Here is a 71,227-nt window from a genome sequence, read left to right on the forward strand (position 1 = left end):
CTCTGGGAACCTCCAGGCACTGGGGACTGAGAACTGGGGAGGAGTCACAAGTGTCCAGGGCCCAGCACAGGTGGTGGAGACAGAAGGGAGGCTAAGGGGGCAGTGGGGTATCCCCAACAGTAACCTTCCTGCCCTAGACACAACCCTGGGGCCTGGAACTATGAGAACCAGACTGGGGCCCTGGGGCTTTGCTCTGGCCCCTCCTCTCCTCACCCAAAGCTTCCTCACCCTGTCTCCATGACCCAAGCACTGGGTCTGTGATTCTCAGTATTTTCCTTCCGGATCCGTGTCCAGTCTGACAAATTAGGGAGGACGCCAAGCATAATCTTGTTTAGGAGGTATCGCTCCCCATACTTACCACACTGGGAATAAAGCGAGTTTGATCATGTAGTTGTTTCATTTAGAATAATAATAATAATCCAATGCCTGTTAATAGATAATCAATAACCAATGCCTGTTAAATAACTTCCTTTAATCAGGGCAATGGGAAGAGTGGATCTTTCACGTGTTTTATGTTTGCAGTTGTCTTTCTTGTCTGTCTCATTGTTTTTTCTTGTCTGTCTCATTAGAAGACAGTAGGATTTTCAAGTTTCCTTCTGCATTTAGCTGTGGTTCTGGTTGAAGTCTATGAAAAAATGTCTACAGCCTCACACAAATATGTTGGAGTAGTGTTTTCACATTATTGTGAATATTTCACTTTGATACTAAATTAAATCTATACAGCTGGTATTTTCTCCCAGGTTATTTGCAAAGTGAAACCTGAAACAATATCATTGAATATTTCTTATTCTGTTACATTTCCTTAGTTCTCTCTTGCATAAAACTAACTGCAGTTAGTTTTAATGTGTGATTTTTTTAAAGTAATATATTGTTCCACAAATTATAAAGCTCTTCAATGTTCATTACACTGGAATCAAATTATTTTAAAAAATTCATTTTATTTTTCACCACAAATCCAAAAAGTAAAAGTAGTACTGGAAGTTGTCAAGTTAGTGATAGGACACAATTTTCCATGATTCTGGTTTTTTCTGAGCACTTATATTTGGTCAAGGAGAAGTTACTCTCAGTTATCAATTGTCAGTTGATTTTCTTAAAGGAGCACACACTCATTTTCAGGACAATGTCTGTCTAATTAACCAAATCAAATAGCCACAGATTTTGTCATTCATTCCTTCATGTGCAGATGGAATTACCTACAAAAAAAGAAAAACTGTCTAATTCATCTCATGCAAATATTTTCCTTGGCACATGGTAGTTGGGGACGCAACAGGAGTGTTGTGTGTGCACTTGCGTGTCCTCGCATCAGGTGCTGTAAAATGTGGATTTGAGGATGACAGAATAATGAAGATAATTTTTAATGCTTCAACCAAGACACTTTGAAATGACACTGCCTTTGAGTTGTGTTTCTGAGGTAAGTAGTTGTGAAGAATAACTGCAGTTAGTAATTTAAGCTCCATTTTTAGTAAGTTTTACCTCAGCAGATGGCAAAATAGTGAAAAAGCCAATGGTGTCTAAGTGATGTTTAGAAAATAGTTTTGACCTCGTGGCTCCTGTGACAGGCTCTGGGTGACTTCAAGGATTCCACAACCACAGTGAACCAGGGAGCATCTCCCTAGTATTCTCTGCCTTTGTCTCCTCTTCACTTGCCAGCATCCCTCTCCCTGGCTGGCTCCTGCCTCCCCAAGCTGCCTCCCCTGCAGACACAATGGCAGCAGAGAGAGGACCCTGGAGACATGGAGCTTGCACTGTCATGAGAGATGGACACTGAGCAAAGGTGACAAAGACACGTGTAAACCTGACCTGAGCCAAGGGCTGGAGCGTGTTTATTATGAAAGTACAGCAGTAGGAGTGCTTCTATTATTTTAAATAATATCAAAAGATGTAAAGGGCATAAGGTTTAAGTCTGAGTGCTATCACTTCTTAGACCTGAGTTTGATTCCTGGCCAGGGGGCAACCCACAGGGGGCAGCAGACCTCTCCTGTCTCACCCACCACTCCCCTCAGCAGTGGATTTCAGTGGATTGGCCTATTCTACTCCCTACTCTGTGTCTGGTGAATCCTCTCACCCTCTGCACCTCTGGCCTGTACCCCAGTTCTCGTATGCATAAATAAATTAAAAATGAATCTAAAAACAAAGAAATAAAAAATTACATGCAGCATCAAGTACAAGATCCATCTCAGACCCAGTAAACAGCAGAGGCTGGGGACCCAGTGGTGGTGTAGGTGAAACAAGACAATGGGGCACTCAGTCAGCAGGAGTCAGGCTTTGTCGTCAAATCAGTTTGATGTCAAACTAGAGAGGGTCAGTCCACCATCCAGTGCTGCCAGGCCAAGAAGTCTAGGCTGGTCTACAGCCCCAGCCAGTAGTCAGGCACCACCTGGGAGACTCAAGGGATAGTTTAATCTAGCCCTTTGTTTAATTTCTCTATATCCATATCTAAGTGACGTTTTTGTCTTTCTCCTTTGGGCTTATTTCCATTAGCTCCGTCCATGTTGCCCCAGATGGCATGAGTTTATATTTCTTGATGAGTCGTATTCTATTATCTATGTACAACCCCTTCCACAGCTCGGCTACTGTAAATTGTGCTGCAGTGATCAGGGGGTGCCAGTTTCCTTTGAAGTAGTGTAAGGTCCTCTGCTGGTGTGCTGGCGCCTGCCACCCTAAAGGGAGCTGGAGTCTCTGAGAGCACCTGCTTACTCTGCACAGGGGATTCCAGGAGGTTAGAAGTTCTGCAAATAGAACTTTTTTCTTTTATTTATTTATATAAGCACTGGGTAAAGTCAGAAGGGCGGGAGGGTGAGAGAATTCACCAGAGCCAGAGCAGGAAGCAGAACAGGCAGAAGGACCCAAGTACATTGCTGAGGGGAGCAGCGGGTGGCAGAAGAGGTCTGTCCCGCCATGTGGGACCCTCACCGGAGGGATTGAGCCGGCGAACCGGCACTGCAGAGGCTGCGGGCAGCAGAGGCAGCAGCTTCACAGCCCAGCATTCAACCGCTGCACCACCAGGGGAGGCCCCCAAGGTGGTTGTTTCCAGACTGAAATCTCTTGCAATTGTGCACATGGTTGAGAACCACAGTGATGAGTCCCCTACTGGGCACTATCCTTCCATCGGCTCCAGCCTGTAGGCCCGTATCGTATGGGTACTGTAATGCTCCAGCCCTTGGTTTTGGCTTTGGGGCTTTTTGGCGGCTCTCTTGTCTTAGAGCCCGGGCAGGTGGATGCCACTGCGGCCTATCCTGGCATCCCATCCTCATGCCCTTTGACTACCCTTTTCAGTTGGGATCCCAGCCTGTGTCAGAGACACCAAGTATTAAAAGCTCTTTATGAGTTGCTGGACAACACCAACAACAAACAGCTCTTTCAGACATGAGGCCCGGAGCCTTTGCTCCTTTCCGGTGATGTCAGACTGAGGACTGGAGGCCCAGTCTCTGACAGAGGTCTTCATCCTCTCTTCCTCCCACAGAGGTTGGCTACTGGATGCTGCTTGTCTTCTTTCAGCTTCTGGTTCTCCTTTCTTCAGAGGCCAGGAACAGAGTCTTCCCCTTCTTTCTTTAGAGGTTGGAACAGAGCCCCTCAGCTCCCTCTAACCCTGGCTTATATCACTCTTCAGAGTGTCCCAACATCAAGTCTGGTTGGACTATTTTTCCTTTTTTGTGCAGAAGAACTGAGGTATTGGCCAAAGATGTAGAGTGAGCAGAACAGGCAGACTGACTGAAACACACTGCTGAGGGGAGCAGCTGGCAAGGCAGGAGAGGTCTGCTGTGCCTTGTTGGTCAGCTCCTGACCAGGGATCAAACTGAGGCAGTAGTGGTGATGATGCCGAGACTTAACATCTAGGCCACCAGGGAGGCATTGGACCATCTTCATCCTTGGCTGACTGGACCACTTAGCACCAATCAGCTCAAAACTTGCACCTCATTGGTCCTGCCCATAACCCAGGAAGCATGCAGAAAAGGGCAGTTCTGAGGAGCAACTGCTACAACAGACTTGTGGTGGAGCAGCAGAGTGGAGACCACCGCTGCTGCTGGCTCCTGCTGCCAAGTCATCTCACAGATCTGCGCCCATAGATCCCCAGCAGAGCTACGGAGAGGCCGCACTCAGACCCAGGGTTCTTACCCACTTCTTTCATGCTCTTCACCTCTCACTCAGCTGCCCCTGGAGCAGCCCTCTCCCAAGAAGCCTGGCTGAGCAAGACTTACATCTTCAGATGACTTACAACCACTGGAAGTGGTTGTCTCTGGCCTACTGCCATGTTTCTTCTTTTTTTCCTTAACTCCTGCAGGAGACCCCAAGGTGTTTTTCCTTTGGCAGTCTCTCAACTGCGGAGAGGAAAAAGAGAGTTGAGGCTCACGAGAACTGCAAGCCCCTGTACTCACACCCCACTTTACAAGTTAGATTTGCCATCTGACTTCATGCCACCAACATCTCCACCAGGTGCTGTGAGTAGTCCCCCCATCCCATCCTCCCAATGACAGAAGAAATGGACTGATAACTTGGTTTAAAGAAAAAATGTTTAGGAATTTTCACTCAGTCTTCAGACTCGAACTTCCGGGATGCCATGACTCAGTAGCTGCCAGCAGGCAGCGCTGCTCAAGCTCCTGCACCAGTGGATGCTGATGGCAGGAGGCAGTGAGGGGACAGCCAGGGGCACAGCCAGGCACATTTCAGAGCAATCTGTTACAATCTCACAGATGTCTGCATATGTACATTAACACAGAAGGCTTTTTTTTTCTCAGGAGACTCAAGCAGAATTGATGCTTCAGTCGCCTGTTTATCCTGTGGCGAGCAGAGCAACCCATGTTGAGACGACTGGGGGATGATTCCCAACTGGGAAGGTCAGTTTGCTGGGATCTGATCCACAGAGGGTAAACAGATCACTCCAAAGAGCACTGATTGGGGGGCACTCTGGCCCCAGGGTCATAAGGAATTAGAATGTGAGATGGAGAAGCCGGACAAAAATTGGAAAGTCTCCGTGGAGAAGTAGAAACCCCGCAGAAAACGAAACTAAACAATTCTTCCCAGTGTCTCCCAGAGCAGTTGCCAGCGTTTCAAGATTACTAGGGAAGCGTAGGCTTTGTAGGCACTCAGTGTTTAAAGGTGGGGTACAGTACAGAGCAAGCGAGCCTGAACCCTCTCCCAGTGGTCTCGAGTCCCCTTCAAGTTGGTAATCTGAGGCCACAAGGGAAACCTAAAAGGGAGTTAGTCCTGGGGGGCTGGGGCAACAAATCAAGCACCCAGCTCTTGATGTGACATAAGGATGGTTCCCAGGGATTGTGAGGGAACTACATTCCACCCCTTGCCCCTCCACGCACATTCGCCGCTCCTCTTTGTCCTGGGCCAGCCCGTTTATGCGAACCCCTTCTCTAGGTGCTGCTCCCTCATTACTGCTCTCTGGTCTGGCAGAGAGCCAAGGGGGTGGCTCAGGCCTGGTAATGAGGGTCTTCTGCAGGGATGCGAGAATGTGGGTGGAGAAGGAGTTGGTTAAAGGTGGTAGGAGACATTTCCTGAATGTGAGCCTGTGTGAATTTCAGGAGGCAAGGAGTGAAAAGAAAAAAAAAAGTTATCATTAGTATTGGCCCCAAGAGTGGGAGGAGCCATGAGACTATAGGATTTTGAAACCTTGTCAGCGGGTTTTGGAGCCCCCACTTTCCCTTTCCATGTCTTTGCATAGTTTCATGAAGGCTTCCACATTTTGTTCTACAATCTCTGATTCATTGATACAATAACAACATTCTTCCCTGAGGAACAGCAGGTGCCCCCCTTGTTAGCCGTTCACAGGTCCAGAGCCCGCCGGTTTTGGAGCATGGCCTGTGCCAGGGAGGGGAGCTGTCTTTGTGATGATGCTAAAGACACAGAGGTTTTTTCTAAGGAGGTGTCTATCCTTTAACCGAAATGTTAGAAGTGCAGGAATGAAAGCCGACAAGGGCATCAGTTGGATAGCAGGGGTAGCTGTGATTGGAGTCCCATAGGGGGACTGAGAGTTGGGGAGTCTGGCAAGCAGCATCTGTTATCTTGGTCGTAGTGGTAGTGAGATGAATTGGAGCTGCCGCCAGTAGAGGCCTCTGAAGGGAAGCACAGAGGAAACAAGAGGAGGTATTAGTCCCAAAAGAGTCAGTCAGGAAGGGTAGAGTGTTTTGGATTATATGCACCCAGGTTGAGGGTGTCTCTGTCTTTTCTGATGATGTTAGCTGATTTTGTAGGACTTGCTCTGAATGGAGGATGCCCCGGGAGACTTGGACTGTGGCATTTTGTGTCGGGACATAGTCCCTTGAGATGGACAATGTTGCCACTGGGTAGAAATGCCAGCCAGTGTACCCTGTGGCTTGGACTCCCTGTACCCAGCGTAGGTCCCAAGGATCTGAAAAAGACAGTTAACTTGATTCGTATTGAAACTCGAATTATGACAGATGGAGAGAACATTCGGCCTTTGTCTGGAAGGTGCACTGTACATGACGGGCAAGGGCACCCCCCATATTCTTTGTAGGTATTCTTGCAATGATCTAAGGTTTGATGGTAAAAGAAAGAAAACATGGTGTTCATAGTGTTGTTAATCGATGAAAGAGTTAGGGTGAGAGTGATGGGTGCTGTGCATCCGGCCTGTGGGCATCCGCAGTACCCACCAAGTGGGTAGTCTCCGTGGATCCTGAGACAAAGGTTTCCCTAACTTTGAATTTCCGCACATAGGACACTGAGCTAGGGGAGATTTTGACAAGAAATATGCATCCTAGTAGGACCCAGGTTACAACATACATACTGCTTGTCTTCGGGCGCACGTTTGACCCGAGAGAGATGGTGCCAGGAGGGGTGTCCCAGAAGTGTTACTGCTGTAGGCGTGGTGAGAATGACTGTGTGCGGACCAGTCCATGGAGGCTGCAGTGGCTTTGGCTGAAGCGATTTGAGCAGAACTTGGTCTCCTGGATGCAGCGGTGGGGAAGGTCAGTTGAGGAGGTCAAGATTCGGGCAGGACGGGGTAAGTACTGGTCTGCGTGTTCCCGGAGCAGTTGCAGAGCTCTCAGGAGAGTTTAGTCAGGTGACCCTTGGCATGCTCCACCTCCCCTGAGGATTGCCGGTGGTGGGGAATGTGAAGCTTCCAGGTGATACCCAGAGCCGCTGAGACCTGCTGAGTAATCTTTGAGATAAAAGCTGGACCATTGTCAGATAGGACAGATGTGGGGAGGCCAAAGTGTGGGATAATGTGGTTAAGAAGGGCCTCGGTTACCACCTGAGCCGTTTCTCTAGCTGCAGGGAAGGGCTTGACCCAACCTGTTATTGTATCAACCGTTGTGAGCAGATATTTAACTTTTCTGTGAGTAGGGAGGTGAGTAAAATCAACCTGCCAATCCTGTCCGGGTAAGTGTCCATGCAGCTGGTGAGCTGCAGAAGAAGGAGGTTGGTGAATTCCCCCTTGAGGTGATCCACGAGCACAGGTTTGACGATGGGAACACAGCTGCCAGACTTTTGCATTCAAGGAGGGGTGGAAGAGCAGACTCAGGATTTGGCGTTCATTAGGCTCCTAAGTCGGAGTGATGGAGGGGACAGATAGAGAGAGAATAGGACCAGGATCTGCAGCAGAGTGAGTTGTGGGAGCCCTTGGTGCTGCATCAGCCTTGTTATTCCCTGTGGTCACATAAGAACTGTCCGTGTGGTGTCCTTCACAGTGGATCATGGCGACTTCAGCTGGAAGCTGCAAGGCCTCTAGAAGCTTAAGGATAAGTTTAGCGTTCATGATGGGGGACCCCTTGGTGGAAAGGAACCCCCTTTCCTGCCAAATCGCAGCAGGACTGTGAGCCATAAGGAAGGCATATGTTGAATCCGTATAGATGGTGACTTTCTTATGGTGGCTGAGGGTCACGGCCCCGGTAAGTGCTCTGAGTTCTGCCTTTCGGGAGGTGGTTCCCCGGGCAGCTTTCCTGCCTCGATGACCTGATCGAGGGTAACCATGGCCTAGGCAGCCCTCCGCTGACCTCGCGCACCTTCGCAAGAGCTGCCGTCTACAGACAGAGTCCAGTAGGCATCTGACCAAGGGGAGTCGGCCAAACCCAGTCTGGAGGTTTGCATTTCACCCAGGATTTCAGGGCACGAATGAGCGCCAGAAGGGGGGCCAGAGACAGAAGAGGGGCTGGGTTGAAAGAATTTGACTGAGTGAGACTCGCCAGAGGGTTTGTGATAAAGAGCACGTGGAAGTCCTGTGAGCGGGCAGGAGTGAGAGTGGAGAGCGGGCGGGGAGACAGGAGGGCCTGAAGGCTGTGCGAGGAATGTGCTTGGACAGGTCTTCCCAGAGTAAGTTTGAGGGGTTCCCGGGTGAGTAGAGCTGCCGCCACCAGGGCTCTAAGGCAAGGTTGCCAGCCCCTGACGGTGGGATCCATCTGCTTGGAGAGAGAAGCGACAGGACGCAGGGCTGGGCCCAGAGGCCGGGAAAGGCCGCCTGCTGCAATGCCCCGACGTTCGTCTGTGCACAGGAGGAAAGGCTTTTCTGGATGAGGAAGGCCAAGGGCAGGTGCCCCAAGGACGATATGTGTGAGTAAAAGGAAGGCCCTGCAGACCTCCCCGGGAGATTGGAGAAGTCCTTCAGGGGAGGCTTTCGCTGTGCTGTACAGTGGCTTGGCTAGGAAAGCAAAATTAGGGATCCAGTGACGGAAGAATCCGACCAAACCTAGGAAGGAAAAGGATTTGTTCTACTGATTCAGGGGAGGGAAGGTCCCGGATGGCCTGTTTGTGGTCCACTGTCAGCTGTTTGGAGGAAGGAGTTAGTGGAAGACCCAGATAGACGGCTGTGGGAACTGAAAGTTGGGCTTTGTACGGGGAGACACGGTATCCTTTTGAGCCCAGGAAGGTGAGGAGTTGTGCAGTGTGTTGCTGAGATTGTGGCAGAGAAGGTCTGCAGAGGAGGAGGCCAGCAACATATTAAAGGAGAGTCCAGAAATGAGTTGGACTTACCTGCTACTTTGACTGTTACCCTGGGCTCCTTGAAGTTTATCGGGGTTGATGAGTCCGGGCCTCTTGAGTCCTCAGCTGCCAAACCGAAGACCGCCGTTGGCAAGAGTTGCATGAGGCTAGAAGGACTGGACCACCACAGCCAGGCATGGAGGGACAGTCACTTTTCCAGTGACCCTGGACTTTGCAGATGGGGCACGGTCCTGGCAGGTGTTGGGGCATTGTCTGGACCAGTGGCCTTCTCGACCACATTTGAAGCAGGCTCCCAGCGGTGGTCGGCTGGGGGCCATGGGGCCCGTTGTCGTCCTCTGTCGGGCGGCAGGCACTGCGGTGGTTGGAGGAGCAGGGCCTGGCGGTCTCAAGGCCCTACCAGGGCCTGAGCTTGAAGCCCAGCCTTCTGAAGACTACGGAGTTCCCTCTCTGCCCTGTCCTGTTCCTTCTGGTTTTTAAAAACTGTCAAGGCCATATTCAGCAGATCCTGGATAGGGGTTTGAGGACAGTCCTCAGCCTTCTTTAAAAAAAAAAAAAAAGATTTATTTATTCATTTACACTAGAACCGGGGTCCAGGCCAGATATGTGGGAGGGTGAGAGGATTCACTAGAGACAGAGTGGGGAACAGAACAGGCAGACTGACGAAATACACTGCTGAAGGGAGTAGTGGGTGAGGCAGGAGAGGTCTGCTGTGCCATGTGGGACCCTCGCTGGCCGGCCGGCATGGAACCGGCACTGCAGAGGCCTCGGAGAGACTCACAGCGCGGTGCTTTGCCATCTGCGCCATCAGGGGAGTCCTCTCAAACTTCTTAAGCTTCTATTAATGTCAGGAGCTGACTGAGATATAAAATGGGTAGCCAGAACTGTTGAGCCTCCATTTGAGTCAGGGTCAAGCCTGGTATGGCGCTGGAACGCCTCGGTCAGGCGACTAAGGAAGGCAGCAGGGTTTTCTGAGGCAGACTGGGTGATCTCCCTGAGCTTAGCAAAATTTACACTTTTGTGCACAGCCGCTTGGAGACCAGCTAGGAGACAGGTAATAAAATGGTCTTGGTGAGTCCTGCCCGGGGGCCCTGCCTGTGTCAGTCTGGTAGCCCCACCCCAGCTCTGGGCTGGGAACTGCTGCAGAGCCTGGGGCCATGGTTGTGTCATTCACAGGGACCTGATCTGCTTGGTCTTGGGCCGACCTAAAAACCTGCTCCCTTTTGTCAGAGGTCAGGGTGGAAGAGAGGATCACATGTAGTCATGACAAGTAAGGTCACAGGCTTGGGTAAGATAAGGAAACTCTTTGGTGTAGGTGGTGGGATTGTTAGTGAAAGAGCCAAGAAGCTTTTCAGTCTGGGAGAGACCAGACGGAGAGGAAGGATCATGGACCCTAATTCCTCCTTCAGTCCCCGCCACTTCCCTGAGGGGACCCAGAAGAGGACCACCCAGAGCGGGTGTTGCGGCTAGGAGGTGAAAAAAAGAGGGGAGGCCGGATTGGGGAGCTGGAGGAGGTGAAGACTGAGAATCTAGAGGATCAGAAAACGTTGAAGAGGGTCCAGAGAGGGGAGAGTGAGAGGAGTCTCAAGACTTGGAGAGTGTGGCAGGTTTTCAGGAGGGAGGGGCTGGAGGGGGGGACGGGAGCACAAGAGAAGCCAGCCTGGCCCGAAGGGATCTCTGACCATTTTCCATTGCGGTGACAGAACTCTTTAGGTCTGTAAGGACGAGAAGTCAAAAGGGCCATGCTCGGCCCGTGGGAGCCATTGTCCAATTGGTACTGAGGCCACGCAGCGCTGCAGTAAAAGATGAGACGCTTAGGGCACATATCTGGCCTAAGCTCCAAGGGACCGAGGTTTGAGAGAAGGCATCTGCCGCGAGGGTGATAGATAAGCTTCAGTCAGAAGTTGGCTCTCAGAGAGAATTTGATTCCTATCTTGGTCACACACACACTTAAGTTCATACAGGCAAGCCAACCCCAGGTTCCCAAAGTACCTCCGACTGAAGACAGCCACTGAGACTTGTCTTACCCGGGCCTTCCACCTAGGTGGATGTTCTCTGGCTGTGGAAGTCTCTAGGCTCGAGGACCTGCAGTGCAGATGGTCACGCAGGGTGTTGAGCTGATAGGCCGCTTGTGCCGCTGTCATGGAGCAGGCCTTCAGGGAGCCTTCGAAATTCATGCTGGGGGTGCAGCCCCCATCCCCCTATGTGAGTGTGCTGCTGGGGCAGGGCAGCCACCTTGGGAGCTTTGGAACCGGATCCACCACAGGGCAGAGGAGGTCTGACCCCTCCTCCTTATGGTGGCAACTGAGTCGCCTTCAGGAAGGCTCAGGTTGTCTGATGGCTTTGGAAAGCCTGAGGGTCCAAGCCACACCCTCGGCCCAGAGCCACCTTGCAACCAGGCAGGCCACAGAGCACCTTGCCCTCCGTGCCTGCTGTTGCTGTTCCCGCCAGCACAGGGCCACGGCAGTCCCTGTGCCCCAGGTGAAGCACCAAAGCCCGCCTGCAGGCCCGTGGACCTGGGCCTGTTGTTCCATAGTGTCACCTCTCCTTTTTCAGCCAGGGGACCTCAGCGTCGGCTGACCTAGGCAAGTCGGCTTCTCTGAGTTCTACCCAAGCTGGTCAGTAAAACTTGCCCCACAGACCTGCCTGCCCCCGCACCCCTACACTGATGCTTGCTCTTCTGCTTTTCCACACCAGGAAGGGCCCAGCCTCACCTACACGACCTGTGGTCCCCCAGCCTGCTGAGGCTCCCCTCTTAGACTTATAAGCCTGTGGCCACTAGCATCTGGCCTCCTGCCCTCCCTGCCTCCCCAGGGTCCATATGGGGAACTACTGTGCTTTCTGCCCACCCCAGGGAGCCCCCTGTGCTCCCTCCAGCCATCCTCTCAGCTCTGCCCTCCCGGGGCAAACAGTGGTATTCCCCTGTCTTTCTCCATCAGAAATGGTGGAGTCACGTGGGGCCCGAGGCCGCCTACTCCTGACACTAAGGGTGACCCTGGGCTGGTGGGTTGAAAGACAGGGGAGCAGAGAGGAGGGAGCCGGAGGGGGCCGATCACATGTCTGGCCCACGGGTGCACTGTCTCGTGTGTGTGAGAGGCCGGCGAGTGAGCAGGGAGAGGCTCCTGCTCCTGCATCCCCCTTCCCTGTCCCCCCTCTCCTCTCATCCAGAACCCCTGCCCACACCCTCCCCTGCTTCATCTTCCCTCCCCACCTCCCCCCCAGCTCTGCAGCCCAGGCTGCACCTGCCTTCCCAGCTCTCCCCCTTCTCTGCCCTCCCCCGATTTCTCTCTGCTTCTCTCCAGCTGCCAGCTGGTCTGGTCAGGCAAGTCCATCCAACCTGAGAGCCCCAGGGCCCCCTTCGGCCTCTAACCAGACCTCTCCTCTTCCTGGGACACCTCTCTTCCCAGGCCTGCCTGGGTGGCTGTTCTGTGACTTGGCCCCTGGCCCCCAAGCCTCCCCCTTCATCTGTGACTTTAGTCTGTTGTGGTGGTGAGCTGACACCCCAGGCGTGACCTCGGTGACTCTTGTGCCCCCTCGGTGGTATTGCTCCTGCCCTGCTCTATACATGTCTATAAATACACGGGCACACACACACGTGCACACACGCATCCCTGGTGCTGGGAACCGCCGGCTGTGCTGTCCTTCTGAGTCTTGTGGCCCAACTACAAGCAAACACTGTCACCCCAGCTGCCTCCACCAACACGTGCCACCTCCGACGAGCCTCCCTGCCATTCCCGGCCTGTGCACATTCAGCCCCCCAGCCACCTTCCTGCCCCTTCCCCGAGCATGGGGGTGCTGTCCCAGCAGCTTTGTGCTTCTGGCCACGACCAGTCCTGCTGTCTCTTGGCTGAGATTGAAACCCATTTCTGAACAATGGGGAGCAACGTGTTGTGTGCTGGCTGTGTTCTGTGGCGTTCAGGGGGAAGGGAAGGTTTAAGCATGGGGGCGCAGGGGTGCCTGGGAGGCCCCAGTTTTTTCCAGGCTGCTCGGGAAAGCACCTGGACTTAGCTGGTCTTCATCTGAACCATGCTGTGGCCCCCAGGGGTAGAGTGGCAGCCTGGAGGACTCATGGGGCCTGGGTGGGAGCCCCAGAAGAACAGGGTGAGAGGAGAAATGCCTAGGCTGGAAGCCAGTACTCTGGCCCTCCCGGGGCGGCACGCAGCCCACAGGCCTGACAGGTCAGAGAGCTGAGGGGGATTGGATGCCCTGACAGGCAGCACCAATGCGCACCTTGCACCCCGAAGCCTGCCCTCTGCTGGCAGGACCCACACCCAGCGCAGCGCCTGAGCCCAGATCCCAGGGCCCGACCACGTGGTGAGTTCGGTTTATTCAGAAACAAAAGTGAAACACCAGGAACCACTCCCTGGCCTTGCCTCCTTCCTCTGTCCTGGGCGATCTATAAATAAGTTTCCTCGATGTCAACTGATTCATAGAAACCTCCTCTCCCAGGGGCCACCGCAGCCTCCTCTGTGATACAGGGGCCATCTCAGCCCCATGTACACATGTCCCAGCACAGTATGTACACCGCGGGGTGCCCGCGCGCCTTCCGCCTGGCCTCCACCAGCCACCCCGGCCCGGCTTCTGGCCAGGCCCAGTTTTCCACAGGGTTGGGGGAGTGTGTACCCCCAAATTGCCTCAGTAAGCCATGCATCCCCTCTATGGGGACTTTCTGTAAAAGAAGCAGTGAAGGCCACCTCTCTGCAAATCCGGGGTGGCCCCAAGATAATCAGGCACAGAGGCCCACGGGACTTTTGCAAAGACAGCAAGTGGAGGCCACCCCCTTGTGGACTGCGGTGGCCTCATACCTGTGGGACATTCGAGAGGAGCGATGGGGGAGGCCACCCCTTTGCGGATTGGGGTGGCCTCATGCCTGCAGGACTTTTGTGAGGAGGGGGATGGGGGAGTTCTCCCCTTTGTGGATTGGGGTGGCCTCATACTTTTGTGAGGGGGCAAGGGGGAGACCACCCCTTTGTGCACTGGGGTGGCTTCATGCCTGTGGATCTTTTGTGAGGGGCGGGACGGGAGAGGCCACTCCTCTGCAAATTGGGTGGCCTCATGCCCATGGGCCTTTTGTGAGGGGTGGAAGGAGGAGGCCACCCCTTTGCACATTGGGGTGGCCTCATGCCCGTGGGACTTTTGTGAGGACAGCATAAGCCACCCCTTTGTGGATTGGGGTAGCCTCATGCCCACAGGACTTGAGGGGTGATGGGGGAGGCCACCCCTTTGCAGATTGGGGTGGCCTCATGCCCGCAGACCTTTTGTGAGTGGGACAGGGTAACCTCAAGCTGCAAGACATGTGTAGTGAGCAGAGCCCCCCCTTAACAGATGGGTTCCCACAAAATAATCAGGCACACATGCCCATGGGGACTTTTGCTAGGTAGTAGGAGAGGCCTCCCCTTTGCAGATAGGGATCACCTCCAGAATAATTGGGTGCAACAAAAAGTAAAAATAAAAAAAAATAAAGAAAAATCAAAACAATTATTGGGTCCAACAAAAAATTAAAAACAAAACAAAACAAAAAACAAAAACAAAATTGGGTGCAAAGGCCCATAGGGAAATTTCAAAAGGGAGCAGGGGAGGTCACCCCTTTGTGGATCTGGGTGGTCTCAAACCACTGCTATCTCTGTGGCTACACTCTAGACAGGTGTTGGTGCCCACCTGCCCCAGCTGGTATCTCTGTCTGGACTTAGCCCCCGTGCTGGGCTTTCAAAATGCTGTCCCGCTCGACATGGTTGGGGTGAGGTGGGGGGCACGTGGCCCAAAATTGCCTAATATAACCTAGGCCCTCTGCAAGAAGGCCTGGTAAGGATTCAATTGGTCATTCAAGGAGCCCCTATATTGTAGAACGGAGCCCCCTAAATAACTAGCTGGATAATTCTAGTTCCTTGCCTCTGGAAGTATGATTAGTCCAGAGTTAAATGAAGACACAGCCCTAACCTCAGAGGCCAGGGTCTGCACCTATTTCACCCTATTAGATAGGGGAGTTGTTGGGCCCCTTTTTTAAGCCGAGGGATGAAAGGACGACTGGGAAGGAGAGCCAAAGGATGGGGGGGAAAGCCTGGGGAACAGGGATGGGTTGGTGAGGGCCAGGTGGGGGCAGAGCCTCCGGCCCCATGCCGGTGGCCTAGACCACCATTATCTTCACCTCCTTGTCCTCAGCCTGGTAGAAGAAGGGAAGGCATGGGCTGTTTCCAATGGTGACGCCTTCCTGGGGGTTCTGCATTTCTTGAAGCAGCTGAACGACCTGCTGCGCAGAGGCGTTCTCGAGGGGAGTCAGGCCCAGCTGCGCCTCGCCCTGGGTCGGCTGCACATCGTGGACAAGGCTCACCTTACTTGGTTCTTCAGAGAGAGTAAGGGCAGGAGCAGGGCACAGCGCAGGTTTTCTGATCCCATGCAGACTGGGTAAAGGAGGAGTCAGAGTCCTCAGTGGATTTGCAGGTTTTTTATTGGGGTTCACCAGGCATATGGCAGGCAGGGGTGCTGGCTGGGGGGCTGGGAGGCTGGCAGGCCTCCCAGCCCCCAGCAAATCTTCACTTTATCTGGGCTCTCTGGTGATCTCGGCTTCTCTTCCGGCTTCAGCTTCGGCTTCTACTGCTGCTGCTGGCGTCCCCGTGACACCGCCCTTAAAAGCACAGTCTTAGCTCAGCTGAATCCCATCTACCTATGCCCACACCCTACTCCAGGTGCCCGCCATCAGGCATGCATTCAGGACAAGGATCCATCATCTATCCTGATGGCGGAAGGGCAGAAAAGCCTGATATTTTCTTTACCCTACAGTCCACCCCCTCAGGGTTTTCTGCCATACAGTCTATACATATATATACAATTTTCTAAGCAAACAAACAATGCAGCCATGGCCCACAAAAGCAAATACATCGAATATAACAAAGTACAATATAACAAAATACAACAGAACACAAATAAGTCCAGGCAGGGCACCAACCTAGTGCAAAAGACAATTATTGGTACCAGCAGATGAGCCACCAAATCTGCTGCCGAAGGCACTGCTCACACGAGGGAGGGGAACACTCAGGCATCTACTATTGCAACACGCCAAGAGCCGTCAGGCTTCCTGGCCTTCCCTGGCTGTAGTCTCGGCTACAAGCCACACACCGCATCCACCCCCAGGATGCACTAGCTCTGGGATTGGCAATTTTATTCTCTTGGGGGTAATCGCCAACCCTCAAGGTTTCTGTCTGCAGTCACTCCAACACTTGGCCTTCATAGCCACCCATGCGACTCGCAGACACCTGCACTCAAGCCAACCCACGGCACAAGCACATGGGTCGGGGATCCAAACGGTACATTTGACTTGGGCTCCACCCCAAGCCACGTTCCCCACCCGTCCCCCAAGGACAGGTTCCTCAGCTTCTCACCCTCACTCAAGAATGAGCAGGGCATCACCCACAGGTGATTTTACGAGACTCACAGGGCTTCAGCATACCCAGGCTGCTTAACAGCCACTCAGGGCTTCTCAACTTAGCATCAGTACGAGCTTTTGCCTTCTCAGTTGGCTTTTCTCCTCTGCCTGGCTGCTGGGCATACACAGGCTGCTTTTGGCCATCAAGGCCCACTGACACCCCCAGATTATCAAAAAAAAAAACCATAACCTGCCAAGGTCCTCCACCTTCTGGCGGGATTGTCAGTCCAAGTTTTTCAGTCCATGTCCATCAGTTGAAGTCCATTGGCCTCTCCCTGCATCAGCACCGGTGAGTGCTGAATCGTGGTCCTCTCCTCCCCAAACGATTCTGCTGCCTCAGGGGTCATTGGCTGGTCCTTTCGGGTGTCGTTGGCTGGTTCTCTCGGGCGTTTCCTTCACGACAGGTGTCATCCTGTAGCTCGTGGACATTTTCCACCTTCTGTGCCAGCATGGCGCCTCCAGCGTTGTCACAGGCAATCTGTTCTCCTTAGTCCCTCCAGGTCTTCGGAGGGCTCCATACACCAGTCTGCATGGATCATCCTGCCGACTAACGCCAATTGTAAGGGCAGGAACTGGCCACAGTGCAGGTTTTCTGATCCCATGCAGACCGGGTAAAGGAGGAGTCAGAGTCCTCAGTGGTTTTGCAGGTTTTTTATTGGGGTTCACCAGGCATATGGCAGGCAGGGGTGCTGGCTGGGGGTTAGGAGGCTGGCAGGCCTCCTAGCCCCAAGCAAGTCTTCACTCTATTTGGGCTCTCTGGTGATTTCGGCTTCTCTTCCGGCTTCAGCTTCGGCTTCTACTGCTGCTGCTGGCGTCCCCGTGACGCCGCCCTTAAAAGCACAGTCTTAGCTCAGCTGAATCCCATCTACCTATGCCCACACCCTACTCCAGGTGCCCGCCATCAGGCATGCATTCAGGACAAGGATCCATCATCTATCCTGATGGCGGAAGGGCAGAAAAGCCTGATATTTTCTTTACCCTACAGAGAGACAGAGACAGGATGCTGTGTGCCTGGCGGAGTGTGCTCTTCCTGACCAGCCGCCCGTTAGGGGCTTTCCTCACCTTGGACGTTGGCGGTGCCAAGCTTCTTGGGGACTAGGCATGCGCTAGTGGGCTCAGCAGCAGGGTTCTGGGCAGGTGCTCAGGGCTTCGCCCGCCATTCGTTGTGCACCTCCACCAGCCACAAAACCAACTCTTGCAGCTCTAACAGCTTCACCTGGAAGCAGAGATGCTCAGAAGCCCGCCCTGCCCCAGCCGCACCACCATGGAGCCAGAGCTCTGACTACCTTCATCTCCTCTTTGTCCTGGGCCAGCTGGCTTATGGACTCCTCCTTCTCTCGGTGCTCCTCCCTCATCACTGCTCTCTGGTTCTGGTAGAGAGCGATGTATTCTCCTAGGGGGAGGGCGCGCAGACAGCTCAGCTGCTGGGGTCTCCCCAGCCTCTGCATAGCACCCCAGCTGCAGGGCACAAGCCTCCCCGCTCACCAGTGGTGTCAGTCTCTCCAGACATCTGGATACATCGATGCTCCAGCTCCTCCATCCAGTCCTGTAAGCCCATTTTCTCCTGCATGAGCTCGGTAAAGCGGCCCTCGGCCAGACAGCGGGCTCAGGGGCTCAGCAGTGCTGGCCTGCCCAGCACCCAGCCCGCCCAGCCCTCCGGACAACCACACTGTAGGGTAAGATAAAACTATCAGGCTTTTCTGCCCTCCCGCCTTTAGGATAGATGAGGGAACCCTGTGGTCTGAATGCAAGCCTGATGCAGGCACCTGGAGTAGGGTGTGGGCATATGTAGATGGGATTCACCTGGGCTAAGATGGGCTTTTAAGGGTGGCATTCACAGCAAAAGCAGAGAAACGTAAGCAGAACCGAGAGAGCAGAGCAGCAGAGACCACCAGAGAACGCCAGAGAGCCCAGAAAGAGTGAAGACTTGCTGGGGGCTGGGAGGCCTGTCAGCCTCCTGACCCCCTAGCACCCCTACCTGCCATGTATCCAGTAAATCCCAATAAAAGCCTACAAAAGCCACTGAGGCTTCCAGGACTCTCTTCTCCTGGACCCAGTCTGCTGGATCAGAAAACCTGCCCCGTGTCCATTCCTTCCTCTCTTACAATTGGTGTAAGTCAGCAAGATGATCCATGTAGACCGGTATGGAGCCCTCCGAAGACCGGGAGGGACTGAGGAGCAGCAGACAGTGTTTGCCTGTGACAGCGCTGGACGTGTCATGGCGGGACAGGGGAAGGGCAAAGTCCGGGAGCTGCGGGATGAGACCTCGCCTGGAGGAGGAGATGCCCGAGAGGACCAGCCAACAATCCCCGCCTAGGCAGCAAGAATCGTCGGGGGAGAAAGGACCACGACTCAGAGCTCCCCAGTGTGGACAAAGGGAAAAGCCGATGAACTTGGACTAATGGACTAACAATCCCGCCAGAAGGGGGAGGACCTTGGCAAGTTTGATATGTTTTGGGGACCCTGAGGAAGGATGGGATTGTACACCCCCAGAGATGGGAGTCTGGGGGTGTCAGTGGGCCTTGGTGGCCAAAGGCAGCCGGTGTACTGCCCAGCAGCTAAGCAGAGGAGAAAAGCCAACTGAGAAGGCAAAAGCTGGTGCTAAGTTCAGGAAGCCCTGAGCGGCTATTACGCACTACGTAAGCTAAAGGCCAGTGAGTCTTTTAAAATCACCTGTGGGTGATGCCCTGCTCATAGTTGAGTGAGGGGGAGGAGCTGAGGAGCCCATCTTCGGGGGATGGGTAGGGAACGTGGCTTGTGGTGGAGCCCACAGCCAAAGAGGGGACCCAAGAGAGGCTGCATGTGGACTTGCATCCACGGATCCCCGACCCATGTGCTTGTGCAGTGGGTTGGCCTGAGTGCAGGGGCCTGCATGTTGGAGCGTTGGAGCGACCACAGATAGAAAACCCTGAGGGATGGGCGATTACCCCCAAAGAGTACAGAATCGCCAACCCAAGAGTGAGTGCATCCTGGGGGTGGATGCGGTGTGTGGCTTGTGGCCGAGACCATAGCCGGAGGCGGCCAGGAGGCCTGATGGCTCCTGGCGTGTGACAGCTGATGCCTGAGTGGTTCCCTCCCTCGCATGAGCAGTGCCTTCGGCAGCGGAAGTGGTGGATCATCTACTGGTGCCAATAATTGTCTTTTGCCACTATGTTGATGCCCTGCCTGTACTTATTTGTGTTCTGTTATATTTCATTGTGATATATTTCATTTGCTTTTGTGGGCCATGGCTGCAGTGTTCATATTCGTCAAGAGAAACTGTAGTCTCTGCCTTTCCTATATTGTTTCCTAATTGTATTGAAGTTCCTTCCCAGTAAAATCTCATATGTTTGTGGTGATGCGGTGGACTGCAGAACCCATTTAGAGCAGGTAGGTTTGTGGTGTCTGGGCTACCCCTCTCCTTGCCCTGTAACAAAATCATATGGTGCTTTTATTATCCCTCTGACTTATTTTAGATAGCAAAATATAGATACTCTAGGTCAGTCCATGTTGTTGCAAACAGCAGGATTTCATCTTCTTTATAGCTGAGTAGTCTCCCACTGTATATATATATGATATATATATCATATATATCACTTTTTTTTATTTTATCATCTATCAGTGGGCTCTGAGTTTGTTTCTCTGTCTTGAGTGTTGTGAATAATGTTATGATGAACATGGTGTTCCATATATCTCTTTGAATTTAAGTTTGTATATTTTTGTGGTAAAGCTTGACAACTAAAGAGAAGTCAGCTAGCTGGGTCATGTGATATTTCTTTTCTTAATTTTGTTGAGGGATTGCCACACTATTTCCATGATTAGAACAGTTTAAATTTGTAACAACATCTACAAAGAATTTTTTCTCTCCACAACTTTACCATCACTTGTTTCTTGTCTATTTTGATAATAACCCTCTTAACAGATAGGAGATGATCGCTCATTTTGCTTCTGATTTGCTTTCTGAATAGGAGAGGAAGAACACACGTTCATGGGCCTGCTGCCATCTCTGTCTCCTGTGGACAAGGCGCTCTTCAACATCTCTGTCCACTTTTCAATGGGGACATTTGTTCTTTTGGTGATGAGTTTAATGAGTTCTTTATAAAATTTCTATATTAAGCCCTTGTCTGACATATATAAGTATTTTCTCCAAATCATTCGCTTTTTTAATGGTGGTTTCTTTCACTCTATAGAAACCTTTTAGTTTAATATTGTCCCATTTGTTTATATTTGCTTTTGTTTCCTTTGCCAATGTAATCCGATTGACAAAAGTCATCTCTAAGGCTGATTAAGGAACTGTGTCATTTTTGTTTTTTTGTGTATTTTGTGATTTCAGAACTTATATCCATGTCTTTACTCCACTGTTGGTGGAAATGAAGACTGTTTCCTTTCCTAGAAAAGTAGGATAGGTATTTCTGAAAATACTAAAAATAGTTCTACCTGATGATCCAGCAATCCCATTCTTAGATATCTCTCTGAAGTATACAAAACCACTAATATGAAGGGATATGTGCACTCCTATGTTCATTGTAATAGCATTTTCAATACCAAAGTGTTAGAAGCAACCTAAGGGTCCAACAATAGATGAGTTGATTACAAAAATATGGCGCACAACACACAAATACTACTCAGCTACTAAAAAAACCCCAACGGATTAAATCTTCCTCTTTGCAATAATATCGATGGTACCAGAAGAGACTATGACTCACAGAATTAGCTAGAAGAAAGATAATACCAGGGAGAGTAAATGGTTTGTCCACAGATCCAAAACTATAGCCTAACTTGAAAATAAAACAAAAATCTCTTACTTAGAGAGACCAATTTTCCATCAACTACTTAAAAATTTATGGGCACAGAATGAACTACATCTATTTCAAACATAATGTTTTTTTATTAGACTGTTATTTCATTGCAATCTGGTTCAGTATGCAAACTTGTAACATAAAAAGGTAATGAAGGGCTATTTATTAAAAGAGATGGATAAAAGGGATCTGAAAAGCATTATCCTTCAGGGCTACCATGTGAAACCCTGTCATTTGTTATTTTCCATTTTGTTATAATAAGAATGAAAGGTTAAATATTTTCATATTAGTTTTTACTTTGACATTTACCAAAAAGAGTCTTTTCAATTTCAGAAAAAACTATTCATAGTAACCATGTAGTATATAGTCCTTACACATGCATACCAATTAATTTAAATCTAAAACTTGCCTGTGACATTTTTCATTGATCAGTAAAGACACATTCATTTTATATTAAATTCTATATGGCCAATGGTGCAGTGAGAAATTATTGGGAAAGGGGCCACGCTGTTGGCTTTGAGAGTAAGTCTCAGCTCTATCACTGCTGTGGCCTGAGTTCAATTCCCCACGAGGGAGCTAAGCCACATAGGGTACAGCAGCCTTCTCCTGTCATGCCTGCTGCTCCCTGGAGCAGTGTATTTCAGTACATCTGCCTGTTCTGCTCCCCACTCTCTCTGGTGAATCCTTTCAACCACTGCACCTCTGGTCTACACCCCAGTTCTGTGATGCTTGAAAAACATACATTGGAAAAAGGTGGCAGTCTTTGTTTGGAAAGTCTGCAAAGCAGATCAAGGAGAAAAGACTTTAATGAGAAACTATTTGAGAATAGTACAGAGCAATATGATGAAGGGATTAACATGGTAATTCCAACTAAAGCATAAACTAACTGAAGTATAAACATTTTGAGAATAAAGCAGTCAGCTAATTCTGTTACATTACATTCATTTATCAACTCTTAATCAACTTGCTTCAGTGTACTTCTGCTACATTGTCTGGTCCACAAATCACTATACAACAGAATACAGCTTAAATACATGAAGGGAAACTCCATTATGGAAGTTTGTAGATGGCTCACAGCTATTCCATGCAAACACAGTTCGGGGAACCTCCCCTCAGGAAACCACAGGAAACAAAGTCTCTACAAGGGTGTTGCCACAATATGCCCCCCGTGGGGCAGAGGAGTGTGCACACATGAGCCACAAATTCATGGTCCTCCTTGGAACCCGGGTCCAGGTTAGTTATTTAGGCTTATGAAACAGGACTTGGGCACTATTCCAAAATGTGCTATGGATCAAACCATGGCAATACAACCCTGCATTTCCATTACATTGTGAGTGCTCCTGCATCAGGAAATAATCTCCTCTTTTCACCACCATAGAGAACACTTGATTTTCCTAGGGCTACAAGAATTAAGGAGTGATGTATTACTATCTCATCTATTTCTTTCTCTACCACTGTTCCCTATTGGAATGGCATTAAAATTAGCCAAATCAGACTGGAAAGGAAAGGAAAACAATGAAATAACTGCAGGGGACATAATTTGAGGAACATTTTCCAGGACATAATTTGAGGAAATTCAAGGATTTTCTATATTACTGATGCAGATGTTGGCTACATAGATCAACTGAGGAGCAAACATTTTCTTACCCATGACCTAGATGTGGTATAAATGGAATTAGAAATTTCCTCCATATCTGAGGATTGGAAAGCTGATAGTATACCAGAGACTATGATTCAACTAAGAGGCCCACTTAGTAAGACCTCCGTAATGGATCATGGCTTTTAGCAGTAATGTAAGCAAAACACCCAAAAGCAATAATTAATATATATATGCGTGTGTTACACTAGTTTATAACACTGTATAAATTTTTGGAGTACAGCTTCACACCTATTAAAATGTGTAATTCCACACCACACACACCAACAGAGTTCTAATGAGCCTCCACTAACAGGCTTCCCCAACACACCCCCCCTCCAGGATCAGGTCCTCCTGCCAATTTGTGTCTGTGCAAGCATGGACTTCTTTCTTTTCATATGTGTGCGTGTGTGTGTGTGCCCTCACCCCACTGAAAGGAGGACTCTGGTGAAGTTTTTCTTAGAGGTGACCCAAGAACCCCCATCTGTGACCCCAACACCTCTCCCAAGGAAACAAGGAAAGTCTGAGAAACTGTCATCCAGGCAAACTGGATGGGATTATTGGGCATAAAATGGACATTAGCAAAAACGAATTAAAGTATGGCGTTTAGTTATTATGTCAACATTGCTGCATTAGTGTTAAAAAAAAAAAATCTGTACTCATGTAGGATGTTAACAAAAGGGAAATGGTGTGGGATAAACAAGACGTGTACTGCCTTTGCAACTTTTCTGTAAATGGAACAGTATTCTTTAAATGTTATTTTTTAAAATACTCTCAATATTTAATAGGTTATATAAAGAAAAATTTTTTTCTTTTCCAGTTTTCCCAGGTATCACCGTCCAGGGACTGGAGAGAGGGGTTCTGGGAGAAAAGATGGAAACCTCACACACAGGGCAGGCTCCGGAGTCTCCTCTCCTCTGAGCCCTGCTGCTCTGACTCCTCACAGAGCATCTCACCCCCAGGTCGCCACCCTCCAGCATCCCCAGCTGTGCCCACCTCAGCCCCCGCCCCGTCCTGGCAGCGCCACCAAATCCGGAGCAGCGCGGCAGCGCCCCCGTGTGGCCACAGGGCTGAGCACAGGAGCCCAGAGCCGCCCTTTCTCCTGCTCAGCCAGGCCCTCCCCAGGCTCCCTGGGCCCCCAGCGGCAGGACAGGGATCTGCTCACAAGGGGGCGCCCAAGTCCAGTGTCAGGTCAGAAGTCCCCAAATTTTCTTAGTCCTGTGGACAAAGGACAAAAGCAGGTTTCCAGGTCATTACAGCTGATTCCCAGACTATGGGCTGATCCCCAAATATAGAGGTTCCTTCAGTCTCGGATGGATCCGTGGACTCCAGAGTCTCTGTACTTTGTTTCTGCTTCTGCTTCCAGGGAATTAACATTCAATTCTACCCAGGAGCCCAGGGCCTCGCCCAAGAAAAGGACAAGGTTCCAGGAAAACACCAAGACCCGGGGCCAACCACCCATCCACGTCTTGCAGCAGGGGGAGCAGGAGTGATCAGAGCCGGGGAGAGACCCGGGGAGCTGGTGGTGGTGTGTGGTGGATCCTTGGTGGAAGGGCCGCACCTAAGAGGAACAATAACTATAGAAAGATGACCCACGCTGTAAGGAAATAAATAAACAAATATACATCTTTTAAAAATTCTCCATCCCTGAATGAGGGGAGGTTGAGGAGAGCCCCCAGGGCATGACTAGGAAGACGGGGAGGCTCCTGGAAATGGAGCAGAGGATGAAAATGGGGACTAGGGGATGGGGCCCAAAAGGAGTGGTGGGGGCACCAGGAAGGGTGGGGCTAGGAAGGGGCAGCATCGGGGACACTGTGAGGGGAAGGTCTGTGTGGGAGATGCGACTCTGGCTGGGGCTGGGAGAGTCTCTGTCTCCCCTGGTGGGACTGCAGAGGGGCTGGAGCTGTAACTGACCAGGGAATCACTTAGGTTCTGGGCCTTTCCTGTCAGTGCAGGGCTGGTGTGACTCAAACACGCACACTCAGGCTGATGAAGGAGAGAGAGGAGGAGAGGACAGATGGTTTGGAGGACGCCCCCATTTCCTGAGCCTCAACATCCTCCCCAACTCCCCAATGCTGGGGTGGCAGGGAGATTCCTGCAATGAAGAGGAGGTGATTCAGGGAATCAAGAGGAGAAAGGCCTGTGCTGCCCTGGAGGGCCAGCCCCGGGGGCTGATTCTGGGGCTCCAGGGCCCCACTCCCTGCTAGCAGGTTAGAGTCAGTCCTGCTCACAGCTCCAGGCTGCTGACAGCCCCTCTGTGCCGTGACCCTGCAGACACCGCTCTGGGGATAGTATAAAGAAAACAAAAGAGTAAAACTAAATGGGAATCTGAAAACGTTAGAACTGATTTTTAAAAATCACATATTTTGAAGGACACTTCAGCGGACTTGGATTCCTTGTCTGACAGCTCATTGCAATCAGGACCTTGACCGTCACGTGAGCTACTCTGGCCTCCACTGTTTCTTGTGAGAAAACAGCCACTGATCCCTTTATCGCCTGAATATTTTACTGGTTTGTACCAAATCTCTTCCTCCTTTGCACCTAAAACAAAGATCTGGCGTCTCCACAGTCTCTGAGGGGGAGGCGGCAGGAGGGGCCTCACTCAGAGGCTCCAGCTCTGGGTCCCACGAGGCTGCGATGGGGACGAGATGTTGGCGACTCTGAATGGCCGTAATCAGCGTGGAAGGACCTGCCTCAGAGCTCCTGCATGTGGCTCCTGGAGAAAACCCTCAGGTCCTTGTCCTGTGGGCGTCCCCTTAGCTGAGGGTCCACCGTGTGCAGGGAGTCACCCCAGAGAGGGACCAGGAGGGGAGCCCGGGCGGGAAGTCTCAGCCCCTGTGAGCCTGACTCTGTGACGTGGCGCGTCCCTTCTGCTTCATTCTCCTCACGAGGAAGAGCCAGCGAGTCAGACACACTCACGGGGGGAGCTGTCTCCCCTCCTGTGTATCACAGAACTGGTGGAGAATTGAAAACCAACACAGTAGACCTTCTGGACACTCATTATTTCCATTCTGCCCACATGAAAAATAAGCTGCCTCCCACTCAAGGCCCCTAAAGTCTCTCCCATCACAGAAGCAGCGTGATGTCAGCATCTCATCGCGTGACTCAGGACCACGCAGAGGAGGCGCCTTGACAGCTTCTGTCCTGTGAAACCGTCTGTGCTCAGCTCCTCATGGGCTCAGGCAGTTCCCTGCCCCACAAGCCCTTGATGAGGACACTGTGGAGGACAGACACAGGGCAACTTGTAGACCCTATTTGTTATGTTTTTAAAGCAAATTTATTGAGATACAACTTTTAAAAAAAATATTTATTTATTTATTTATACAAGCACTGGGTACAGTGAGAAGTGCAGGAGGGTGAGAGAATTCACCAGAGCCAGATCAGGTTGCAGAACAGGCAGACTGATGAAGTACACTGCTGAGGGGAGCAGCGGGCAGCTGGAGAGGTCTGTGCGCCATGTGGGACCCTCCTCCGGTGGCTGGAGAGCAGCCAGAGATCGAACCGATGCTGCAGAGGCTGCGGGCAGCCTTGCAACCCAGCGCTCAACCGCTGCGCCACCGGGGAGGCCCTACCACACATTTCTTGCCTGGATTTGACTAAAGACAAAAGCACAGTAGAAAGTCATCATGTCATCACCCTTCATGGAAATGAATTGAACTCACCAAAGAGAAAGACAAGGAGTGACTGGTTGTACCAAAAAACAAAACCCAATTTTATGCTGTCTCCAGGAGACAGGATCAAAACAGCCCCACTGCGGGAGACAGGTATAGGCCAGGATGCTTGAGGAACTGCCCAGTGTGGACAGTTCACACCCCCACTGCTGCAGAAACCAAGACAGGATGAGGATTCTGCAGGCGTGATTGTATTTTTTTTTATAATCTTCTTTTTTTTTATTTTTAACTTCACTTTTCACTTGTTAAGACTATTTGCTTTCCCCACCCCCTCAGGTGTAGTCCCCATAGAGTTTCCTTCTCCAAGGCACCCGTGCACCATCACCTCAGTCCCCTGTGCTCCTCCCTCCCTCCCTCTGGTCCTCTGCACACTGGGGATCAGAGAGAGACTGAGACAGGGACACAGAGGAATGGGGCAGGGACAGAGAGGCCAAGAGGGACAGGGACACACACAGAGAGTGAGATGAGGACAGACCAGGAGGGGGAGAGAGAACATCAGAGGGACATACAGAAAGAGAAAGGGAGAGTCAGCCAGTGAGGACAGGGAAGGAGACAGAAGAGGCCTCGCTGGCATCAGTCACTGTTGGAGTGGACACCCCCTGCCTTGGGTGGCCTCGTCCCAGTCAGAACCCAGTCCCAAGTCAATACAACCTCCAGGCAGGTGGGCAGGTGTGTGAGCAGGTTGGGGGCCCTGAGAAATCTGTGGCTGGCACGTGTGCACTGTCTGTGGCCCTGGCACCTTGACTGGGCCCGCAAAGCCCTGTAGGGCACGGCCAGAGAGGAGCAGGGCTGACAGGTACACTGGGTGGGAGGACAGGCACCCCGGGTGGGAGATGTCTCTGCCCCCAGCAGGGCTGGCCAGGCCTGGGTGAGGCGTGTGCAGGTGCCCTTCCCCGGGTGGGACCCTCCAAGTGCTGTGAGCCTGACACCAGCCTCCCCTCCAAGGGCAGCAGAGAGGAGTGGCCCACTCCCCAGGGAGAGGCTCCACACTCTGGAGCTCCTCTGGGCCCATGGGAGACAGGAGCCTGGAGTTGCCGATGCTGCAGGGCCTGCTCCCTGGCAGGGAGGATGAGCCAGGTCAGCAGCCAGAGACCTGGGTCCCCAGGATGTCCCTGGCTGCATGGCTCCATCCAAGGTCTCTGGGAGGCTGTGCTGCTGTCAGTGTTGTGAGATGAGCCTGGTATGGAGGGCCAACAGGAAGTGGCCCAGGTAGCCATGTGGCAGGCCGGGGAGGGGGGGAGCGGGGGGGGCATCTGTCTGAGCAGGAAGTCCAGGTAAGGGGACCCAGGAAGTGACATCACCTCCACGAGATGACAGGGCACACATGACCTCGGAACCCTGGTCCCCAGGCAGTTGGTTCTGAACCAAACCTGACCCAGCTCACTTGCCTGGTGGGCCTGGACCCGGCCCCACGTTTTCTTGCTGTTTGCCCAGGTCTCCCCGCAATGGACCCAAAAAAGGTCCACGAAACTCGTGTCACACTCTGCCGAAAGGCATGAGGAGCCTGTGCGTACGCCTCGGGCCAGCACCAGCACTGCCCCTGAGGTAACTAGGGGGGCCCTGGGACAGGTCAGACAACGCCAGGGCTCTGATGCCCCCACCCCTCCCTTCCCCTGTGAGTGCGGGTGTGCGTGCGGTGAGAGTGAGTGTGTGCGTGCTCCAGGAAGGAGGGTCTGGCCCACCCAGGTGTCTGCTCATGTCTACACCAGAACCAGCCTGGCTGGTGGTGGGACCCAAACCGTCATGGCTGCTCCCTCTTGCCCCAGCTGGTTGCTACCCAGCAGGTGTGTCTGTTTACTCCCAGGAGGTCTTTTGTGTCCAGGAAGGTGAAGAGATCCAGAGAGTGCAATTCCCGGACTGTCCTCCCACAGCCCAGTGTGGGATCTGTCCCAGCACAGAGCCCAGGTTGAAGTGCACCTGCAACTTTGAGATTGGGGCACATGTCCAAAGGAACTGGCTGCAGTGCACGAAATCCCTGGAGGAGCCGTCCGAGGGTGAGTGGCCCAGGCTGGTGCATGGGCCCGGCTGGGCGGGGTAGGGTCAGGTGGACCTTGGGGAGACCACACGGGCTAGATTTGGACCACGAGCAGTCTGACCTGGCATCTGCAACTGCCTCATTTGAGGAACAGAATCCCAAGGGCCCCCTATTTTAGGGTGGTCTCTGCTCAGGGCTGTAGCATGTGGTCTGTTTGAAAAGGCAAGTGGCAATCTGGCGTGTGGCTGTTGGCCTGTCCTCTTGCATTTCTAGCCGCTTCTCAAGGAGCACAGCCGGGCTCCCCTGCAGCCCATGGGACAGGCCAGAGCCCAGCCAAGTTGCTGATTGGAGAGAAGCAGACACCGGGGTTGTCTCTGCTTGTGCTGCAGGATCCCTGCAGGGGCTGGTTCCCCAGGCAGGGCTGCTGCTGCCTTCGCACCCTCACTTGAACCTGCAGGATGTTGGCCAGAGGTGGCTTCCTCCCTCAGGTGTGGTTCGAGCTCAGGACGCTCTTGCATAGGCTGCATTCTCCTGGCCAGGGCCTGGCTGTCCCAGCAGGGGTGGAGTGAGCTCAGCACTGTCCTCATGGGGTGCAGCATCCTGGTCATTGTCTGGTTCCTCCTGCAGCACTCCTCTTATCTCAGAATCCTCAAAGAAGTCTTTGGGATCCTGCGCCAGTCTTGGCTTCCCAGAAGGGGTGGGGTGTGAACTGCCCACACTGGGCAGCTCCTGGAGCATCCTGGCCTCTACCTGTCTCCCGCGGTGGGGCTGGTGTAAACACACCACTGCCAGCATGCCCTGCTGGGGCCTGGCTAGGGCCTGGCTCCCCACAAACAGGTGGTGTGTGCTTATGCCCAGCAGATTGTCCCACAGGTTGCAGGTCCTGGCCTGGTTTCCCCAGCAGGGCTGGTATTAGCTCAGCAGCCTGGGGACATCCTGCTGGAATCTGGGGAGTTTCAGGCTGACTATTCAGGGGTTTAGTGAGCTCAGAGTGCCCAGGAACAGCTACAGTACTCTGGGCATTGTCTGTCTGACCCAGCAGGCCTGCTGGGCTCTCCTGTTGCTCTGGAACAACATATGCAGAGTGTGCTCACCTGATGCCATTCCTCCAGGGTCCCATCCCCTGACCCCTGTCCTGCCTGCCCACCTCTGGTGCTGACTAAGCACCGCTGACCCCAAACCTCTCCTCACCCACCTCTCTAGCCACATGTCCTCGTTTAACTTCTACTATCCCTCCACCCACTGACACCTGGCCCTCCTCTCGTAATTCAAAAATCTTTGTTTCCTAATTGATTTCACGTTTTTTTTCATTTTATTTCCTCCAGGGTTTCTTGTTCATTATAGAAATACTAATAAAGTTTGTTTTGTATCACCCAAATTTTTTCACTCCTTTTGCGTCCAGTTCTGTCATAGTGCTGGCCTCCTTCTTGCTATGGCCTATGCAGAAGATCTACAACTAGTGTAAACCCTTTAGCCAAACCACTCACTGCCCAGGCCCCTCAGGCCCTGATTCCTTCACATGTCTGCTGCCTCTGTTCTGAATTCTACCTGGGCGTTTTACAGAGAAGGAACCAAATAAGTGGTGACCTGGGATCTCCCAAGTACACAATAGAGGTAGTACACATGGTAGGTGTAATGCAAATTTGGTTTGTTGGGCCTCCCTGGTGTCCTAGGGGTGAAGTCTCAGCGCTGCCACCACTGAGGCCTGAATCTAGCCCAGGCCAGGGAGCTGACCCTCCTAGGGCTCAGCAGACTTCTCCTGTCTCACCAGATGCTCCCCTTAGCAGTGTATTTCAGTAAATCTACCTGTTCTGCTTCCCACTCTGTCTCTGCTGAATCCTCTTATCCCTATGCTGAAAGAAAAAAAAAATTGGGGATATTGAATTTTAGTTAAACAGTAGGGTTTTGTAAATGAGCAATATCTATCAAATCAGCCATAGTCATTACATAAGTATAATCAAGAAATCATTATTAATGTCTATATCAGTCCATGTTAGGACATCCATTTATAAGAACATATGTTTTAGGAGGAAGATATTAAGATTAGAGATGTAATGGGATATCCAGGGCTACAATTTCATTAAATAGCCTCACCCAGGAGCACCCAATGAGACAGTGAGGAGTGGCAAGAGCTGCAGGCAGTGCCCTGATGACTTAATTTGAATGGTGGCAATGTTGACCTCCCTCCGTTACGGCTATAAAATAGACTCCTGGCAGTGGTTTGTGACTTTCTGAATGATTCAGTGCTGAGAAGGAGCAAGATGAGAAGATGAACGTCAAAGGAAGTTAGGAAATGAGGCATTTTTGTCCATGGGAGTGGACACAGGGTTTAAGACCTTTGTGTCTCATGTTAGTTCTCACCTCAGAGAGCACCTACCACAGAGAATGTCCCCTTTGTGAGGATAACACTCAGCCTCTCTCGTTGGTCACCCCAGGGCTTATTCAACTGTCCCTGAATGTCATAGAAATCGAGATCAAGGGCGATTTGATCATACCTGAGTCCAGTAGCATGAGTTTCTTCTCATCATGGGTGATTCATCAGTCACTGTCACTCACGAATGCCCAGATTTCCAGTCAAAGAAATCACAGTCAAGCTCTTGCTGTGATAACATCACTTAAGTAGACCAGACAGCTACATGGTAACAGGTGGATTTCTTCACTCAGTTTACCCTGTTATGGAGAGTGATTTGTTCTCAAGAATTGATATCCATTCTGGATGTAAGATTCCCTTCCCTGACTGCCAGCATCTCCATTCAAGAGCCAACAGATTGCCTGATTCACCAGCATAGAGCCTATATAACATTGCCTCTGATAAGGGGCACGTTTTATGGTGAAATAAGTATGACATTGGCAGCATGTCTGCAGGAATCACTGATTCTACCACACAGCATGTCACTTGGAAGTTGACAGCATAATTGAAGGAGGAGAGACATTAAAAACTTTTAACATTTTATCTTGGGCAAAACACTCTGAGATGGTGGAAGGCAGCTTTCAACATGTGTTATACACATTGAAGTAAATGCCAATATATAATCTGTGTTCCAATATTGAGAAAGCATGGATCCTGCAACTAAGAGGTGAAGAAGGATCGGCCACTCTCACCATTACTCCTAATGATGCACTGGAGGAATTTATACTTCTCACCCCACACCTTCACCCTATTAGATTAGAGGCTCTCCAGGGACGTGAGGTGGGAGGTTGGGAGGCATATTTTGTACCAGCAAGGTTCTGCTAGATTTGATGTTATATCTACTGCCTAAGCATTTATATTCCTTGAGCCAGTGAACCATAATGAACTCTATTGTGATCGTTTTCAGAATAATTGACCCTGATTACTATGAGGAGCTAGGGTTGCTGCTGCACAATGGAGTAAGAAAGGAGCACGTGTAGAAACTCTGGAGAACTGGGGCTTCTGGCCAAGTAGAAATACAAACAGGCCATGCAGCAACCATGTCCTGATGGGGGTGAGGGACTCAGCCTCCCACTCTGCAGGGATGAAGAATGTAGGTATGCTCCAGGGAGAGGGGAATCTGGAATGGCTGTGTGGGAAAGAGACAAAGCACATTAATAATGGTGTTGTGACCACGTGCATCTGTGGAGGTTTGGTCCATTAACTGAGTCTTTTGTAGAGCTTGTCACTGGCCACCACATCAAAGACCCTGTGACTGACTGGACTCCACAGAGCGCGTGAAAAGATCTGAGTGGTGTAAGGAGTAGACTGTATTGGACATTTCTCAGGCCTCATGTCTTCTATCCAGTCAGTTCACCTTTTTACTGCTATCGTTTATTGTTTCATAGTAACCAGTTTCATGCAGGTATAACCTTCCACCATCTTAGTCCAGTTGCACCTTATTTGTCAGGGAGATTGAACCCCAGTTGCCCATGGCAGTACCCAGGTCAGTAAAGCTCCCTGGTATCAACTTTTTTTCCACTCCTGCTTTATGCTTCCTGTTCCCATGGTAATGAACCCAAATAAACTATTCGCATGCAAAATCTCAATTTTTTTTTTCTGGCTAAGATATGTGTGTTACTTGGGGAAAATGGAAATGGGGATAAAGCTGCTGATATGGGTGTGGAAAGGTATCCACAGGAAAATTATCATTTATGCTAAATGCTGTTTATGTAAAAACACATAGACATGTAAAGAGGTGCATGCAAAAATGTCACCAAAATATTAATGCTTATTATTATGGTAAGATGACGAGATAATTTTTATTACATTTTTATATTTTAGAAGTTTTATATTTTATAAATGGTTTGAGTTGTTCACAATGAATGTGTGATATTTACATAATATAATTAGAGAAACACAGTAAAAATGGGAGCACAAATAATGAGACAGAGGTGGTATTTCTCACTTTAGACATCTACACATAAAAATCTTTTTTCCTGAAGCCAGAAAGCAAGCCCTTCCCTATAGAAGTAAATAGAAGTTTTACCTTGTCAAAAGAAGTGTCAAGGCATGAGCAGAGCCCACTAGTTGCATAGCAAGGGCTGGACTTCAGTCTGAGCTCCACTGGAACCTCTTGCTATCCTCACACACCATCCTCCAACCTTGCTGAAATCACATAACTCCAACTCCCACTTGGAGAAAAAGAAAAAAAAATGCCCTAAACTCTCAGGCATTTGGTATTGCCACAAAATTCTCACTTATGAGAGATAACAAGAGGAATTAAATTGGCTTATTGTTCCAAAGGCTGATTTGGGCCCTGTGAGGAATGAAGCCGTTTATTCAGAATTTTCTTTCCTCCACTATCCCTCCCTCTGACCCACTGTTTCAAGTCTTTCATTTGTAATTGTCCTTAATATAGTTTGGTTCAGTTCCTAACCAGACCGTGCAGTGGGAAGGAATTGAGACAGTGTTTTTGAGAGGTGGGGAAAGTGATTGAACCCCTTTTATGAATTAGGATTTGAATTTTGGAAAATATAGGCAACTTCCTATTTCTTTTGAAAGATTTATTTATTTATATAAGAACTGGAGTATGGTCAGAGGCTTGGGAGGGTGAAAGAATTCACCAGAGACAGAGTGGGGAGCAGAACAGGCAGACAGACAGAAGACACTGCTGAGGGGAGCAGCGGGAGAGGCAGGAGAGGTCTGCCGTGCCATGTGGGTTTCTCCCTGGGAGGCCGGGAATGGAACCCACACTCCAGAGGCTGCTGACAGCTTCACAGCGCAGTGCTCTGCCCGCTGCACCACCAGGGAGGCCCGCAACTTTCTATTTCAAAGAGTCGGTTATCACAGCCCTCACAGAGGAAATCTTCAGGGTGAAGATTCTAAGTATGAAGGATTTTGAAATGTGTCCTGGAATGAAGAAGGTTGGGAAAATCAGTTCCAAAATCATCAGGTGACAGCAGCTTCAAATATTATTAAATCCTGACTTGAGAACTGAAGAAAATTTCCCACTGGGAAAAAAAAAAAAAGGAATGAAAGTTGATACCTGGCACTTGATTCTACAATCCAGAAGAAAGAAAAAGCAAACTTCCTGCAAATATCAGTTTAGGGACTGAAACACACCAGAGGCGTCGTTTTTCAACATCACGATGGATGTTTTTACCACCCAGTGGCGATTTCACAAACTTATGAACACCCTTTTAAGTTCAATATTCTTTCCTGAAAACCATAACTTATAAGTCAAACTGTCAGGTCATCCCCAAACGCCGGGTTTTCCTTAAACCTCAGGTTCTCACCATCCCCCATTCCACATGGCTCCTTAGAGGGAGCAAAGAATAAAGTTTGGCCTTACCCTAGGCCTTGGCCCTCCTTTACCTTGTCAATAAGTTGTTCTCAAGGCATGGTGCTGTTTTGAGAAGGCAGTGGGTGGGGCGTTCTGAGCTCGGGTGCCTGAATGTCTTAGGAGGCCTGTCTTTGGGATAAATGCCAGGTTTGGGATGAGCTAGCCACCCGGATGGTGGAGGCTTCGATTTTCGTAATATTTTAATGTTATTTAGATATCCAAGCACTCCAGGAAGCTTCTAGGGAGCAGGCAATGTCCTCTTGGGGAGACAATTAAGACACAGAACCTCACTCTGGATGCGGCTCCCCCTTGTGTGCACAGCCCTGTCCCTCTGGGAGCTCCAGGAGAAGCTGGGGAGACCTAATTATATTTCAAGTTCCTTCCCACAAAGGCCCTAGGAGCCCTCAGGATCAAGCACTCCCTGTGCTGGGTCCCGAGCTGTCTGCACACGTGCTGGGGGCTCACTCCCCACATGATCCCCAGGAGGGAAGACATGGCAGGGCAGGTCTCCCTCCCCCGTGACATGAGTCCTCTGCTCACTAGAGGAGGCAGCAGAGGCCCCTGAGGAGACACTCGGGGACTCTCCTTGGGCTGGGCTGTGAGGGAAGGGCCTGCATGGACACCACCACCTTTCCCTGACACTTTCCCTCCAGGGAGGAATTTTTTAAATTCGACTTATCAATAGTAGGACGGCCTGGGCTGGTAGTGAGGCAGCTGTCACTAGGATGACCCAACCTCACTCTGGATGTTTCCAGTGGATGTGACCACACTGAGTTCCCAGACTCCTCAGCTCGGAGACCCTTCCCCACTGCAGCTGCCACAGCAGGGGGGCCCTGGGCTGGTCAGAGCCCTGCATTCCCCGCTGTGTTTCCTGGGCTGGGCTGTTGAGTCTCACTCCCCACAGACATGAATTGCTCTGGGATCATGATATCTGGCAACTTCCAGGGTGTCATGGGTTAAACTGAATAATCCATGTTTGTCTTATTTTCATTTTTGGCTTTTTTTCCTTTTTTTTTTTTTTGTTTGCATCATGAAAACTCAATTCCACACTTTCTCCCTCTCCCAGGTTTTTTTTCTGATTGTGCAGCATTATTACAGCAACAACAAAAATAAAAGAGCATTTACAGTAAAAAATCTTCCTTCTAATCACTTGCGAATACAATAATAATACTTACCTTTCTGTGCTCTCCTCCAGTGTAGCCATGAATACAAGGGGATTCATCCTGAACACTATAGTGGGGAGGGAGGTGCGGGATCCAGCCTGGGTTTATCTGAGATCCTCTCCCTGCTGCACATGGAGGGGTACCTGGGGAGATGGGGGAGGCCAGAATGAGAAAGAAACCTAAGTTCACCCACCTAACGTTACACCTTCCTCCAGGAGCTGAGGGAGACCCTGCTCCATCTCTCCCTCCCTTCCTGGACTGTGGACAAAGGCTCAGCTCAGGAACTGGGGTGACCTGGGCTAATCCTGCCCCTGGGCCAGGCCAGCAGGACACACACTCCTCCTCCCCCTGTGGGGCTCCCTCCTGCTCTGGTCTAGAGAGAAAGTAGGCGCAGCCCATGGTGCTCCTTGACTCTGAGACCAGTGGGTTTTCTATGGTGACTCCAAAGGAGAAAAAAATTGGGGCTTGGGGGAGGGAGCTGTCAAGGTGAAGGTGCCACCATATTGTAGGCGGGCCTGGAGGAGGGTCCTGCCCAGCTCCTTACACCTCAAGCCAACCATGAGGTATTTCTAAACCTCCTCCTCCTCTTCAGGTCCAATGCTTTTTCAGTCCTGCTCAAAAACTGGCCACAACTTAAATAAAATTACACTCAGATTTCCACCTTCTTGATGTGTGTCTGTATGTCATTTATTCACCGAATCCCTGAACACCCTGCACAGTCTCTCAGTCCTGAGACGGCCTCATCGTTCACTGCTGTGCTGGTCCGCGGCAGTGGGGCTGAGCAGGCATGAGAAGCTAAGGAAGAGGAGGAAGACGTGGAGCAAGATGGGGAGAGGAGACTGGAGGAGGCGCATGGAGCAGAGAGACATTCCAAGAAGAAGCCACTCTCGCTCCTCAGGCTTGGACTTGTGCCAGGGAGTTGGGGACATGGAAAGAGACACGTGAAAGAGACAAAGACATGCATGAGAGACTCAAGGGGAGGCTGACAATGGCCGCTGTTATCTTGTTGTGGATTTTGACTTTGCTCTTTTCCTTCCAGACTTGCCTGGCCCCTCCTGCGCCTTTCCCATGGGTCTCTACAGTAGGTGCCTTAGCCTTGTGGCAGGCCTCCGGGCCTCAGTGGGCCTGCTTTGGGCAAGCCTGTTTGGCTGGGCCTTACCCATGGGGGGACAGGTAACTTTGGGTGCTTCACTTGGGAACTATTCTAACTATATTCTTTCTCTTCTCTTTTGCTATTGCACACTCATTGTCTATTGCACGCTAATTTGTATTCATTTTCTTTTCTAATGAAGGTGTTATGCATTAGAGTATGTTTTTTCTTTATGCAGCTGATGACACAACTCATGTCATGTGCGCAGGTTTGAGGGGCCAGGGAACCCCTCATTCTGCTGGCTAACAGGACCAGTCTCCATTCTGACCCACCATGTACCAGAGTTCCCTTTTCTCCACACCCTTCAGTGGGTCATTCTCACAAGTGTAAGGTGGTACCTGGGTAACACTGCCTTAGTCTGGCATTGAAGGTTAACACCATCAGTGATGAGTCAGGTGGACATGATGAGCACTGACGTGTTGAGTGGACAATGGCCCTGCACCCCTGGGGTCTGCTTCCCTAAACCCAGAGTCCCAATAAAAAAAAAAAAAAAACTAAGTTGAGGGACAATAGTCCTGAGCAGTGCTCCTTGATGGAGGCTAACAGTAGAAAATTTAGGGTGGAGGGGTCACATGACCAGAAACTAGAGGTGGGGGTAGAAGTGGTTATTAGCACTTTATTAAACCAACTATAGAAATGAAAATTGCTTCGGGCCAACTGCTATAGCAAGTATCAGGTGCTACAGGAAGTATAAGGAGGCGCAGACCAGAGCTGGGATGTGGGGATGGAGCCGTTGCAGAGACTCGCTGCTCCTGACCAATCAGCCTCGTCACACCATAGAAGTAATTAATTTAATGATATATAACATTCCCACAAAGGAATGAGCCCTCCCAACTAGAACACTACCTCAGGGCCCTTTCTGCCCCGGGAAGACGCAGCTCTGCTCCCAAGGCTCCGCCTGGGGCCTGCAGGCTTCTCCTCACACACCCGCCCTCTCCAGGGGCAGCTCCTCCTGCCTGCTGGTGTCTGCACAAGCATCTTCTTCTTTCTGTGTGTGTGTGTGTGCCCACACGCTACTGAAAGGAGGACTCTGGTGACGCTTTTCTTAGAGGTGACCCAAGAACCCTCATCTGTGACCCCAACACCTCTCCCAAACATCACTCCTCACCAGTGTCAATGTTATAAAAACAAGGAAATCTGAGAAACTGTCATCCAGGCGAACTGGATGGGATTATGGAGCATAAAATGGACAGTAGCAAAGATGGCATTTAGTAATTATGTCAACATAGCTGCATTAGTTGTAAAAAAATAAAAGTATTCATGTAGGATGTTAACAAAATGGAAATGGCGTGGGATAAACAAGACCTGTACTGCCTTTGCAACTTTTCTCTAAATCTAACAGTATTCTTTAAATGTTATTTTTTAAGATAAATTTATTTTTTTATAAAGATTTATTTATGCATACAAGAACAGGGGTGCAGGCGAGAAATGTGGAGGTGAGAGGACTCACCAGAGATAGGGTGGGGAGCTGAACAGGCAGATGTACTGAAATGCACTGCTGAGGGGAGGAGCGGGCGAGGCAGGGGAGGTCTGACGTGCCATATGGGCCGCTCCCTGGCTGGGGATCAAACTCACGCCGTAGTGGCTGCGGAGAGCTTCATACTGCTATGTCTTAGCTCCTTGAGCCGCCAGGGAGGCCCTAAATATTATTTTTTTTTAAAATGCCCTCAATATTGAATAGATTGTAGAAGAAAAAAATTTTCTCTTTTCCGATTCTCCCAGGTATCACCGTCGAGGGACTGGAGAGAAGAGTTCTGGGGAGAAAAGACGGAAACCTCACACATAGCAGGCTCCGGAGTCTCCTCTCCTCTGAGCCCTGCTGCTCTGACTCCTCACAGAGCATCTCATCCCAGAACGCCGCCCTCCAGACCCCCAACTCTGCCCACCTCAGCCCCCCCCCGTCCTGGCGGCTCCACCAAATCCGGAGCAGCGCGGCAGCGCCCCCGTGTGGCCACAGGGCTGAGCACAGGAGCCCAGAGCCGCCCTTTCTCCTGCTCAGCCAGGCCCTCCCCAGGCTCCCTGGGCCCCCAGCGGCAGGACAGGGATCTGCACACAAGGGGGCGCCCAAGTCTGCGTCAGTTTCAGTGTCCTTATTTTTAGTCTGCAGTGGTCTCCAGGACATAATTGGTTCCTAGGTTCTGGGCAAATCCCCAAATATATAGATTGCCTCAGTCTCTTTATATGAAAACTTAGATTCCAGGGTCCCTGTAATTTGTTTCTGCCTCTGCTTCCAAGGACGAAAGCCCCTCCTCCTGGGAATCACCTGACATTCTCCATCCTTTGGATGAGGGGAGGGCCTAGGAGAGCCCCCAGGGCACTGGCTAGGAAGATGGGGAGGCTCCTGGAAAAGAGAGCAGAGGATGGAAATGGGGACTTTAGGGGACAGAGGTGGAAAGGGGTGCAGGGGGAGCCAGAGAGGACCGGGCAGGGAAGGGGCAACACGGGGGACACTGAGGGGGAAGGTCTGTGTGGGTGACATAGGCTCTCACTGGGGAGCTGGAGCGTCTGTCTCCCCTGGGGGATGCAGCAGTGCTGGCCTGTAACTGCCCAGGGAACTGCGCACATCTGGGGCCTTGCCTGTCCTTGCAGGGCTGGTGTCACCCACACATATGTACATGCTGGTGATGGAGAGGACTGTAACAGGGGGACCCCCAAGGGAGGATCTGGATTCGTGCCCCACCCAAGAAGGGTGGAGCTGAGCAGGGAGAGGAAGCTTGAGAGGAGGCTGAGGAGGGAGGAAGCAGGATGGAGCCAGAAGGAGACCTGGGCAAGGCACATGGGACAGAGACACGTGAAGAAGCTGCACTTGCTTCTTGGCCTTGGACTGGGTGACACAGACATGGGTGAGAAATCCATGGAGGTGACAATGGCAGCTTCTATCTTGATTTTGCTCTTTTCCTTCCAGACTTGACAGCCCTGTCCCCCTTTTCTATGGGTCCCGCCAGGAGGTGCTTTAGACTGTGACAGGCTTTCAGGCCCTGCTTGGGCCAACCCTGTTTGGCTGAACATTTACCCACAAGGGGATGGTGACTTTGGTGCTTGATTTGGAAACTTTATTCTTTCATTTGTCTTTGTTGCACACTAACTGTATTAAAAATCCTTTCCATGAAAGGTCTTCCATGTTTTGTCTTGATGCTGCGGATGGCAGGGAGATGGGGGAGATAATAGTTAAGGGGAGTCCCCTTCCTCATCCGGAACATCCCCGTTCAGTTCCCCAATGCTGGGGTGTCTGGGAGATTCAGGGAGCCAAGAGGAGGGCAGAGCAAGGCCTGTGCCTCCCTGGAGGACCAGCCCTTGGGACTGATTCTGGGGCTCCAGGGCCCCACTCCCTGCAGGTGGGTCAGAGTCAACCCTGCTCACAGCCCCAGGCTGCTGACAGTCCCTCTGTGCCGTGATCCTGCAGACACCGCTCTGAGGATAATGTGAAAAAAAATGAACAGCAACATTAAATGGAATTTTAAAACACTAGGAATGATTTTTTTAAATCAGGTTTATTTTGAAGGACACTTCAGGGGATGTGGAATCCTTGTCTGACAGCTCATTGCTATCAAGACCTTGACTGTCACGTGACTTATTCAGTCTCCACTATTTCTTGTAAGAAAACAGACACTGATCACTTTATTGCCTTAATTTTTTTAATAGTTTGTACCAATCACTTCATCCTTTGCACATTAAACAAAGATCTGGCAATTCGCACAGTCTCTGAGGGGGAGGCAGCAGGAGGGGCCTTGCTCAGGGGCTTCTGCTCTGGGTCTCAGGAGGCTGCGATGGGGATGAGATGTTGGTGGATCTGAAGGGCTGTGATCAGTGTGGAAGGATCTTCCCTTCCCCAGCCCTGGGCAGCCAGAGCCCACTCTCTGCCTCTGGGGACAGGCCTGGGAACTTCTCTCTAAATACACCCCTGGTGACTCTTATGGCACAGACTTGCAGTCAGGCATTTGGGGTCCCCAAGCCCAATGCATGCTGTTGCCCAGGAACATACTCCACAGGGTGCTGGGGTCACAGAGGACCACGTGACCCCGCCCTGGAGGTCCTGCAGCCTGGGGTGTGTGAGGAGACAAGGGCTGCAGTAGTTGCCTCGGAGGGGGCCAACACAGAGCCAGGGAGGTTCCTTCCTCAGCAGGAAGGGGACATGGGAGTTGGGTCTCAAAAGCCAGAGGTGGGCACAGGAACAGAAGTGGCTCAGGGAGCTGACTGAAGGCCGGCTACATACCTCAGCAGTTACTTTCTCTGTGTCACCTCGGGGATTCTTCCCCAGCACTCTGTGAATTGGGAATTGATACTATCCTGACACCCCTCCCCCACATTCCCCTTCAGAAACAAGGACATGGAGCCTGAGGGGTTATGGCAGTGTCCAGGTCTGAACCCCAGCTGCCTGGCTAATGTCTGGGCCTCTCGCCTGACACCATCCTGCAAACTGACCAGGGGACCTATGAGGCAGGGACCCTGGAGCCCTCACCACCCTCTCCAGATACCACACATTTCTGGGCTGGATTTGACTAAAGACAAAAGGGCAGTAGTAAGTCATCATGTAGTCACCCTTTATGCAAATGAATTGAACTCACCAAAGAGAAAGACACAGAGTGACTGGTTGTACCAAAAAATAAAACCCAACTTTATGCTGTCTCCAGGGGACTGGATCAAAACAGTTTTTGGGAAAAACACAAGAAAATGGGGCACCCCAAAAATTGCAGGGGCTGCCATATAAGATAAAATAAGCTTCCAGAAAAAAAGGTAACAAGAGACAGAGATGAACATCATACGATTAAGGAATCCTACGTCAGGAAGACATAACACTCATCAATACACATGCACCAAGCAAAGGAGCAGCAAAATACATAAGGCGACTATTAACACATCTGAAAACAGATATTGGCAGCAACACAACAGTGGTAAAGAAATTCAACACTCCACTTTCATCAAGGACACATCACCCTACAGAACTCCGGGAAACTATAACTTTAAGTGAGAAATTAGACCATCTGGGCTGAATAGATATTTATAGGGCGCTATACTCCAAAAAGCTAAATAATATTCTTGTCAGGTGCACCTGGAATAGGCTCCAGAATACATCACTTGTTGGGTCATCTAACAAGTGTCATAAATTCATGATGACTGAAATCATACAAGTATCTCTCTGATCAAAATGGTATCAAACTCAAATCAACCATAAAAAGAAACCAGGGGGAAAAATAACATGTGAAGATTGAACGACACTCTACCAAATCACTCTTGGGTTAAGAAGGAAAACAAGCAAGAAATTTAAAAATACCTTGAGACAAATGACACAGCACAAGCAGCACTAAGAGGGCAATACAGAGCAATACAGGCCACACCTAGAGTCAAGACAGAGCTCAGGTAAAGAATCTAAACAGCTAGAATGAACAAATGAAACCAAGAGACAGTAGAAGGAAAAAAATATTAAAGCAGAAATAAATGACAAAGAAATCAAAGAGAGACAAAAAAATCAATGAAACCAAAATATGGTTCTTTGAAAAAAATAAACAAAACAGACAAATATTTTACTACACTTTCAAGGGGGAAAAAAGGGAAAAAAAACCTAATAGAATAAGAAACAAAAGCGGAGAAGTTACAACAGACACATTAGGATACAAAAGATCATAATACCAAATATCTATATGTCAATAAATTGAATGACCTCAAATAACCTGGAAGAAAGTGACAAATTCTTAGAAGTATACAAACCTTCTGAGACTGAGTCAGGAAGATTCAGAACAAAGCAACTACAAGCAAAGACACTAAAACATGAATCAAAAGTTTCCTGAAAAACAAAGTCCAGGACCAGACATTTTCAGTGACTTCTACAAACTCTTTAAAGATGAACTAACACCTGACTTCTCAACTCTTCAAAAACACAGAGGAAGAGGGAATGCTGCCATCACATCTCATGAGCCCAACATTCCCTTGATACCAAAAGCAGAGAAGGACATCACACAAAAAGAAAGCTAGAGACTAATCCCTGATGAACATAGATGCAAACATCCTCAACAAGACCTTAGCAAACCAAATTCAATTACACATGAAAAAGGATCACACATCATGACAGAGTGGGGTTTATCTCAGCAACACAAGGATGGGTCAACATTTGAAAAAATCAATTAGATTTCTGCTCACACCAGTAAAAATGGCTATTATCAAAAGTCAAGAAATAAATTCTGTGAGGAACAAGGGTTAAAGGACCCTTTGCACTAATGGTTGGATATAATTGGTGCAGCCATTTGGAAAAACAATACGGTGGTTCTCAAGAAAATAAAAAAGAATTGCAATATGATACAGGATTTCCACCTCTGGATATTGACCTAATGAATAAGAAAACACTTATTCAAAACGAGACAGGGCCCCTATTTTCATTGCAGTGCTATTTACAATAGCCAAAATAGGGAACAACCCAAGTTCTAAAGAACAGATGAATGGATTAACAAAATGTGATTTACATACATCATACACACACATAATGGAATAGTACTCAGATACTGCAAAAAGAAGAAATCTGGCCATTTTCAACAATGTGGATAGAATTTCAGGGAATTATGCTATGTCAAATTGAGAAAGACAGAAAACATAGGATTGTACTTATTTGTGGACTATGAAGGGAAAAAAGCAATCAACAACCACAACAAAATGGCAGTGACCAGAGGAGACGGAGGGTAGAGGGAATATCTTGGTGAAGGATTGTGATTGGACTTTTGCTAATGGGTATGTGTGAAATATACAGTTGCCTGATGAGAAGCTCTACACCTCACATCTATGCAGTGTGTAAATTAATGTTACCTCAATTAAAAAAAGAAGAGGAGGGCCTCCCCAGTGGCGCAGCGGTTGAGCCCTGGGTTGCCAAGCTGCCCACAGCCTCTGCAGCACCAATTTGATCCCCGGCTGCTCCCTGGCCACCGGAGGAGGGTCCCACATGGCGCGCAGACCTCTCCTGCTGCCCGCTGCTCCCCTCAGCTGTGTACTTCGTCAGTCTGCCTGCTCTGCTCCCCGCTCTGGCTCTCACCCTCCCATGCTTTTGACTGTACCCAGAGCTTGTATAAATAAATAAATAAATCTTTTAAAAAAAAAAAGAGAGAAGAAGAAGAAAGAAAAAGCTTCACCCAGCCTGCTCCCCAGTCAGGGCCCTTCACCTGATGAGGCCTAGGAAGACAGGACAGGACTGTGCTGTCCTTGGGAGCCCCCTGCACCTCCAAAGAGCCACTTCTCACCCAGCTTGACCTGAGCCCCTCCTCTCTCACCTGGAGACACACAGACTAGTCTCTCCTGCCACCTGGGAGCTGAACCAGGCCCTGGTCTGTTCACAGCCTGGCAGGGGCTCCCCATCCCCACAGTCACCCCCATCCTCACAGGGTGGCCCCTTCTCAGGCCTATGACACCCACTCCTGTGTCCCTCCCTTTCCCTCTGCTCTAGCTGATCCTCATCCCCTCTGCCCTTGCACCCCGGGCACCAGCCAGCCCCCCACAGGATGTTCCTTCCATGGGAACCTCACTCCCGAATATCCCCTTCCCAGGGCTTTGCTTCCATCCCACCTTCTGCACTGACCCCCTTGATGGACACAGCTGCCCCCACACCCCCCTTTCTTGCTGCCCCAACTGCTCCCTGCCTGTCCCTCCTCTCAGCCCCTCTACAGGATGGGGTGGGTTTCTTGTCTTTATTATTCACTGTCTCCTGCATGAAAGCAGCTCTCTGAAGTTAGGGAATGTCTCTGTTTTGTACACAGCACCAAGCACATAACATACAAATATTGGTGGAGTTAAATGAATTAGTAACTGACAAGTGTTTCTTTTCTTTTTAATTTTTTATTTTTTTTATTTTTTACAACATTGTTCATTTTTAAAAAAATATTTGCTCCCCCACCCTCAGGTGTAGTCCCCATAGAATTTCTTTCACCAATGTATCCGTCCACCATCACCACAGACCCCTGTGTTCCTCCCTTCCTCCCTCTGATCCCTCTCCCTCCTCCTCCCCTGCAGGATGTTTCTCATTTATAATTGTCTGTTTTTGCTTTATTGTTTTGTACTGTTATTATTGTTATTGTTTCTTCAGAGAAGTCTGAAGTTAACCTGATTGGTTTTCCCTTATAAGGTATCTGTTTCTTCCCCCTAAGTTAACTGACAAGTGTTTGATACAAATAAATCAAAAGTAAAAAATGAGGGGATAGGTATTTTCACATTTTTGATAGTTCACTTTTTGAAACATCATAACCCCTGACTGAGCAATGGTCATCCCTCCCCCTCTTGTTGCAGCTCAGAGACTGCTCTTAACTGTGTCATTACAATAGTTTTTGGAGAGCACCCCCATCTTTTATATCTATCTATCTATCTATCTATCTATCTATCTATCTATCTATCTACCACATCATTCTACATTTTTGTGGAATATATGCTTTCTCCTCTTGTAACAGGGTAGTGCCCACGGAAAGGAGAAGTTCCAGGTTCCCTGCCCCACCCAAGGTAGGGTGGAGCTGAGCAGGGAGGAGCAGAAGCTGGAGGAGGAAACTGGAGAAGGAAGGAAGCAGGACAGAGAGCCAGAAGGAGACCTGGAAGAGGCATATGGAGCAGAGAAAACTGTGAAAAAACTGTGCTTGCCTTTTGATCGTGGACTGGTTGAAATAGATGTGGGTGACTCATGGGGAGGTGACAACGGTGTTTTTTGTCTTGATTTTGATTTTGCTCTTTTCCTTCCAGACTTGTTTGGTTGTTTCTGATCCTTTTCTGTGGGTCCCCACCAGAAGGTGCCTTAGACTTGGGGCAGGCTTGCAGGCCTTGCTCGAGGCCAATCCTGTTTGGGTGAACTTTTACCCACGAGGGGACGGGTAACTTTAGGTGCTTGATTTAGAAATTATAGTCTTTGTCTTTTCTGTATTGTTTACTAATTGTATTAAAGCTCCTTTCCATTAAAGTCTTATATGTTTTGTGTTGATGAGGCAGATGGTGGAACCTATTTAGAGCAGGCAGGTTTGGGGGTTCTGGGATGCCCCTCTCCCTGCCCTGTAACACTCTCAGGTGTAGTCCCCTTAAAATTCCCACCACCAGTTCACCCACGCACCATCAGCATTGTCCTTTGTGTTCTTCTCTCTTCTGTTTCGATCCCTCTCCCTCCCCTGGGAAGTACCCCAATTTTTCTAGAGCCAGGGTCCCCCCACACAGCCATCATTCCTGAAGGAAGAGCTCCAGACCCCAGGGCCCTACCTACTCGAAAACTATTTTGCCAGGCTAGAAAGGACCAAAGGGCACTCCAAGGACAAGTGGGTACAGGTTTTGTTATTATCACACTAGTGGGCACCAGACAGGAGAGTCTCCCCCTAAGATCTGGGCCACCAACATACACAAAGATTTCCATTTATACTCAGGAATTTCAGCATTCGTTACACTGATAAATTTCACATATTTCATTTTTTTTGTAGTGCACAGGCCATTTGGTAGAGCACAGGGCTGTTTAGACAAAGGGGGGGTGGGGGGTGGTTAGACAAGGATCTGTGCTATGGGAGGGGGAAGGAGCCAGCCACTTGACTCCTTTCTTTTGGAATGAGGCCCAGTTAAGATAGAGACCAGGGCCTCCCCGGTGGCTCAGGCGGTTGAGCGCAGCGCTGTGAAGCTGTCCGCAGCCTCTGCAGTGCCGGTTTGATCCCCGCCAGCCTTGGAGCAACCCACCTGGAGAGCAGACCTCTCCTGGCTCGCCCCCTGCTCCCCTCAGCAGTGTATTTCGTCAGTCTGCCTGTTCTGTTCCGCGCTCTGTCTCTGGTGAATCCTCTCACCCTCCCGCGCATCTGGCCTGTACCCCAGTTCTTGTACAAATAAAATAAAAATCTTAAAAAAAAAAAAGAGTCAAGTCATAAATTGCTCAGAGGGGAACTGGCAAATGCTAAGATGGTAAATGTGCTAATTGTGCCAGGCGGTGTGATGGGCCCTTTTACTGCATCAGTTGTTTCATTGCTTTCCCCTTCACCATCAGTTTCAACATTACTTTGGACAGTTTCCACTTCCACAGAACAGGGAGGACACTGTAGGGTAAATGATTGTCAGGCTTTTCTGCTCTCCCGCCATTAGGATTGATGATGGATCCCTGTGGTCCTGAATGCATGTCTGATGGCGGGCACCTGAGAAGGGTGTGGGCATGCGCAGGTGGGTGCACCTGGGCTGAGACGGGGCTTGTAAGGGCGGTGTCGCAGAATGGAAAACGACCAGAAGTGAGAGAACAAGACCATGAGAGAATGCTGGAGCACCCAGAAAGAGTGAAGATTCTTTTTCTTTTTTTTTTTTTAAAGATTTATTTATTTATGCATACAAGAGCTGGGGTAAGGCCTGCGATGAGGGAAGGGGTGGGGGGTGAGAGGATCCACCAGAGATCCACCAGAGTGGCAGATTGACTGAAATACACTGCTGTGGGGAGCAAAAAAAAAAAAAAAAGTGAAGATTCACCGGGAGCTATGAGGCCTGCCAGCCTCCTGGCCCCCAGGAACATGGCAGGCAGGGGTGTGCCCAATAAGAGCCTGAAAATCCCAATAAAAGCCTGAAAAAGCCACTGAGGGCTCAAGGACTCCTTCACACTTCTGCATGGGTTCATAGAGATCCTACTCTGAGCCATCATGCCCTTCGGTCATCACACTCACGTTTGGACCCCGGGGAGCAGCTGGAGGAGGAGCAGCAGGGAAGGGAGGAGGCAGAGCTGGGACAAGGCTGATGCTATTGTCCCCAAGGAGCACAGAGCTGGGACAAGAGCAGGCGCCATCTCCTCAGGGCTGGGGAGAAACAGGGCAAGAGGCAGCCAGGCCCACACAGAGGAGCAGGGCAGCCAGGAGCTCTGGGCTCAGGGGGGAGAAGGGCCCAGGGACCCCCACCAGCAGGAGCAGGGCCCTTCCTGGTGACTCCTTAGGCCCTGAGACCAAGGACAGACCTGGCTCCTCTCAGGGCTGCTGAGCCTCTGTGCTGCTAGAGACCAAGAGGTTTATTGGAAAAAAACATCCTCCCTTCCCTTCCACCCCGTGGAACCCACACCCCAGACCCACTCTGCTCAAAACACTGGACCCCTCCATTCCCAGCACCTGGTCCCGGCTGCAAACTGCTCTTCCCTCCTCCTCATCACCCAGTGACTTCCCAGGTCAGAGGCCCAGACCCAGGCCCCCCATGAAGGACAGGCCAGCACCTGCTTGTGGTCCTATGCCCCTCAGTGTGAGCAGGTGTCATGGAGAAGCATCAGGACACACAATATTGTCCCCAAGGAGTTGGGGTCCCCCCCACAGGCCCCTATTCTATTTTGCTCTGTCTGCTCCTTTAGTTTACCTGAAGGTCAGTCCCTCCCCAGCCCTGACCTGCCAGGGCTGAAGACAAGGTCCTGCCTCAAACAGCAGGAACCTGGTCAGATCCCCACTGAGGGCTTATTCCTCCTCCTGGGGGATTCCTGTCTCTGGGTGAGGATCCAGTGGAGGCAGAGCAATAGAGAAGGGAAATGAGTCCTGATCAGAGAAAACACCCTCAATCAGCAGGCAGAATGAGGGGCACCCTGGGACACCCAAATCTGTATGCTCCAAATGGCTTCTGCCATCTGCCTCATAAAGGCAGAGCACACTCTGAGTGTGAAAGAACACACCAGAGGAGCGCCAGAGGGGAAGGGAAGATGGTGTTACAGGGCAGGGAGACGGGCACCCTGACCCCGCTAACCTGCCTGCTCTATATAGGTTCTGCCATGCGCCCATCAACACAAAACATATGAGACTTTAATGAAATGTAAATTTAATACAATTAGGGAACAGTACAAAAAAGACAAAGAATATAGTTTCTAAATCAAGCACCCAAAGTTATCCATCCCCTCGTGGGTAAAAGTCTACCCAAACGGGATTGGCCCCGAGCAAGGCCCCAAAGCCTGCCACAAGTCTAAAGCATCCTCCAGTGGGGACCCACAGAAAAGGATCAGAAACAACCAGACAAGTATGGGAGGAAAAGAGCAAAATCAAAATCAAAGATAAAAGCTGCCATTGTCACCTCCCCACGGGTCTCATCCACATCTGTGTCACCCAGTCCACGACCAATAGGCAAGTGCAGTTTCTTCATGTTTCTCTCCGCTCCATGTGCCTCCTCCAGGTCTCCTCTGGCTCCATCCTCCTTCCTCAGTCTCCTCTGCAGCTTTTTCTCTCCCCGCTCAGCTCCACCCTCCTTTTGGGTGGGGCAGGAAACCTGGAACCTCCCCATTTCCTGGAGACCATCCTGTTACAGTGGGATAACAGTTTCCCAACAAAACACTGAAAGTTACCCACCCTGTGGGGTAAATGATTGTCAGGCTTTTCTGCCCTCCCGCCATTAGCATCGCATGCCTGATGGAACACCTGCATTTTGTTACACTGTTATATTCAGTTGTATTGTTTACTTCTGTGGGCCAGGACTGCAGTATTTATATTGGCAAGAGAAGCAAAGAACACAGGAGAGCGACAACTGCCAGAGAGCCCAGTAAAGAGTGCCAGCTCCTGGCACCCCAGCACCCCTGTCTGCTGTGTACCTGGTTGCTGCACTACGTGTAAATAAAAGCCTGAGAAAGCCACCGAGGGCTCCAGGGCTTTTCTTTACACGTTTGCTCAGATCATAGAGAATCAGCTCTGTGCCTTTCTGGCACTACCAAGCCCCCTCTCCCAAGGGTAGATGACCAGCCAGACTTCCTGGGGGGTGGGCTGCAGCTGCAGGATGTAAACCACCCCCACCCCAGCTCTCAGCACAGTCCAGCCCCTAAATCCACCCACCTCATGGGGAGGGGAGCAGGAAGTGACTTGGACTCAAAACTGCCCCAGGAGGACACATGTCTCCCCATTAGTGCTTCCTTTTGTTCCAAGTGGAGAGGGAAAAGAGGGGGGTACAGAGCACAGGGCAGGTGTCCCTGGACAACACTAGGGGATCCTGGACACCCTGCAGGAAGGACACTCACCCCCTCACTGCCTCTCCCAGCCCTTCAGGGCCTGTTCCTGCTGCTCTGTCAGCCCACACTGTTCCTTGTTCTGTCTTGTCAGATATTAATGGTCCTGATCCAGATGGGTTCATCATTTACTTTCCTCTTTAATGGACATATGCCTCTAATCTTTCGATTGTTTCAAGTGCTTTTAAAATAGTTCCAGGTAAATACCTAAGGTTGCTGAAAGACAATGGAGAACGTAAAATGAATTGTAATTTTAAAATACAACTACTGATGGGAAGAAGTAAACCCCTTTCTCCAACGTGCCATCCAGTGAAGTTTATGTAGACAAGGTTACAATGAGGGGGTCACAAGGAAAGGCTCTTCGATAAACGGTGCTGGGGACACTGGACAGCCACGTGCAAAAGAATGAAACTAGACCACTGTCTCCCACCTCACACAAAAATCAACTCAAAATGGATAACAGGCTGGGACTTAAGACCAGAAACCATAAAATCCATGGAAGACAACAAGGACAGAACGCGCCATGACATACCAAAAAAAAAATAATGTGCTCAGTCTTTGTAAAGTCAGCGTTGAGTCATTTCTCTCTCTCTCTCTTTTCTTTTTAAAGATTTATTTATACAAGAACTAGGGTGCAGGCCAGATGTGCGGGAGGGTGAGAGGATTCACCAGGGACAGAGTGGGGAACAGAACAGGCAGACTGATGAAATAAACTGCTGAGGGGAGCAGCGGGCAAGACAGGAGAGGTCTGCCGTGCCACTGCAGAGGCTGCGGACAGCTTCACAGCACTGCACTCAACTACCTGCACCACCAGCGATGCCCTAATTTCTCATTTTTACAACCATTTCCTGCTTGCTGCTGTGCTTTCCTTCGTCACCTTCTTCACATAACTGTGGTCTTTTTCCTTCAAAGGAAGAATGCGCCTCCAACTCTACCCCACAATGTAAATTATTGTCCACAGTTGAAGTCAAAGAGGTGAACGTCTGCATGGTGAGCTGAGCCATTAATAAGTGGCCTTAAGATTTGAAGACATGAAAATCACCATCATGAATGGAAACTGAATGGCTTCATCAACACTATCCCCAGGGCCTCAGGGATCAAACCCCCGATCCACACTTACCTGCAACCTGAGTGTAGCTTCCTCCTTGTCTTCCTGTGGGAAGAATCATCATGTGAGACAAGGGAGGAGTCAGCCCACGCAGTCTTTAAGGAATCTTCTAATCCTGGAATACTGTGACTAAAGACCCAGGTCAGGACTGGGAAAAATGAAGAAAGGAGGTGAGGGGGGACTGAACCAAATGCCCTCTGGGCAACACACATGCGTGGATGGTACTTCCCATTAACCAGGCAGGGCAAGTTCTCCCTGGGACATGGAAGCCCCCAGTGGACAAGATTCCCCCACTCCCTTCCCCACCTGAGTGCTTCTTCCTCCACATCACAGCTGCAGCCACCGCAGCTCCAGTGAGCACAGCTCCAAGGAGAACCAGGCCAGCAGTGATGCCCGCAGTGGGGATGGAGGGCTGAGGAGGGGGCACTGGAAGGGAAGGGAAGGGGAGACCCCAGTCCTTAGTCTGACCCTTAGAAGTTCTCAAAGGGCTCCTGATTCTCCTGAGAATGGGCTCCGTGCCCAAGTCCCCCTAGTTACCCTATCTCAAGATAAGGGGCTCCAGCAGCCCCTCATGCTGCACATGACACATGTATCTCTGCTCCTCTCCAGAAGGCACCACCACAGCCGCCCACTTCCGGAAGTTTCCATCCGCCAAGCCTGGTCTCCACCAGCTCCATGTACAGGGCCAGGTCAGGGCAGAAGCCCAGGGCCAGAACCTCAGGGTGATGTCATGCTCAGAGATGGGGTGCTGGGTCACACATGCCCTTTGGGGGCCTGAGCGGGAAGAATCGGACATTTTATGGTTGCTATTTCCTCTATGGTCACTGAAGCAGCCTCATGACCATCCTCAGAATGGACAGGAAAACATGCTTGGAGGGAGGTAGCACAAACCCCAGAAACCAGCCTGGTCTGGGAGTCTGGGATAGTAGGTGAGAGCCCAGGGTGGGATGCATGTCTCTAAACATTTTGTTGCTGTCTTGGGTGGAGGGTGATGACACAGACAGGCGGGAGTGAGATCTCCAAAAATGCTCTCTGACCAAAAAACAAGATCTCAAGAGAGAAACTCTTTGTTCCTACGATGGCTGCCGGTAAAAAGGGTCCTGTGCAGGGTGATTTCAGGGGTGGTCTCCCCTCTTTCTGAGGAGAAACTGGATTCCTTAACTGTCCTTCAGAAACAATAGGACCCTCTGGGCCAGTCTCCATCCCAGAGCTTGAAAATTTGAGAGACAGTTCTCTTTCTAACCAGAAGGGGGCGCTTTTCTGACCATTCAGTTTTGCCTGTAGGGTGTGAGCCTCAGGGAGATCAAAGGCCCTGTAGCCCCTCTTACCTCTGAGCTGCAGGGCCTCCTTCCCCATCTCCAGGAGACTTGGGATCCACTCCAAGTACCTGCCCTACAGGTTGTTCATTTCGTGCTTTACCCAAACGCCCTCCTCCACTATGGCAGGTGCCATAGCCTCTGGGAATCACTGCGACCCTGACTAGGGGCAAAGGTCTCTGGTGAATGGGAGCATGACCTGGCCCTGGGCAAGCATTGTTCACTATCCTAGCTCTGGTTGTAGCACACATGCAGGTCCTCCAGGAGCCATTAGGGCAGCTTGAACCTCTGTGCCTATTGTCTTTGGTTCTGTCTCCTTGTCCAGGTCCTCCTGCCCCACCTGCTCCGCCCTAGGCTCCAGCATCTCCACACTGACCTGGAGAGTTGCTGTCAAACCTCCTGAACTGTGCGTGGTCCATGTAGCCCACTGTGATGTACCGGGGCTCCTGGAGGCTGGGCTGGGAGGTCTTGATTTCTAAAAGCCTTAAAGAGTGGGAGCCTGGGGGCAGGAAGGGGTGAAAGTTGGGCTGAACCTCCTCCCTGCACTGGTCCTGAGTCCCTGGGAGATGGGGCATGAGGGGAGAAAGTGTTCAGGAAGGGAGGAGGCTCCAGAGCTTGAAAAGGGGCATCAGGTGGAGAAGGAGTGGGACTCAGGGGGACAGAAGAGGGCGCTAAGGTGGGGGGACAGAAAGGGACTAGGATTGAGAGGAAGCGTGGGGGGACAGAGGAGCCTAAGGCAACAGCCTCCACCAGAGAAGCCTTTTCCCTCCTCCCTGCTCTCACCAGCCCAGGTTTGGGCCACAGCCCTGGAGAGAAGCAGCAGGAGGAGGGTTGGGGACCCCATGACCAGCACTACTGGGGTCGGGGGAGCTCCTGACTCCAGGCTGGTGGGTGGAGACTTACCTGGGGGCCATGCTGATTGGCTTCCCTGGGAGCCTCCAGGCACTGGGGACTGAGAACTGGGGAGGAGTCACAAGTGTCCAGGGCCCAGCACAGGTGGTGGAGACAGAAGGGAGGCTAAGGGGACAGTGGGGTATCCCCAACAGTAACCTTCCTGCCCTAGACACAGCCCTGGGGCCTGGAACTATGAGAACCAGACTGGGGACCTGAGGCTTTGCTCTGGCCCCTCCTGTCCTCACCCAAAGCTTCCTCACCCTGTCTCCATGACCCAAGCACTGGGTCTGTGATTCTCAGTATTTTCCTTCCGGATCCGTGTCCAGTCTTACAAATTAGGGAGGACGCCAAGTATAATCTTGTTTAGGAGGTATCGCTCCCCATACTTACCACACTGGGAATAAAGCGAGTTTGATCATGTAGTTGTTTCATTTAGAATAATAATAATAATCCAATGCCTGTTAATAGATAATCAATAACCAATGCCTGTTAAATAACTTCCTTTAATCAGGGCAATGGGAAGAGTGGATCTTTCATGTGTTTTATGTTTGCAGTTGTCTTTCTTGTCTGTCTCATTGTTTTTTTCTTGTCTGTCTCATTAGAAGACAGTAGGATTTTCATGTTTCCTTCTGCATTTAGCTGTGGTTCTGGTTGAAGTCTATGAAAAAATGTCTACAGCTCAGAATGGAGGTGTTGAAATTGTATGGGGAATATAAAAATAAAATTTATTATTAAAAAAAATGTCTACAGCCTTACACAAATATGTTGGAGTAGTGTTTTCACATTATCGTGAATATTCCACTTGGATACTAAATTAAATCTATACAGCTGGCATTTTCTCCCAGGTTATTTGCAAAGTGAAACCTGAAACAATATCATTAAATATTTCTTATTCAGTTACATTTCCATAGTTCTCTCTTGCATAAAACTAACTGCAGTTAGTTTTAATGTGTGATTTTTTTTAAAGTAATGTATTGTTCCACAAATTATAAAGCTCTTCAATGTTCATTACACTGGAATCAAATTATTTTAAAAAATTTATTTTATTTTTCACCACAAATCCAAAAAGTAAAAGTAGTACTGGAAGTTGTCAAGTTAGTGATAGGACACAATTTTCCATGATTCTGGTTTTTTCTGAGCACTTGCATTTGGTCAAGGTGAAGTTACTCTCAGGTAGCAATTGTCAGTTGATTTTCTCAAAGGAGCACACACTCATTTTCAGGACAATGTCTGCTAATTAACCAGATCAAATAGCCACAGATTTTATCATTCATTCCTTCATGTGAAGATGGTATTGACTACAAAAAAAGAAAAACAGTCTAATTCATCTCATGCAAATATTTTCCTTGGCACATGGTAGTTGGGAACGCAGCAGGAGTGTTGTGTGTGCACTTGCGTGTCATCGCATCAGGTGCTGTAAAATGTGGATTTGAGGATGACAGAATAATGAAGATAATTTTTAATGCTTCAACCAAGACACTTTGAAATGAAAGTGGCTTGGAGTTGTGTTTCTGAGGTAAGTAGTTGTGAAGAATAACTACTATTGCAGTTAGTAATATAAGCTCCATTTTTAGTAAGTTTTACCTCAGCAGATGTCAAAATAGTGAAAAAGCCAATGGTGTCTAAGTGGCGTTTAGAAAATAGTTTTGACCTCGTGGCTCCTGTGACAGGCTCTGGGTGACTTCAAGGATTCCACAACCACACTTTGAGAAATGCTTTTCTCAGGGAACCAGGGAGCATCTCCCAAGTGTTCTCTGCCTTTGCCTCCTCTTCACTTGCCAGCATCCCTCTCCCTGGCTGGCTCCTGCCTCCCCAAGCTGCCTCCCCTGCAGATACAATGGCAGCAGAGAGAGGACCCTGGAGACATGGAGCTTGCACTGTCGTGAGAGATGGACACTGAGTAAAGGTGACAAAGACACGTGTAAACCTGACCTGAGCCAAGGGCTGGAGCGTGTTTATTATGAAAGTAGAGCAGTAGGAGTGCTTCTATTATTTTAAATAATATCAAAAGATGTAAAAAAAAAAAAAAAAAAAAACAGGGCCTCCATGGGGGCATAAGGTTTAAGTCTGAGTGCTATCACTTCTTAGACCTGAGTTTGATTCCTGACCAGGGAGCAACCAACAGGGGGCAGCAGACCTCTCCTGTCTCACCCACTACTCCCCTCAGCAGGTGATTTCAGTGGATTGGCCTATTCTGCTCCCTACTCTGTGTCTGGTGAATCCTCTCACCCTCTGCACCTCTGGCCTGTACCCCAGTTCTCGTATGCATAAATAAATTAAAAATGAATCTAAAAACAAAGAAACAAAAAATTACATGCAGCATCAAGTACAAGATCCATCTCAGACCCAGTAAATAGCAGAGGCTGGGGACCCAGTGGTGGTGTAAGTGAAACAAGACAATGGGGAACTCAGTCAGCAGGAGTCAGGCTTTGTCGTCAAATAAGTTTGATGTCAAACTAGAGAGGGTCAGTCCACCATCCAGTGCTGCCAGGCCAGGAAGTCTAGGCTGGTCTGCAGCCCCAGCCAGTAGTCAGGCACCACCTGGGAGACTCAAGGGATAGCTTAATCTAGCCCTTTGTTTAATTTCTCTATATCCATATCTAAGTGATGTTTTTGTCTTTCTCCTTTGAGCTTATTTCCATTAGCTCCATCCATTTTGCCCCAGATGGCATGAGTTTATATTTCTTGATGAGTAGTATTCTATTATCTATGTACAACCCCTTCCACAGCCTGGCTACTGTAAATAGTGCTGCAGTGATCAGGGGGTGCCAATTTCCGTTGAAATAGTGTAAGGTCCTCTGCTGGTGTGCTGGCACCTGCCACCCTAAAGGGAGCTGGAGTCTCTGAGACCACCTGCTTACTCTGCACAGGGGGTTCCAGGAGGTTAGAAGTTCTGCAAATATAACTTTTTTCTTTTTTTTATTTATATAAGCACTGGGTAAAGTCAGAAGCGCGGGAGGGTGAGAGAATTCACCAGAGCCAGAGCAGGGAGCAGAACAGGTAGAAGGACCAAAGTATATTGCTGAGGGGAGCAGCGGGTGGCAGGAGAGGTCCTTCGCGCCATGTGGGACCCTCACCAGCGGCCAGGGATCGAGCCGGCGAACCGGCACTGCAGAGGCTGCGGGCAGCAGAGGCAGCAGCTTCACAGCCCAGCACTCAACTGCTGCACCACCAGCAGAGGCCCCCAAGGTGGTTGTTTCCAGACTGAAGTCTCTTGCAATTGTGCACACGGTTGAGAACCACAGTGATGAGTCCCCTACCAGGCACTATCCTTCCATCGGCTCTAGCCTGTAGGCCCCTATCGTATGGGTACTGTAATGCTCCAGCCCTTGGTTTTGGCTTTGGGGCTTTTGGTGGCTCTCTTGTCTTAGAGCCCGGCAGGTGGGTGCCACTGCAGCCTATCCTGGCATCCCATCCTCATACCCCGTGAATACCCATTTCAGTTGGGATCCCAGACGGTGTCAGAGACACCAAGTGTTAAAAGCTCTTTATGAGTTGCTGGAGAACATCAACAACAAACAGCTCTTTCAGACATGAGGCCCGGAGCCTTTGCTCCTTTCAGGTGATGTCAGACTGAGGACTGGAGGCCCAGTCTCTGACAGAGGTCTTCATCCTCTCTTCCTCCCACAGAGGTTGGCTACTGGATGCTGCTTTTCTTCTTTCAGCTTCTGGCCCTCCTTTCTTCGGAGGCCAGGAACAGAGTCTTCCCCTTCTTTCTTTGGAGGTTGGAACAGAGCCCCTCAGCTCCCTCTAACCCTGGCTTATATCACTCTTCAGGGTGTCCCAACATCAAGTCTGGTTGGACTATTTTTCTTTTTTTGTGCAGAAGAACTGGGGTATTGGCCAAAGGTGTAGAGTGAGCAGAACAGGCAGACTGACTGAAACACACTGCTGAGGGGAGCAGCTGGCAAGGCAGGAGAGGTCTGCTGCGCCCTGTGGGTCAGCTCCTGGCCAGGGATCAAACTCAGGCAGCAGTGGTGATGGTGCCGAGACTTAACCTCTAGGCCACCAGGGAGGCCCTGGACCATCTTCATCCTTGGCTGACTGGACCACCTGATTGGTCCTGCCCATAACCCAGGAAGCATGCAGAAAAGGGCAGTTCTGAAGAGCCACTGCTACAACGGACTTGTGGTGGAGCAGCAGAGTGGAGACCACCGCTGCTGCTGGCTCCCGCCTCCAAGTCATCTCCCAGATCTGTGCCCACAGATGCGGGGGACAGGCACAGGCCCCTCTTCCTGAGGCAGGCACTGTGGGACTTTGCCACCTGCCCAGGCCCCTTCCCTCACTGAAGCAGAGCTGCTTTCTAGTGCTCTCTGAAGTGAAGGATGCTGAGGCTCAGCCCTGTTCAGTGAAGCGCGACCCAGAGCCAATTCTGGAACCAGGATGTCTCCACGTCTCCTCGTCTCTCCCCTACTGGCTCATGCCTCCAGCAGGGAGGTGACCTGCAGTCCCGAGGAACCCACCACTTCATGTCAGAGCCTAGGGCACAGATGGTCACGGACCTGGCAGGACTCAGGGTCCTCAGTGCCCCCCAGCCCTGAGTTGGAGCCATCTCTGTCCCGGCCTAAGGACCTCCCTCCCGGAGGCCTCCGAGCCCTTCCCAGCTAGCGCAGGCCTTACCAGCTCCTTCAGCTCTGCCAGCTTCTCCCGTACCTGGCCGAGTTTCATGGCCAGCTCGCTCTTGGTGTGTTGCTCTGTTTGGAGGGAGCCGGTCATCTCCATACTCTGATGGGCCAGGACAGACAGAAGTAACAATGAGACGCCACCCAATACAGCTGGAGACCCAGAGCTCGGTGTCCCCTCCCACATCAGGACGAGGTCATCCCCAGCCCAGGGCACCCCAGGCACCTTACCTTCTTGCCAAGCGCTCTCTGGGCTCCGAATCTGATCATCTCCTGCACCCACCCTCTGCCCGGGACTCCCACGTCACCCGCTCTCCACGGGGATGAACCCTGCCCACCTCTACACATCAGTCTCAAAGGCCACCCCTCCAGCCTCCAGACCCTTCAGAGCCAACTGCTCCCTCAGTTGCCACATCCCACCTTGCCGCCTAGCAAAGGGTCTGCTGCCAAGGGCCCATGGGAGATGGGTAAGTGTCCAGTTGATTTTTAAAAGACAGTGGGGGAGGATGTCCCAGTCACTCATCTCTGGTGAACCTCACGCACTTGCAGTTCTGCTACAAAACTCACCTTAGTCCTTGCACCTGTAACAAAAGCCCCCTTTCTCCTAAGCCTGCATTTCCCACTCCTAAGCTAAAATGAATTCATCACTTTGGAAAATCAACTGCAGTGTGGACTGTTGGTCTTTGCGGGACATGCCCAGAGGGCAAGCCCCGTGTTTGGGGCGGGGGTTTGAGGCTCTCCTAGTAGGACGGGCCCCTGAGCATTCACCCTGGAGGCTTGGAAGGCCCAAATCTCACACCCCTGCTCTGGAAGCTCTTCCCAAATGACCTCTCACCCTTCACGGTGTATTGTATCTTCTCCAGGATGATAAAGATGTGCGGGAAGGAAAACAACGATCAACCAAGCAGGTGAATTAGCAGACGTGGACACACCGAGGGTTAATGATGGCAACATAAAATCAGCCAGAGGCCAAGTACCTCAACCGGACAAGCCTCAGGCATGCACGCTGGGAGAGGCCAAGCCAGAGAGGGGGTCTCGGCACGGCCTCACCTTCCTCCTGTCCAATGGGGGGAGCGCTACCCCATTGGAGCGGTTAAGGTCGGACACAGCACCTGCAGAATGTCCTGAATCTACAGGAGGTTTTGAAAAGAGAAAAACAAGGGCAAGGGGAGGAAGAGAAAAGCGGCTTAGAGAGGACAAGAAGGTCAGAGAAGGAAAGAGAGAGCAGCTCTGGACGATGGATGCTGGAGACATGGGTGACGGATCATACCACGGCCTGTGCCTTCTTTCCAAACGGCCACTCACCACCTCGCCCGAGGCAGAAAGCAACATGAACCAAGAGATGATCAAAGCTACCAAATCAGTCTGGAAGGCACTGATCTGGCCCAACAACTTCATCTTCCAGTTGAGGAAATTGAGGCCCGGAAAGTACGTGACTTTCCCTGGGATCACCCAGCAAGCAGGTGGCAAAGACGGACTCCCACCTCAGAGGTCACCTAATCCCAAGCACCCGGGGCTCATCTTTGCCGCCCTAAAGGGAGAGGGTGTCCTCACTGACTGGCTTCCCCTTGAGGCTGGGGATGAGGGAAATTGCCAGAGCAAGAAGTCCATAGCGACGCCCTGTACTGAAGGCTCACTGCGCACCAGGCCCCGCACGAAGGGATGAAAGAACAATCATCTCATGGATGCTGCCTAGATTTAAGTAGAACTGTAAAACCCTGACTCACAGGTGGACAAAGAGCTTAAACAGTGTTGTCCCAAATCAGATCCCCAGCAGAGCTACGGAGAGGCCGCACTCAGACCCAGGGTTCTTACCCACTTCTTCCATGCTCTTCACCTCTCACTCAGCTGCCCCTGGAGCACCCCTCTCCCAGCCTGGCTGAGCAAGACTTACATCTTCAGATGACTTACAACCACTTCCAGTGGTCTCTTGCAGGGGACCCCAAGATGTTTTTCCTTTGGTAGTCTCTCAACTGCGGAGAGGAAAAAGAGAGTTGAGGCTCACGAGAACGGCAAGCCCCTGTACTCACACCCCAATTTACAAGTTAGATTTGCCATCTGACTTCATGCCACCAACATCTCCACCAGGTGCTGTGAGTAGTCCCCCCGTCCCATCCTCCCAATGACAGAAGAAATGAACTGGTAACTTGGTTTAAAGAAAAAATGTTTAGGAATTTTCACTCAGTCTTCAGACTCGAACTTCTGGGATGCCAAGACTCAGTAGCTGCCAGCAGGCAGCGCTGCTCAAGCTCCTGCACCAATGGATGCTGATGTCAGGAGGCAGTGAGGGGACAGCCAGGGGCACAGCCAGGCACATTTCAGAGCAATCTGTTACAATCTCACATATGTCTGCATACGTACATTAACACAGAAGGCTTTTTTTTCTCAGGAGACTCAAGCAGAATGGATGCTTCAGTCGCCTGTTTATCCTGTGGCGAGCAGAGCAACCCATGTTGAGACGACTGGGGGAAGATTCCCAACTGGGAAGGTCAGTTTGCTGGGGTATGATCCACAGAGGGTAAACAGATCACTCCAAAGAGCACTGATTGGGGGGCACTCTGGCCCCAGGGTCATAAGGAATTAGAATGTGAGATGGAGGAGTCAGACAAAAATTGGAAAGTCTCCGTGGAGAAGTAGAAACCCCGCAGAAAACCAAACTAAACAATTCTTCCCAGTGTCTCCCAGAGCAGTTGCCAGCGTTTCAAGTTTACTAGGGAAGTGTAGGCTTTGTAGGCGCTCAGTGTTTAAAGGTGGGGTACAGTACAGAGCAAGCAAGCCTGAACCCTCTCCCGGGGTCGGGTCCCATGGTCTTGGGTCCCCTTCAAGTTGGTAATCTGCAGCCACAAGAGAAACCTGAAAGGGGGTTAGTCCTGGGGGGCTGGGGCAACAAATCAAGCACCCAGCTCTTGATGTGACATAAGGATGGTTCCCAGGGATTGTGAGGGAACTACATTCCACCCCTTGCCCCGCCAAGCACATTCGCCGCTCCTCTTTGTCCTGGGCCAGCCCGTTTATGAGAACCCCTTCTCTAGGTGCTGCTCCCTCATTACTGCTCTCTGGTCTGGCAGAGAGCCAAGGGGGTGGCTCAGGCCTGGTTATGAGGGTCTTCTGCAGGGATGCGATAACGTGGGTGGAGAAGGAGTTGGTTAAAGGTGGTAGGAGACATTTCCTGAATGTGAGCCTGTGTGAATTTCAGGAGGCAAGGAGCAAAAAGAAAAAAATAAAGTCATCATTAGTATTGGCCCCAAGAGTGGGAGGAGCCATGACACTACAGGATTTTGAAACCATGTCAGCGGGGAATTGGAGCCCCCAATTTCCCTTTCCATGTCTTTGCGTAGTTTCATGAAGGCTTCCACATTTTGTTCTACAATCTTTGATTCGTTGATACAATAACAACATTCTTCCCTGAGGAACAGGCAGGTGCCCCCCTTGTTAGCCGTTAACAGGTCCAGAGCCCGCCGGTTTTGGAGCATGGCCTGTGCCAGGGCGGGGGAGCTGTCTTTGTGATGATGCTAAAGACACAGAGGTTTTTTCTAAGGAGGGGTAGATACCTTTAACCGAAATGTTAGAAGTGCAGGAATGAAAGCCGACAAGGGCATCAGTTGGATAGCAGGGGTAGCTGTGATTGGAGTCCCATGGGGGACTGAGAGTTGGGGAGTCTGGCAAGCAGCGTCTGTAATCTTGGTCATAGTGGTATTGAGATTAATTGGAGCTGCCGCCAGTAGAGGCCTCTGAAGGGAAGCACAGAGGAAACCAGAAAGGTATTAGATCCAAAAGAGTTATGTAGGAATAGTATAGCATTTTGTATTTTACGAATCCAGGTTGAGGGTGTCTCAGTCTTTTCTGATGATGTTAGCTGATTTTGTAGGACTTGCTCTGAATGGAGGATGTCCTGGGAGACTTGGACTGTGGCATTTTGTGTCGGGACATAGTCCCTTGAGATGGGAAAATGTTGCCACTGGGTAGGAATGCCAGCCAGTGTACCCTGTGGCTTGGACTCCCTGTACCCAGCGTAGGTCCCAAGGACCTGAAATAGTATAGTTAACTTGATTCGTATTGAAACCCGTATTATGACAGATGGAGAGAACATTCGGCCTTTGTCTGGAAGGTGCACTGCACATGACGGGCAAGGGTACGCCCCATATTCTTTGTAGGTATTCTTGCAATGATCTAAGGTTTGATGGTAAAAGAAAGAAAACATGGTGTTCATAGTGTTGTTAATTGATGAAAGAGTTAGGGTGAGAGTGATGGGTGCTGTGCATCCGGCCTGTGGGCACTCTGTAGTACCCACCAAGTGGGTGGTCTCCGTGGATCCTGAGACAAAGGTCTCCCTAACTTTGAATTTCCACACATAGGACACTGAGCTAGGGGAGATTTTGACAAGAAATGCGCATCCTAGTAGGACCCAGGTTACAACATACATACTGTTTGTCTTCGGGCGCACGTTTGACCCGAGAGAGATGGTACCAGGAGGGGTCTCCCAGAGGTGTTACCACTATAGGCGTGGTGAGAATGACTGTGTGCGGACCAGTCCATGGAGGCTGCAGTGGCTTTGGCTGAAGCGATTTGAGCAGAACTTGGTCTCCCGGATGCAGTGGTGGGGAAGGTCAGTTGAGGAGGTCGAGATTCGGGCAGGACTGGGTAAGTACTGGTCTGCATGTTCCCAGAGCAGTCGCAGAGCTCTCAGGAGAGTTTAGTCAGGTGACCCTTGATTAGCCCATTGGCGCGCTCCACTTTCCCTGAGAATTGTGGGTGGTGGGGAATGTGAAGCTTCCAGGTGATACCCAGAGCTGCGGAGACCTGCTGAGTCATCTTTGAGATAAAAGCTGGAGCATTGTCAGATAGGACAGATGTGGGGAGGCCAACGCATGGGATAATGTGGTTAAGAAGGGCCTCGGTTACCACCTGAGCCGTTTCTCTAGCTGCGGGGAAGGGCTTGACCCAACCTGTTATTGTATCAACCGTTGTGAGCAGATATTTAACTTTTTTGTGAATAGGGAGGTGAGTAAAATCAACCTGCCAATCCTGTCCGGGTAAGTGTCCACGCAGCTGGTGAGCTGCAGAAGAAGGAGGTTGGCGAATTCCCCCTTGAGGTGATCCACGAGCACCGGTTTGACGATGGGAACACAGCTGCCAGACTTTTGCATTCAAGGAGGGGTGGAAGAGCGGACTCAGGATTTGGCGTTCATTAGGCTCCTAAGTCGGAGTGATGGAGGGGACAGATAGAGAGAGAATAGGACCAGGATCTGCAGCAGAGTGAGTTGTGGGAGCCCTTGTTGCTGCATCAGCCTTGTTATTCCCTGTGATCACGTAAGAATTGTCCGTGTGGTGTCCTTCACAGTGGATCATGGCGACTTCAGTTGGAAGCTGCAAGGCCGCTAGAAGCTTAAGGGCAAGTTTAACATTCATGATGGGGGACCCCTGGGTGGAGAGGAACCCCCTTTCCTGCCAAATCGCAGCAGGACTGTGAGCCATAAGGAAGGCATATGTTGAATCCGTATAGATGGTGACTTTCTTATGGTTGCTGAGGGTGAGGGCCCCAGTAAGTGCTCTGAGTTCTGCTTTTCGGGAGGTGGTTCCTCCGGGCGGCTTTCCTGCCTCGATGACCTGATCGAGGGTAACCATGGCCTAGGCAGCCCTCCGCTGACCTCGCGCACCTTCGCAAGAGCTGCCGTCTACAGACAGAGTCCAGTGGGCATCTGACAAGGGGAGTCGGCCAAACCCAGTCTGGAGGTTTGCATTTCGCCCAGGATTTCAGGGCATGAATGAGCGGCAGAAGGGGGGCCAGAGACAGAAGAGGGGCTGGGTTGAGAGAAGTTGACAGAGTGAGACTCGCCAGAGGGTTTTCGATAAAGAGCACGTGGAAGTCCTGTGAGCGGGCAGGAGTGAGAGTGGAGAGCGGGCGGGGAGACAGGAGGGCCTGAAGGCGGTGCGAGGAATGTGCTTGGACAGGTCTTCCCAGAGTAAGTTTGAGGGGTTCCCGGGTGAGTAGAGCTGCCGCCGCCAGGGCTCTAAGGCAAGGTTGCCAGCCCCTGACGGTGGGATCCATCTGCTTGGAGAGATAAGCGACAGGACACAGGGCTGGGCCCAGAGGCTGGGAAAGGCCGCCTGCCGCCATACCCCGACGTGCGTCTGTGCACAGGAGGAAAGGCTTTTCTGGGTCAGGAAGGCCAAGGACAGGTGCCCTAAGGAGGATATGTGTGAGTAAAAGGAAGGCCCTGCAGACCTCCCCGGGAGATTGGAGAAGTCCTTCGAGGGAGGCTTTTGCTGTGTCGTACAGTGGCTTGGCTAGGAAAGCAAAATTAGGGATCCAGTGACGGAAGAATCTGACCAAACCTAGGAAGGAAAGGATTTGTTCTGCCGATTCAGGGGAGGGAAGGTCCCGGATGGCCTGTTTGTGGTCCACCGTCAGCTGTTTGGAGGAAGGAGTTAGTGGAAGACCCAGATAGACGGCTGTGGGAACTGAAAGTTGGGCTTTGGACGGGGAGACACGGTATCCTTTTGAGCCCAGGAAGGTGAGGAGTTGTGCAGTGTGTTGCTGAGATTGTGGCAGAGAAGGTCTGCAGAGGAGGAGGCCAGCAACATATTAAAGGAGAGCCCAGAAAGGAGTTGGACTTACCTGCTACCTTGACTGTTACCCTGGGCTCCTTGAAGTTTATCGGGGTCGATGAGTCCGGGCCTCTTAGTCCTCAGCTGCCAAACCGAAGACCGCCGGTGGCAAGAGTTGCATGGGCTGGAAGGACTGGTCCACCGCAGCCAGGCATGGAGGGACAGTCACTTTTCCAGTGACCCTGGACGTTGCAGGTGGGGCATGGTGCTGGCAGGGGTTGGGGCATTGTCTGGACCAGTGGCCTTCTCGACCACATTTGAAGCAGGCTCCCAGCGGTGGTCGGTTGGGGGCCATGGGGCCCGTTGTCGTCCTCTGTCGGGCGGCAGGCACTGCGGTGGTTGGAGGAACATGGCCTGGCGGTCTCAAGACCCTACCAGGGCCTGAGCTTGAAACCCAGCCTTCTGAAGACTACGGAGTTCCCTCTCTGCCCTGTCCTGTTCCTTCCGGTTTTTAAAAACTGTCAAGGCCATATTCAGCAGATCCTGGATAGGGGTTTGAGGACAGTCCTCAGCCTTCTTTAAAAAAAAAAAAAAAAGCTTTATTTATTCATTTACACTAGAACCGGGGTCAGGCCAGATACGTGGGAGGGTGAGAGGATTCACTAGAGACAGAGTGGGGAACAGAACAGGCAGACTGACGAAATAAACTGCTGAAGGGAGTAGCGGGCGAGGCAGGAGAGGTCTGCTGTGCCATGTGGGACCCTCGCTGGCCGGCCGGCATGGAACCGGCACTGCAGAGGCCTCGGAGAGACTCACAGCGCGGCACTTTGCCATCTGCGCCATCAGGGGAGTCCTCTCAAACTTCTTAAGCTTCTATTAATGTCAGGAGCTGACTGAGATATAAAATGGGTAGCCAGAACTGTTGAGCCTCCATTTGAGTCAGGGTCAAGCCTGGTATGGTGCTGGAACGCCTCCGTCAGGCGACTAAGGAAGGCAGCAGGGTTTTCTGAGGCAGACTGGGTGATCTCCCTGAGCTTAGCAAAATTTACACTTTTGTGCGCAGCCGCTTGGAGACCAGCTAGGAGACAGGTAATAAAATGGTCTTGGTGAGTCCTGCCCCGGGGGCCCTGCCTGTGTCAGTCTGGTAGCCCCACCCCAGCTCTGGGCTGGGAACTGCTGCAGAGCCTGGGGCCATGGTTGTGTCAGTCACAGGGACCTGATCTGCATGGTCTTGGGCAGACCTAAAAACCTGCTCCCTTTTGTCAGAGGTCAGGGTGGAAGAGAGGATCACATGTAATCATGACAAGTAAGGTCACAGGCTTGGGTAAGACAAGGAAACTCTTTGGTGTAGGTGGTGGGATTGTTAGTGAAAGAGCCAAGAAGCTTTTCAGTCTGGGAGAGACCAGACAGAGAGGAAGGACCATGGACCCTAACTCCTCCTTCATTCCCCGCCACTTCCCTGAGGGGACACAGAAGAGGATCACCCAGAACGGGTGTGGTGGCTAGGAGGTGAAAAAAAGAGGGGAGGCCGGATTGGGGAGCTGGAGGAGGTGAATACTGAGAATCTAGAGGATCAGAAAACGTTGAAGAGGGTCCAGAGAGGGGAAGAGTGAGAGGAGTCTCAAGACTTGGAGAGTGTGGCAAGTTTTCAGGAGGGAGGGGCTGGAGGGGGCCACGGGAGCACAAGAGAAAGCCAGCCTGGCCCGAAGGGATCTCTGACCATTTTCCATTGCGGTGACAGAACTCTTTAGGTCTGTAAGGATCGAGAAGTCAAAAGCGCCATGCTCGGCCCGTGGGAGCCATTGTCCAATTGGTATTGAGGCCACGCAGCGCTGCAGTAAAAGATGAGACGCTTAGGGCACATATCTGGCCTAAGCTCCAAGGGACCGAGGTTTGAGAGAAGGCATCTGCCGCGAGGGTGATAGATAAGCTTCAGTCAGAAGTTGGCTCTCAGAGAGAATTTGATTCCTATATTGGTCACACACACACTTAAGTTCATACAGGCAAGCCAACCCCAGGTTCCCAAAGTACCTCCGACTGAAGACAGCCACTGAGACTTGTCTTACCCGGGCCTTCCACCTAGGTGGATGTTCTCTGGCTGTGGAAGTCTCTAGGCTCGAGGACCCGCAGTGCAGATGGTCACGCAGGGTGTTGAGCTGATAGGCCGCTTGTGCCGCTGTCAGGGAGCAGGCCGTCAGGGAGCCTTCGAAATTCATGCTGGGGGTGCAGCCCCCATCCCCCTATGTGAGTGTGCTGCTGGGGCAGGGCAGCCACCTTGGGAGCTTTGGAACCGGATCTACCACAGGGCAGAGGAGGTCTGACCCCTCCTTATTGTGGCAACTGAGTCCCTTCAGGAAGGCTCAGGTTGTCTGATGGCTTTTGGAAAGCCTGAGGGTCCAAGCCACACCCTCGGCCCGCAGCCACCTTGCAACCAGGCAGGCCACAGAGCGCCTTGCCCTCCGTGCCTGCTGTTGCTGTTCCCGCCAGCACAGGGCCAAGGCAGTCCCTGTGCCCCAGGTGAAGCACCGAAGCCTGCCTGCAGGCCCATGGACCTGGGCCTGCTGTTCCATAGTGTCACTTCTCCTTTTTCAGCCAGGGGACCTCAGTGTCAGCTGACCTGGGCAAGTCGGCTTCTCTGAGTTCTACCCAAGCTGGTCAGTAAAACTTGCCCCACAGACCTGCCTGCCCCCGCACCCCTACACTGATGCTTGCTCTTCTGCTTTTCCACACCAGGAAGGGCCCAGCCTCACCTACACGACCTGTGGTCCCCCAGCCTGCTGAGGCTCCCCTAGACTTATAAGCCTGTGGCCACTAGCATCTGGCCTCCTGTCCTCCCTGCCTCCCCAGGGTCCATATGGGGAACTACTGTGCTTTCTGCCTACCCCAGGGGGCCCCCGGTGCTCCCTCCAGCCATCCTCTCAGCTCTGCCCTCCCGGGGCAAACAGTGGTATTCCCCTGTCTTTCTCCATCAGAAATGGTGGAGTCACGTGGGGCCCGAGGCCGCCTACTCCTGACACTAAGGGTGACCCTGGGCTGGTGGGTTGAAAGACAGGGGAGCAGAGAGGAGGGAGCCGGAGGGGGCCGATCACATGTCTGGCACACGGGTGCACTGTCTCGTGTGTGTGAGAGGCCGGCGAGTGAGCAGGGAGAGGCTCCAGCTCCTGCTCCTGCATCCCCCTCCCTGTCCCCCTCTCCTCTCATCCAGAACCCCTGCCCACACCCTCCCCTGCTTCGTCTTCCCTCCCCACCTCCCCCCAGCGCTGCAGCCCAGGCTGCACCTGCCTTCCCAGCTCTCCCCCTTCTCTGCCCTCCCCCGATTTCTCTCTGCTTCTCTCCAGCTGCCAGCTGATCGGGTCAGGCAAGTCCATCCCATCCTGAGAGCCCCAGGGCCCCCTTCGACCTCTAACCAGACCCCTCCTCTTCCTGGGACACCTCTCTTCCCGGGCCTGCCTGGGTGACTGTTCTGTGACTTGGCCCCCGCCCCCATGCCTCCCCCTTCATCTGTGACTTTAGTCTGTAGTGTGGTGAGCTGACACCCCAGGCGTGACCTCGGTGACTCTTGTGCCCCCTCGGTGGTATTGCTCCTGCCCTGCTCTATACATGTCTATAAATACACGGGCACACACACACGTGCACACCGCATCTCTGGTGCTGGGAACCGCCGGCTGTGCTGTCCTTCTGAGTCTTGTGGCCCAACTACAAGCAAACACTGTCACCCCAGCCACCCCCGCCAACACGTGCCACCTCCGACGAGCCTCCCTGCCATTCCCAGCCTGTGCACAGTCAGCCCCCCCAGCCACCTTCCTGCCCCTTCCCCGAGCATGGGGGTGCTGTCCCGGCAGCTGTGTGCTTCTGGCCGCGACCAGTCCTGCTGTCTCTTGGCTGAGAATGAAACCCATTTCTGAACAATGGGGAGCAACGTGTTGTGTGCTGGCTGTGTTCTGTGGAGTTCAGGGGGAAGGGAAGGTTTAAGCATGAGGGCGCAGGGGTGCCTGGGAGGCCCCAGTTTTTCCCAGGCTGCTCGGGAAAGCACCTGGACTTAGCTGGTCTTCATCTGAACCCTGCTGTGGCCACCAGGGAGTTCCAGCCTGGAGGACTCATGGGGCCTGGGTGGGGGCCCCAGAAGAACAGGGTGAGAGGAGAAATGCCTAGGCTGGAAGCCAGTACTCTGGCCCTCCCGGGGCGGCACGCAGCCCACAGCCCACAGGTCAGAGCTGAGGGGGATTGGATGCCCTGACAGGCAGCGCCAATGCGCACTTGCACCCGAAGCCTGCCCTCTGCTGGCAGGACCCACACCCAGCGCAGCGCCTGAGCCCAGATCCCAGGGCCCAACCACGTGGTGAGTTCGGTTTATTCAGAAACAAAAGTGAAACACCAGGAACCACTCCCTGGCCTTGCCTCCTTCCTCTGTCCTGGGCGATCTATAAATAAGTTTCCTCGATGTCAACTGATTCATAGAAACCTCCTCTCCCAGGGGCCACCGCAGCCTCCGCTGTGATACAGGGGCCGTCTCAGCCCCATGTACACATGTCCCAGCACAGTATGTACACCGCGGGGCGCCCGCGCCCTTCCACCTGGCCTCCACCAGGCACCCCGGCCCGGCTTCTGGCCAAGCCCAGTTTTCCACAGGTTGGGGAGTGTGTACCCCCAAATGCCTGAGTAAGCCATGCATCCCTCTATGGGGACTTTCTGTAAAAGAAGCAGTGAAGGCCACCTCTCTGCAAATCCGGTGGCCCCAAGATAATCAGGCACAGAGGCCCACAGGACTTTTTACAAAGACAGCAAGTGGAGGCCACCCCTTGTGGACTGCGGTGGCCTCATACCTGTGGGACATTCGAGAGGAGCGACGGGGGAGCCACCCTTTGCGGATTGGGGTGGCCTCATGCCTGCAGGACTTTTGTGAGGAGGGGGATGGGGAGTTCTCCCCTTTGTGGATTGGGGTGGCCTCATACTTTTGTGAGGGGCAAGGGGGAACCACCCCTTTGTGCACTGGGGGTGGCTTCATGCTGTGGATCTTTTGTGAGGGGCGGGACGAGAGGCCACTCCTCTGCAGATGGGTGGCCTCATGCCATGGGCCTTTTGTGAGGGGTGAAGGAGGAGGCCACCCCTTTGCACATGGGGTGCCTCATGCCCGTGGGACTTTTGTGAGGAGGACAGCAGAAGCCACCCCTTTGTGGATTGGGTGGCCTCATGCCCGCAGGACTTGAGGGGATGGGGAGGCCACCCCTTTGCAGATTGGGGGCCTCATGCCCGCGGACCTTTTGTGAGCGGGACAGGGGAGGAACACCCCTTTGAGACTGTGGTGCCTCATGCCCGCGGTACTTTTGTGAGTGGGACAGGGTAACCTCAAGCTGCAAGACATGTGTAGTGAGCAGAGCCCCCCCTTAACAGGTGGGTTCCCACAAAATAATCGGGCACATATGCCCATGGGGACTTTTGCTAGGTAGTAGGAGAGGCCTCCCTTTGCAGATAGGGATCACCTCCAGAATAATTGGGTGCAACAAAAGTAAAAAAAAAAAAAAAAAGAAAAATCAAAACAATTATTGGTCCAACAAAAAATTAAAAAAAAAAACAAAACAAAAAAAAAACAAAACAAAATTGGGTGCAAAGGCCCATGGGGAAATTTCAAAAGGGAGCAGGGGAGGCCACCCCTTTGTGGATCTGGGTGGTCTCAAATAAACCACTGCTATCTCTGGTGGCTACACTCTAGACAGGTGTTGGTCCCACCTGCCCCAGCTGGTATCTCTGTCTGCACTTAGCCCCCGTGCTGGGCTTTCAAAGTGCTGCCCGCTCGACATGGTTGGGGTGAGGGGGGGCACGTGGCCCAAAATTGCCTATATAACCTAGGCCCTCTGCAAGAAGGCCTGGTAAGGATTCAATGGTCATTCAAGGAGCCCCTATATTGTAGAACGGAGCCCCCTAAATAACTAGCTGGATATTTCTAGCTCCTTGCCTCTGGAAGTATGATTAGTCCAGAGTTAAATGAAGACACAGCCCTAACCTCAGAGGCTAGGGTCTGCACCTATTTCACCCTATTAGATAGGGGAGTTGTTGGACCCTTTTTAAGCCGAGGGATGAAAGGACGACTGGGAAGAGAGCCAAAGGGGGGGGAAAAGCCTGGGGAACAGGGATGGGTTGGTGAGGGCCAGGGGGGCAGAGCCTCCGGCCCCATGCCGGTGGCCTAGACCACCATTATCTTCACCTCCTTCGCGTCAGCCTGGTAGAAGAAGGGAAGGCATGGGCTGTTTCCAATGGTGACGCCTTCCTGGGAGTTCTGCATTTCTTGAAGCAGCTGAACGACCTGCTGCGCAGAGCGTTCTCGGGGGAGTCAGGCCCAGCTGGGCCTCGCCTGGGTCGGCTGCACATCGTGGACAAGGCTCACCTTACTTGTTCTTTAGAGAGTGTAAGGGCAGGAGCAGGGCACAGCGCATGTTTTCTGATCCCATGCAGACCGGGTAAAGGAGGAGTCAGAGTCCTCAGTGGTTTGCAGTTTTTTTTTTCATTGGGGTTCACCAGCATATGGCAGGCAGGGGTGAAGCAAATCTTCACTTTATCTGGGCTCTCTGGTGATCTCGGCTTCTCTTCCGGCTTCAGCTTCGGCTTCTACTGCTGCTGCTGGCGTCCCCGTGACGCCGCCCTTAAAAGCACAGTCTTAGCTCAGCTGAATCCCATCTACCTATGCCCACACCTACTCCTACTCCAGGTGGCCCGCCATCAGGCATGCATTCAGGACAAGGATCCATCATCTATCCTGATGGCGGAAGAGCAGAAAAGCCTGATATTTTCTTTACCCTACAGAGAGACAGAGACAGGATGCTGTGTGCCTGGCGGAGTGTGCTCTTCCTGAACAGCCCCCCGTTAGGGGCTTTCCTCACCTTGGACGTTGGCGGTGCCAAGCTTCTTGGGGACTAGGCATGCGCTAGTGGGCTCAGCAGCAGGGTTCTGGGCAGTGCTCAGGGCTTCGCCCGCCATTCGTTGCGTGCCTCCACCACGCAAACCAGCTCTTGCAGCTCTAACAGCTTCACCTGGAAGCAGAGATGCTCAGAAGCCCGCCCCGCCCCAGCCGCACCACCATGGAGCCAGAGCTCTGACTACCTTCATCTCCTCTTTGTCCTGGGCCAGCTGGCTTATGGACTCCTCCTTCTCTTGGTGCTCCTCCCTCATCACTGCTCTCTGGTCTGGTAGAGAGCGATGTATTCTCCTAGGGGGAGGGCGCGCAGACAGCTCAGCTGCTGGGGTCTCCCCAGCCCTCTGCATAGCACCCCAGCTGCAGGGCACAAGCCTCCCGCTCACCGATGGTGTCAGTCTCTCCAGACATCTGGATACATCGATGCTCCAGCTCCTCCATCCAGTCCTGTAAGCCCACTTTCTCCTGCATGAGCTCGTAAAGCGG

At 51.3% G+C, this 71,227-nt stretch overlaps 1 long non-coding RNA gene across 1 annotated transcript; it reads left to right on the forward strand.

Annotated features, from left to right (window-relative positions):
• Positions 1-27,721: 27,721 nt before the first annotated feature.
• LOC129146305 (uncharacterized) lies at positions 27,722-38,294 on the forward strand. The gene is made up of 3 exons (XR_008552867.1): positions 27,722-27,954; positions 28,214-28,403; positions 38,155-38,294. It is a non-coding gene; the product is annotated as an uncharacterized LOC129146305 (long non-coding RNA).
• Positions 38,295-71,227: the final 32,933 nt, after the last annotated feature.

The sequence above is a fragment of the Talpa occidentalis genome, unplaced genomic scaffold, assembly GCF_014898055.3.
Source record: "Talpa occidentalis isolate TD23 unplaced genomic scaffold, MPIMG_talOcc4v2.1 talOcc4.2, whole genome shotgun sequence".
Classification (NCBI taxonomy): Eukaryota; Metazoa; Chordata; class Mammalia; order Eulipotyphla; family Talpidae; genus Talpa; species Talpa occidentalis.